General features: G+C 46.2%; 4 protein-coding genes across 10 annotated transcripts in view; all 4 read left to right on the forward strand.

The window, feature by feature from the left end:
- Window positions 1-1,546, forward strand: part of nfe2l3 (nfe2 like bZIP transcription factor 3) — an 11,993-nt gene extending 10,447 nt beyond the window's left edge. Inside the window, exon 4 of the mRNA XM_088929716.1 lies at window positions 1-1,546. This exon is cut by the window's left edge and continues 2,580 nt beyond it. The gene's annotated coding sequence lies outside the window, so the exon portion shown is untranslated.
- Window positions 1,547-2,746: 1,200 nt separating this feature from the next.
- LOC148823217 (chromobox protein homolog 3-like) lies at window positions 2,747-7,866 on the forward strand. Its single transcript, XM_088929009.1, has 5 exons — window positions 2,747-3,020; window positions 4,776-4,918; window positions 5,932-6,097; window positions 6,585-6,679; window positions 6,938-7,866. Exons 2-5 carry the CDS (start codon window positions 4,782-4,784, stop codon window positions 7,062-7,064), a joined length of 525 nt encoding a protein of 174 aa, XP_088785135.1. The 5' UTR covers window positions 2,747-3,020; window positions 4,776-4,781; the 3' UTR covers window positions 7,065-7,866.
- Window positions 7,867-10,427: 2,561 nt separating this feature from the next.
- On the forward strand, window positions 10,428-16,894 carry LOC148823218 (chromobox protein homolog 3-like). Of its 7 annotated transcripts, XM_088928985.1 has the most exons (7): window positions 10,934-11,031; window positions 11,609-11,761; window positions 12,689-12,833; window positions 12,937-12,966; window positions 13,323-13,449; window positions 13,799-13,917; window positions 14,636-16,894. In XM_088928985.1, exons 3-7 carry the CDS (start codon window positions 12,694-12,696, stop codon window positions 14,763-14,765), a joined length of 546 nt encoding a protein of 181 aa, XP_088785111.1. In that variant the 5' UTR covers window positions 10,934-11,031; window positions 11,609-11,761; window positions 12,689-12,693; the 3' UTR covers window positions 14,766-16,894. The 7 variants fall into 7 exon arrangements, with proteins under 7 accessions (XP_088785104.1, XP_088785103.1, XP_088785109.1 ...); XM_088928978.1 differs by lacking the exon at window positions 11,609-11,761 and having other exon boundaries at window positions 10,428-11,091; XM_088928977.1 differs by lacking the exon at window positions 11,609-11,761 and having other exon boundaries at window positions 10,428-11,031.
- Window positions 16,895-27,733: 10,839 nt separating this feature from the next.
- On the forward strand, window positions 27,734-40,507 carry snx10b (sorting nexin 10b). The gene is made up of 7 exons (XM_088929475.1): window positions 27,734-27,921; window positions 32,084-32,129; window positions 33,441-33,527; window positions 33,901-34,001; window positions 34,665-34,763; window positions 38,228-38,446; window positions 38,833-40,507. The coding sequence occupies exons 2-7, from the start codon at window positions 32,097-32,099 to the stop codon at window positions 38,957-38,959; spliced, it is 666 nt and encodes a 221-aa protein (XP_088785601.1). The 5' UTR covers window positions 27,734-27,921; window positions 32,084-32,096; the 3' UTR covers window positions 38,960-40,507.
- Window positions 40,508-70,485: the final 29,978 nt, after the last annotated feature.

Below are 70,485 nucleotides of genomic sequence, written 5' to 3' on the forward strand. Positions count from 1 at the left end.
TCAAACTTTTTTTTAAGTGGCCTTAATGTTCTGGGAGGCTTCTTTCAAAGAGCGCTTTGTGGATCAAACAGCTGCATTTTCTATATGCACTATATTTTACAATGTTTGTATTATGTATTACAGTTTTGAAAATAGTTATTTTTTCTTTTATGACTTTCAATACAGTACTTTGTAAAGAATCAGATGGGATCACACTGAAAGGTCCAAAACGTACTGAAAGGGGCCAGACGGACTTTGTTTGTAACCTTTCTTATGTTGTTCTGAAATATGAAAAGCACAAAACCGGTTATTTTCCTTGCGGGTTTGCCGAGACAGTGGTGGTCTGCACTGATAACTAATCAGCTTTGATGAGTGTTTACTTGTCTGGAATATTTGCACTAGGGTTTCTGTGACTGCAAACTGGGATAAATGCCAGGCTGATTCTTGGAGAGAGCACGTTTTCTGAGAAACGGGTGCAGGTACCCGGCACTGTCTTCACCGCTGTTTCTTATGGCATCAGAAATGACAAAGAAATGGCATACCGAAGGCGTTCTGACCTCCCTTGCAGTGGATTTGTGTCGTGTCAGAGGGCTCAGGGCTCGTGTCACCCCCTTGAACCCTGGAGGGCGTCGACTGTCCCGCAGTGACCCGGTGTTCTGGCGCCGTGCAGCGGGTGGCACTGGTTCTGCTCTGGACCCACGAGCCACTGTGACAGAATCCCAGCAGGTACAGAGCCCAGTTGCACTCATGGAGTTTTGAAAACTGAGTTTTTTTTTCTGTTCTCCTCTTTTCCGCTCTAGTTTGATTTCAGAGCCTTTCAGGTGTCTTCCTGCCTGCCCTCGCCTGCTTCCCAGTGAGGTGAGCACGCCCAGGGCAGCGCCTTCCTCTCTCGCTGTTCCACCGTCATCGCGGTGTCCCAGCCCAGGTCAGCCAGCTGACCCTGGTGCCCACACTTCACAAAGACACGAGCCTTTCAGGTTTTATGTTGAAGGCTGTATCCAGGCCCTTGCTGTGCATATTAATCACACAGGTTGTTCTTCTGTGATGCAGGCCCTGGATAGTCTGTATAACTGAAGATCAGACCTAAAAAAACGATGAGATAATTCCATTACACCACCTAGACCTACAATGCCATCTAGGAAATGAAACAAATCTGCTTCAGATGCAGGGCTGAGAATAAGCTCTTGGCAGGTGAGACACCAGGGCAGCTGAGCTGTGGGGATGGGGGTGGGCAGTGACCCCTGTCAGTCTGCATGCTGCCCCTCTGCTCTGTCGGCTCCGCTCTGTGTGGGGATGCAAACTGCAGGAGAAGCACTTCCTGAAATGCTTGGGTTCCAGTTGGGTTCAATTGCACCATGAACAATATTTTTTTATTTTTGTTGTTGTTTCTTAGCATAGTTTTTTTTCTGTTTAATTTATGCTATTTGATTTAAATTATCTTTTTTATGGACTTTGGATTAAAAATACTACTTACCTGGTGCTCTCTGACTTGATGTTGTGTTTTTAATGAATCTGGTGGCCTATACTGTAGATGCACTGCAGAAAAATAAAAACGGAAACAAACCAACCATTTACCCTGAGTCAGTCATTTCAAACTTCCTTTTCACTGCAGTATTTTTCCATTTACATAATTTAAAGGCTTGTGGCTTTTTTTGTGTTGCTACCTCAGAAGCAGGAGACGTGAGGCACAGAAATGTCTTCAGGCAGTCTGGCACAGATCAGCTCTAAGAGCTGGAAACAGCTGAGGCATCTTCACTACCTCCGATACTGATCTGGCTGTAGTTCCTGCCCTTACAGCTCTTTATCTCAGGTCATGCTCTGGGTTAATGCGCCAGATTTGATTTGCTTGCCAGGCTCCTCTTGTTCTCCATCTTTGTTTTCCATGACATCTGCTCTGTTGGCCGCCCTGTCCACAGACTGTCCACTATCTGTCCACGGACTCCGCTCCACCTGCGTTTCCCAAGATCCTGGGATGGGCGCTGCTGAGAATGATCCTGTGTCCAGCCTGCATCCCCAGACTCCAGCTATGGGACAGGGACTGAGATCCACAACTACAGCCTACAATTTACTAATGTTAACAACTCTCATTACAGGGAGTTTTCAGATCAAGTACCTGTTTGATATTTGCCTAATAGACACATGAATCACAGGAGCAGCACATGGATCAGGCTAAACCTTTGACACTATTTTCACCATTCCTGAAGGTGGAACCGTTACATTTACACAATGTTTTGGAAAGGAGCTGGTCTAGAAACTGGTAAAACCCCACAGGAATGCAGGCAGGCCATGCAGACTCCATGCAGACAGGAGCCAGAAAGCTCTAGCACTCTGAAGCTGTGAGACAGCTCTGCCTTGTGTGCAATAAACTTTCTAATAAATGAAAACAACAAAGATAAGTTTTATATCTGTTTCATCTTAAGGCCCATGTGTCTTCAGTAATATCAACAATGAAGACAAAATTCCAGTACAATTTTAACTATTACAGAAAGTTTGCCACCCCAGTGCAACAGTTGGAAACTGCCATCAAGTGCCTATTGAATAAAGAGCATCTGGAAACCAAAGAACGGTGTGAAAGAAGCATAGTGTGGAGTAGCAGCAGTGCATGTACTGTCACCTTTTCACTTGTTTTAAAAAAATCTACAAAAAAACGTGAAATGATTTGATGGCCACGCCTCTTGGAAGCTCTACTTGATACCACCAGTATCCCACAGGCGCTTGCGAGACCCGACGGTAGCCGTGACGTCACCTCCTGTGAACTCTCACCTTTACGCTTCCCTGCGCGCGGTTCTTACGCTGCGGGACCATTGTGAAGTTCGTCACGCAAGCGGCGTGCGCTCCTTGGAGAATAGTGTTTGCGTTTGAACCGAAGAAAGAGGAATAAAAATCAGCGGCGGGTCAGACTAGTGCGTGCGCGGAGCGTGAGGGCTGTGCTGTTTCGTGCTGTGCAAGGGCGCTTGGTCAGCGGCGGTCCGGACGGGGAGCAGTTTGCGGGCCGGGTTGTGAGCGGTCGGGGGTTTTGGCGCCAGGCGGACAGCTCGCAGGTAAGAGGCCGCTCGGCGGAGGCGGTCGGCGGGGCTGCGGGGCGAGGGGCCGGGGGCAGTTCTGTGCAGCCGGGCTGACCCGCAGCCGCGGCTCGGAGACCTTGCCGGCCGCCACCCCGCTGTCCCGGGTGGGCCGCCCGGCTGCGGGACGTTGCGCCGAGGCTCTCGGGCGGGGGGGACGCTGTGATCCGACTTCTCTTCTCGAGGATTTTGTGCACAACAACACTTCGGACGCTGAAACCCGTTGAGCAGCCCCTGTGCCAGGAGAGCGGGGCGACCGGGGCTGCAGGCGGGCTCTAGCCCTCGTGTGGGAGACCCCTCTTCCCGCTGCGGGCTGCGGGGCGCAGCGCCGCTCTTCTCGGACCCGGGTGTCCGAAGACGCCGGCGCCGCTGTGTTGCGGATGCCGGGAAGCCCCTAGACTTTGGGGGATCCCCCGTCCCTGTCTGGTGGGGTTTTTAATGCTCTTCGGTGTCTTAGACGAGGAGGCCGCGGTACCCGGCCAGGCTGGGACGCCTCGACGACCCTTTGTTCTCCGGGTGTCCGGCGTGAGTCGGCTTGGCCGGGGCTCCCCGAGACCGTGGGCATGCTGTCCGGCCATCTTGGAAAAAGCGTGTTTCTTCTCCGTTTAAAAAGGAGGGAAACCGGGACGGTGTCGGTGGAATTCGTATCCTAATGAAACGACTCTCGGCGCCGGTGAGTCGGGGCCTGAGGTGAATGTCCGGAGGAAGGGGTCATGCCGGCCCTGGGGCGCTGCAGCGCCGCTGCACAAAGGCGGCGAGGCCGGAGTGGCTCTTGCGCGGCAGTCGCTCCAGGGGGTTCAGCTGGGGGAAGTAGCCCGTCCTGCGGTGTGTCGGGGGGGAACAGTCCACTAGTTTTCTAACGGGCTTCGCGAGCAGTGCCCACACCTCACAGGTGTGCGATATCTCCTGGCGGCGTTAATAATAATAACAACTCCTTACACTTGTATAGCGCTTTTCTGGACACTCCACTCAAAGCGCTTTACAGGTCATGGGGGTCCCCTCCACCCCCACCAGTGTGCAGCCCCACCTGGATGATGCTCCAGTCCTCTCCCCACACACCAGCTCTCAGTGGGGAGGAGAGCAGAGTGATGAAGCCACTTAAGAGATGGGGATTAATAGGAGGCCATGATGGTAAAGGCCAGGGGGACATTTGGCCAGGACACCAGGGTTACACCCCTACTCTTTTCAAGAAATTCCCTGGGATTTTTAATGACCACAGAGAGTCAGGACCTCGGTTTTACGTCTCATCCTAAGGATGGCTCCTTTTTACACTATAGTGTCCCCGTCACTATACTGGGGCAGTAGGACCCACACAGACCGGAGGGTGAGCGCCCCCTACTGGCCCCACTAACACCTCTTCCAGCAGCAGCCTCCTCTTTCCCTAGAGGTCTCCCCTCCAGGTACTGATGAGCTGCAGGCTGTGTTAGGGCACCGCATCAGGGTTTAGTGCTTCTGTGCTTTCTTTGTACCGGGGCGTCAAGCTGCTGAAGCCTGTTGGTAAAAGTACATGGGACAGTGTGAGAGTGTGAGGGCTGCAGTCCAGCGTCGAGAGAGAGTACAGTGTAGCTCCACAGCTAGAAGGACTTGCTCCTCTGTTCCTCCTGCGTGACATTCCCCTCATGTTCTCGTTGTTCCGTTGGGCCGCTCGTCCCGGGACGTTGCAGTCTGGGTTGTTGGAGTGGCACATCGAACTCGGCTCTCGTTACTGACCCCCCTCCACCCCCGGCTCCGCAGGGCACCATGGGAAAGAAGCAGAACGGGAAGAACAAGAAGACGGAGGAGGCGGAGCCCGAGGAGTTCGTGGTGGAGAAGGTGATCGATCGCCGCGTGGTGAACGGCAAGGTGGAATACTACCTCAAGTGGAAGGGCTTCACGGAGTAAGTGCCGAGTCTCGTGCTGAGGGTGGGGGTTGACCGCATGGGTTCTGTTTAGCGGTTTTTGAGCACTTCCTGAGGGGCAATATGGCTTCTGAGCACTCTTGCCAAAGCTGGCAATATGGGAGTGAATAGTCTTCAGCCTGTGTACCAAGGAGAAGTGCTCAACATGTGAACTCTGACCTCTAGCCCTTGTGAAATGGATTTTAAGTTTCTCCTCGCATATCAATCTCCGAAGGGTCAGGTTCCAAAGTCTTAAGTCTTTGAGCATGTGTAGTCCTGCTCTTCACCCGAGCTCTGCTGATGCTCTTCTCCCTCTGAAGACCCGACTCCACACAGTGGTGCTGGAGCCTGTGGGGCTCACTGCCCAGGTCTGTTTAGAGACACGACTGTTGTCGTGTTCCTTTTTTAGTGCGATGCCACTTTACTTTTTGTACTTGGTATCCTGGGTTTTTTTTCCAGATTGTGTAATACAAATTCCATCACTCTTAGAATGTTACAGTGTATTTTTGATGATTTAAAAAAAAACTGTGCAGGTATTCAGTCAAGTTAAAAGATACAAGAGCATACGGACACTTACCACTAGATTCTTCTATAGCTTCTATCCACAAGCAGTGAGATTGGCGAACACATTTAGCCATCCCCCTCGGACCACACCTACACCATCTACCTCATTATGATTTCTTATTTATTGCACATTTCCAGTCATTGTTTACATGTCTGCATTGTTTACATTCAAACTGTCTGCATGTTTACTTGTACATTGTCTACTGTTTGTTTGTATATTGTCTTGATGCACTGTTTGCACTTTGTGTTTTTACACTTGTTTTACAATCGAGAGACTTTCTGTAAGTAAGAATTCCATTGTACCAGTACATGTACTGGTTTTGTCGGCGAGGTTTTAGTAGGAAACTGCGGTTGGTTGCGCCAGGCTCAGTCGTGAAGTAAAAGTGCTGTAGTTCTGAGTTGGAAGCTGTGTTCCTGCAGTGAGTGAGTGTCACTGTTGCCTCTTGTAGCGCTGATAACACATGGGAGCCAGAGGAGAACCTGGACTGCCCGGAGCTCATCGAAGCCTTCCTGGCCTCGCAGAAGTCCACCGTGGAGCGCACGGAGTCCAACAAGAGGAAATCCGTCTCGGAGAGCGAGTCGGAAGAAGGCAAGGCCAAGAAGAAGAAGGAGGCTGTAAGTGATGTCGTGTGGCCTGCTGCGCTGAAGAGTGAATTGCTGGAGGTCCCAGTCTCGGTGAAGAAAGTACACTGCGTCATAAAGAACCTTCCCCGCCCCACACGCGGTCACAAAATGGGGTGCAGGCAGACTTAGAATGAATGGGAGTGAACATCAGTCGGTCTTAGTGTGCTGTCACTGTAGCTCTTGTAGCATGGACTGTTACCTTCCATGATGTCCTGACCTTTCTTCCTTTTTAACAATAAAACATGAATGAGGTACTCGCCTTCATATGGGGCTTTTTGCGCTGAGGGTCCTAGAGCAGAAGAAGGGGCTGTTTCGTAGATCCCTGACGCGCTGCCCAGCAGATTGAGATGATGGTCGCAGACCCCCCTGCAGTGGGGAGCGGGCTGGGTTTAGTGTCCCCGGTCTCCGTGTCCGCATGCCGTGAACACCCGGCCGCTGGCAGGAGCCCATGGCAACGTTTTTTTCTCCCCCTCTGCAGAATGACAAGCCGCGGGGATTCGCTCGTAACCTGGACCCCGAGCGCATCATAGGAGCCACCGATAGCAGCGGGGAGCTCATGTTCCTGATGAAGTGGTGAGACCTGCCTTTCCTTCCCGCTCCAGCACGTTCGGTTCTGGGCTTGTCGGGGTAGTTTAGGTAAAATACATTATTGCTGCATTCAGGATGTTAAGAATTCAGAATTGCTTAACCAGAATGTTTAAACCCACGTGCAGCAGGAGAGGGGTTGAAATGTGTGCCAGAACCCTGAGCACTGCCTGGATCTTCTAGTTCTTCAAGAATAGGGTCTGAAAATGCACATTGATTGAATCGGCCTTTTTCCTCGCGGCTCAGGAAAGACTCGGATGAAGCGGATTTGGTGCCGGCGAAGGAAGCGAACGTGAAGTGCCCTCAGGTCGTCATCGCCTTCTACGAGGAGCGGCTAACCTGGCATTCCTGCCCGGAAGACGAGCAGCAGTAGAGCCCTCGCCTGGGGCAGCGTCTCTCATCTTGCAGGGGAACATTTAGTTTTTATCCTAGAGCAGTTCTGTCAAGATGGAGACTGCTTTCATGTGTACATATTTTAGACACGTCTTGTCCTGAATGCAGGCTGCTTGTTAATTTAGCTGCTTAGTTGTGAGCCAGCGGGGGGCTTCTGAGATGAGTCTCTCCTGATCTTGTGTGGGCCAGGGCCGGGGGGGTCAGACGCAGCACTTTTCCTGCGAGGGCGGCTGTCGAAGTCACTTTCCACCCGTCGGGGAATACACCACAGTACAGTCACGCTGCTTCAGTTCCAGCTCGCATCAAGGCTGAGTGGATTTCAGGTTCTCGCTCGTTTTTAAGTCCGTGGACAACCTACGGTTTAACTGTTGATTTGTTCAGATGGGGTTTTGAAGCTTTCTTTCCTCGTGCAGTTATTTGTTTTTGGAGTGTATGTCATTGTGAGCTTCATTCTGATGTGCATCTTTTGTTTTGTTTTTTTTTATTCCTGGGAACCGGTTTGACTTGATCGGTTGTTGCCTGGACTGTATTTGGTGTTTCAGTGTTGTGCTGCACGTGTTTAATTTTTTTTAAATCCTGCTTTAAATTGATCCCACCGACATGCGTGCACTCCCTGCCCCTGTTTCCAGAGAGTGTGGGTCACGCTGTGCGAAATTCATCTCTGCTGTTCAGGAGGGCTGACCAAGCGGCTCAGGTTTCCTGCTTTTTCAGATGTCTGTGAAAAGGTCATTGTTGGGGTGTTTTTTTTTCCTGTCTTACAATAAAGGTATCGTTGGACTTTCTCTGTTTGAGTGTGGACTGTTTCTCCTCTTGAGGTGGGACACCTCTGACTACAGCAGCACCTGTGACGGGACAGGTGCGCTCAGGCCTGCAGTCCCTGCAGAGGAGCCCAAGCAGTGTGACTCCTGATGAGCCCGTCGCTGGCCTGAGAGCGAAAGCGCTTCGTACATCCTGTGCTGCTCTCAGGGTTCCTGGGAAACTGAGCCGATCATTGGGCATGAAATACAAACTGGGAGCTCCCACATTTTAAGGGTGGGGGAATCTGGCGTTGGACCGGTGGCTTTGGAAATGGACTCTTCTTGCTCTTTAAAATGCGTTCTTGGGTTTAAAGAGTACTGACCTCCTTCTGTCGCACTGGTACAGCTCGAAGGAAGCTGACCCTCTGCTCAGCCCTGCTCCTGGAGTCCAGTGTCTCGGTTTGATGCGGCGATTGCTATATTTGGCAGTTTGAACTTGTACATGATACTGATCTTGCAGTATAATGTACTGTATTCACTTTTGTAAATTTTCAATTGTTCAATAAAAGTTTATATGCTTGCTCTGTTTTTAAAGCTGCTTTTGACTCCGGATGTCCCTCTCACTTGTAGAACCTGGGACCGTCCCAGGTATGCAGGGATGTACAGGTGTGTTGGAAGAGAACGTACACTGCTGTGGGCACACTGTACAATGTGATGACCAGGTCTGTCAAGTAAGCTTTCAATAAAATGCAAAGTGGCCTTTACAAATAGATACTTTATTGATCCTGTGAGGGAAATTGCAGTGCAACAGCCGCTTAACACAGACAACACAGCCACAGTGTAACAAATGATACAATAATGTAATCAGTACAGTGAGGGGTGCACTGAAAGAGTTACTCACAGTCCAGGACACACACAGAACCTGTCGCACTGTGGATGAATCAGTCTATTGCTGAACATGCTCTTCATTTCTACAAGCCTGTCATAGAGGGGATGGGAGACCTTGTCCATGATGGCCTCTAGTTTGGACACCATTCTCCTCTCAGCCACTGCCTCCAAGGGGTCCAGGTCAGACCCAATGATGGAGCTTGCTCTCCTGATGAGCTTGTCCAGCCTTTTAGAATCCACTGCTCTAATCCCAGGGCCCCAGCACACTACTGTATAGAAAATGGCGCTCGCTACCACCGACTGATAGAACATATGAAGCATCTTACTACACACACTGAAGGACCTGAGCCTCCTCAAGAAGTAGAGTCGGCTCTGTCCCTTCTTATAGATGGCCTCGATGTTCTTAGACCATTCCAGTCTATCGTCGATGTGCACTCCCAGGTACTTGTACGAGTCCGTCATCTCCATGCCACTCCCGTGGAGTGGAGAAATGCATTGGAGAAACTGTTTTACAGAAATGAAAATTAACATTGCGAGTCTGTTTTCGCTCTGCTGTCTGACACCTGGGTGCTGTAATGCGCTGTGTCCCTGGGTCCCTGGGCGGTGGGAGGGGGGGTTGACTTCCAACTGCAGGCAGTGTTGGCAGTTTGGAGGAGGGGTGCGTTCACGGCCAAGGTAACAGAACACCCCCCTGTCTCACTGCTGCTTGCGGTGGGTGGTGCTGTTTGTCCAGCAATGAGCGAGCTGCGTGTCACATGGACACAGCCCTGTTGTGCTGGAACAAGCAGGACGCTTGCACTGATCCTCAAGTACCGCCGTGTTATGGATCAATGCAAAGCAGAGAGCTGGAATATTGAACATAAAATGTTCGGTGAAAAACGGAGTGCTGGGTGGGCGCAGTAGATACTCCGGTAGAAGCTGGTAAAACAGGTGTCTTATTGCTCTTCGCGGCCGCTAGGGGCGCCCGAAGAAGATCAGGAATCGGAAAGTGACTCGGGTCTTGCAGGCACACGGGGTGAGGGTGGTTTCCAAGGGGCTCTTTAACCGGGCCTCATATCGAGCAGGCGCCTATTCGCGAACATTTTAGGAAAAATGTAACTTTTGAGCTGGAGATCCACTTAAAACAGCTAAAATAACTAATTTTATAAAGTAAATAAAAAATAGAGGTAAAGATTTGTCACTCGATGGTCAACAGAAGAAAAAACCGTCATGTACCCAAAGCGCTTCGCACGCAGAAAAACGAGCCAACACTTTCTAGATTAAAACACGAACAAGATGACTTATGTGTATTTTGTAATAATGAGAAAGAATATTTGTTACATCTGTTTAACTGCATATATACAAAACTGTTTTGGATAGATTTGCAAAATGTTATTGTTAAGCATTTTAAGGTAAATGTTAAATTGAAAGATTTTGATATGATTTTATATTTTGTTAGATCTGACTTGGGACAAAGGATATGTTTTTGTTATTAATCTGTCAATTATTTTGGGGAAATACTTCATCCACAAAAGTAAATGGTCTAATACTGCTCCCCCTGTTCATGCTTTTAAAGTTGAATTCCTTTTTTATTTAAATTCTATCAGAAATATAAAGAATCAAAAGGCAAGACGCACAATGGAAATGTAAAAAGTATCATTGCCAGCTTTTACAGTTGTGAATTCCTCTGGCTGCGAAGTGTCTATTTCTGTATCTGTTTTAATATTGTCTCCTTTTTTTTTTGGTAGTTCTGGTGTTTAAATAAAAAACTATTTCAGGACCTGAGCTGTGAGCAACCGAGCTCAGCTCTCTCGTGTCGGGCCCGGTTGCGCCGGTCTCGCAGGCAGGAGGTGCGCGGACAGCGGCCCCGGACCGCCGCGTGTCTCTCCCCGCGGGTCCCGCAGACGCGCGCGTGCCGGGCGGCGGGGCAGGTGACGTCACGCGTGTGATGCCGCCGCCGCTGCACGGTGCCCCGGGCTCCCGGCGTTCAGCGCCGCCGTCTCCCCCCCCGCCGGCCTGACTTGACCTTTTCCCCAAGAAACCACTTCCTCCGTGCATCCGCTCCGGCCATTTTTTAAAATTTAACTCCTTCGTGGAAAGTTTGTTGACGGAATACGGCAATGCCGTGTGTTTGATTTTATATATCGGACTTTGACGGGAGCGCTGATAAGCTTTTGATTCTACGAACCTTGTTCTATTCCTCCCCCCTTTTCGGTACGCGACGAACAGCAACTTGAGCACCGCGACAAAATGGCATTCGCTACGCAGTTAACGTAGTTTTTTACGAGCCCGTTTGTCGTAGTTATCTACCTGGAATACGCAAAAGAAAGAGACAGCAGTCAGGTAAATTGCTTCTTCATTTTGGTTCACCGCCGCGTTAATTTCCACTCCAGCAAACGTACGGTAAATATATGAATGGGATACGAAATAAACGTGAGCTTTTATTAAGACCTGTGTGTTGCAGTAACTTTGAAGCGCGAAAGAAACGGTGAAGTTGGTGACACCGAACGAGGAATTAAATGTGACTTTAAACTCGTTCTGCCTGTGTCAGCTTGCGGAATTAATGTGCAATTCACAGGCAGTGTTAAGTAACCCGTCGTTTCAAATCGGAAGCACTGAAATGTCCTCTGTGAAAAGTCCTCCGGCGCGCTTGACGATGAGCCGCGGACTCGCAGTCAGGGCCGATGGAGGCTGGCCGGTCTTCATGAGGCTGGAGACTGTGTTCAGGACTGGGGACACAGCGAGAGTCTGGGGAAATAGCTTAGCCTCGTACAGCATTCTTCATGCTCATTTCACAGCGGTACAAGCTGTGCACAGCTGTTTTTTTAAATAATAATAATAATAATAATAATAATACTTTTTATTTATATATCGCCTTTAAAAGTTTTTTTTTCTGAATTCGTTTTACCCCCGGAAAAAGAAAACCACTCTGCTCCCCTCTTGCCTCCTGGTTTGGGTTCTGGGGCTGCAGTGCATTCCGTGTGGAGTTTGCATGTTTTCCCTGGGATCCTGGGGGTGCTGCTCCAAGTGCGCAGTGGCTTGACGGCCAGGTGTCTGCAGGAGGCCGCCGGAGGTAGTGACCCTTTCCTAACCTCCTTAGGGATTTCCGGCTCCTCAGCGTCACCCCTTCATTTTAAGGTTCTTTGTGCTTCAGTTTCTAAGCTGTGTTCTGTAATTAAACCCCTTCTGGGTTAATTTTCAAAATCTCACTCGGCATTTAATTTTGCACTCACTTTTCCCGGTGTCATCTGTAAAAGAGTTCAGAGGCTCTTTCACAGCTTGTCCACAGAGGTCAGTGTTCAAACAGGTGTGGGAATCTCCCTCACATCAGGTCAGCAGGACAGATCGCCACTGTAGATCGCACTGTACAGGACGAGCTGTTTCCTGCCATGATGCCACCCACAAGGGGTTTCCTGATCCTGAAATGATTAAAATATAACTTGCTCGGACAGCCCCGGTCTTGGGGAAGCACAGTTGCCCCAGCCAGCTGGTGGAGGAGACCCACAGAGGCCTCTGGATGAAATTTTAGATTTTACTGAACAAGCCAAATGAGCATCCAGTCATCCATAACCTTTCCTGTGTTCTGATCCAGCAGGTTTGATAGGAAACGCTTAAATCATCCGTTTTCTGAAAGGGAGTTTTGATCGGTTTAGTAAGCTTGTTGACTCAGTGTTGACTCAAGCTTGTCCTCAGGAGCTGCAGGGTGCTGGGAGTCTCAGGTTTGATTCTGACCTGGAGCACCTTATGTGCAAAGTTTGCATGTTCTTTCTGTAGCTCTCTCTCTCTCTCTCCCCCCCCCCCCTTTCCTGGTGAGAGATTAATTGGAGCCCTGAAATTGTCCCTTGTATGTGTATGCACGTGTGACAGACCTGTGTCCTGTCCGAGGTGTATCCTGACTTGCTGAGTTTGGAGGGTGTGTATCTGTGCTGTGTGCTCATGTGACTGACCGAGGAAGAGGAAGAGCGCTGGAGGTCTGCTGCCTGTTTGTTTTTTGTTTGAGGGCCAATGAGGAAGAAGCAGAACGTGAAACAGCGGAGAGCGGAGGAGGCGGCCACAGCGCAGGAGTATGTGGTGGAGAAGATCATCGACAGGCGCGTCACGGAGGGGAAGGTGGAGTACTTCCTCAAGTGGAAAGGCTTCCCCGAGTAAGCAGCCCGGGAGGTCGCTCTGTGGCCGCAGTGGGCTCAGGTGTCAGCCAGCGGGCTCACTCTCCTCTCACTCTCTTGTGCTCTTTTGTCTTCCCCTCAGGCCTCGTCAGTCAGAGTCCCTCCAGACACAGTGAGCAGCACGTTGAGTTACACCTCAGTGTCACTTACATCTTCTTGCACCTTTGTGTTAAAGTTGTGGTGAACCTCTTAGTGAAAATTAGACAGGGTGTCGGACCAGGAAGAGTGTTTCTCTTCCGGGTGTCGGACAGAGGTTACGAACCGGCCGTCCACACGCGGTACGGTGCTCCTGGGAGCTGGCAGCTGCTGAAATGTGGGGGTGTCTCTCCCCCTCAGGGCGGGGTTCCTCTCGGGACCCCAGGGTCAGTCAGGGTCTCACTGGGGGAGGTGCGAACCTCCTGCAGAAATTCATTCACCCCTTTGAAGAATGGAAATGCTCGTGCGCTAAAGAGCACGCTTCTGTCCTAGAGCTGACAACACCTGGGAGCCGGAAGACAACCTCGACTGCCCGGAGCTGATCGCCGAGTTCCAGAGCCGTGTGGGAGTCCCCCTGGAGCCGCTGGAGCAGGACAGGGAGCAGCCGGACAGCGGAGAGGTAAGACGATGTCCAAGTGAGGTGGAGCTGCTAACACAGACTCTTCTTGTGTCCTGGACGGGCGAACGGGCAGTCTGTGAACAGAGTTCCTGTTGAAACAGGATATCGCTTTAAATTCGCAGCACATTTCCATGGGAACAGACAAGCTTATATATGTTTAAACATTTCTGAGCTGCATTGAGAATGAACAGGAATTCACTCCTGGAGTGGCACGTGTGTGCAGTGGTGGATGCTGAGTTAATACGGTTTAAAACTAGAAATGACACAGAGTGTGAGGGTGAAGGTGTTCCTGTTGCGCAGGCACTGGCGTGTGATGTCACTGATGTCTGCCTCTCTGCCTTGACTGCAGCAGCAGAGTCATGGTCAGGAGTCAGCTGAGCCTCCACGCGGATTTGCCAGCGGACTCGAACCCGAGTGTATAATTGGGTCCACAGACTGCGAAGGGGAGCTCATGTTCCTGCTGAAATGGTAAAGTGAATGGATTATTGGTGCCGGTCTCTCCAGGCTGTTGAGCCATTCCCCTGGTGCACTGTGGTGCATGTCCAGTTCCCCGAGGCTCTGTCGGGACCCGGTCCTCTGGTGGTGCTGGGTAATGCCCTGTTTTCCTATCCTGAACGAGGGTTCAGGACGCAGACCGCCAATCTTACCTACTGTGCTTCTCTGAGTGACTTTCTCAGCACATCAAGCTAATTTCTGGAAAGATACCAGTCCCTGCTACCAGTGCAGGACTGGTGACCTGTAGACTGAGAGACGGGAGCTGCTGCCACATTCCCACTTTTCCAGTGTGAGAATGAGGAGCCCTTAAATCAGGGCTGTCATAACTTTACCTCTTTAAAATGTATCCCCCTGGACAAAGATGGTCCAAGTGGGCTTCAGGACAGGCTCATTTGCTGGTTAAAAGAAAGACCCCTGAAATGAGATGTTGGAGAACTGAGAGACTTTTTATTTAGTTCAGAGATCAGGCTGCTTTAGTTTTATTTTCTTATGTGAGAAAGTTTCATTTGTTAGTGTAAACCACAGGGAACCGGGCTGAAAAGAGAGGGCGAAGATGTATTGTGCCAAATTGCACAACAGCAGCTGAATTCCGCTGAGTCGCTGCCTGTGGGCATCACAGTCGGCTGGAAAGCGCAGGTGGTGTCTGGGGGAGGACTCGCTTGATTTCTGTTCTCTTGTGTTGCGGACTCAGGAAGGGCTCTGAAGAAGTGGGCTTGGTGCCAGCGAGGGAGGCCAGTGTCCGGTGCCCCGAGGTTGTCATCGCGTTTTACGAGGAGAAGCTGACCTGGCACTCCGGCCACGAAGGCGACCGTCAGTCATGAATCCCAGCGTCCTTTGCAGTGCTGACATGTAGGAGGAGGAAACAGGTTTAAAGTTGCTTTCCACTGAATTTCTGAGCTCATGTACTTGGTTCTGTTCTCCAAACCTTTCCATGCTTCTGGGTATCTGTTTCAAAGGAAGAGGAGTGATCTCCCACACGCTTCTGGTTCAGTCTCACAGTCCAGACAATACATTTGATGTAATGTGAATGCAGCTGTGATCTGTGGTTGCTGGCCCTGCTTGTTCTTCTGTATTTTAAAACCTGCACCAGGTCTGAGCAGCTCTGGGCTTTAAAGGGCTGGTGTCCTCTAGGTTATACAGGTACTTTCCAATTAAAGGCTTCTATAAACCTGCAGCAGCAGGTGATACATCTTGCCCGTTATTTTTATAAACTGTGTGTGCTGTTGTGCAGTGCTCTGGGCTCGGAAAGTGTTCATGAATGAAGTTGATAGTTGTCGTGATCGGAGGAGAGATGAAAACTAGCGTCACCAGTGCTCTGCACGGGTCCCTGACTGTACTGCGCCGACGATCTGCTTTGATTCTAAACCGTCCAACAAGCACATGTTTTCAGTTCAGTAATTCCACTTCAGCTCTGAGGTCTGAAAAGAAATGACCAGATTCTTCCGGGATCCGAAGCCTGCACCAGTTGCGAAGAGGAGCTTGAGGCAGTTTTGGGAAATGTGACCGAACGACGGTTGAAGTGACACGAGAGTCCTGAAACAGCATCTTGCTGCTTTTGTGACGGTTTGGAAGAAGAAACGTCTGTTCAGGGTGCCAGGCCTTCTTCTTGTCCTGCCCTGGGAAAGGGGGAGCTGCAGGCAGGGCACAGAGCACATCACCCGCTGTTCTACTTTGTCCTGGTTTTTGTCTCGCTGGGTGTGGCACCCGAAGAGAGCCCCCCAGCAGGAGGAGGGTCAGACAGGCCCTGGCCAGGAGGAAGTGGCGTGGGGAAGATTGTTCGCGTGGCACCACGGCCCTTTCAGTGGGCTGCGTGGCAGGAAGTGAGACTGATTTGCTTCCCTGGTGCGAGCTATCTGGCTGTCCCTCTTGAAGAGAAGCCAGTTTTACTGTAATTCTCATTTAGCAACTATAGCGCCTTTGTAAACAGCATAAAAGTTAAAAACTGGAGGCTTGTGATGAGTAGGGCATCATCTCAAAACATCTAATAGTGAATGATGTCAAAACAACATCGCAGCCCAGCTTTGTCATTTCTCTCCCAGGAATATGTATTTTATTGTCTCTGATTTCAGGACAGATTAATTTTAAACCGTAGTGTGGAGTATTGTCTGCTGATGATGGTATTTCCAGTTCCAGTTTGAAATAGTTCATAGTTTCATTGTCTTACTGTGTAACTGTCTTTAGTTTGCAAGTTTGCAGTTGTTTTATTGTTTGACTTTCTTGTAAAGCTCACATGATATGTGTATAGTATATTTCTCACTATAAGGAACAAGATGAAAATGTTGGTCAACTGGTAGAATTTTTCCTGCCCCTGTTTTTTTTCCTCTTGGGAAAAGATGTCAGACAAGGAGAACTTCCCCAAAAAACAGCCCTAGAGTCTATAAATGGATTAAAATGAGAATAAAAAAGGCTTACAGTGCCATTTCATGGAAAAAAGTAAACATGGTCTGACTGTGCCATCATCAGGCCCCGATATATTTTGTTCTCTTATGAACTTTTGGATACTGGTAGCTTATCTTAAGCATCAGTGTGTCCTCCCTCTCTGTCAGCGCGGCTCTGTTCTCTGTTTGCTGTGCTGACCTGCGTGAGCTGAGGAGTGAGTCTGCGATGTGGGGCTGAGGGGGTCTGACTGATCCTTTCTAGCTACAGAGCCTCACCTCCAGCTTGAGGCCTCATGAGGACCTGGCCTTCCACACAGTGCTCCTCTTCCATCAGATACCCTCTCCTTCCCTGTCCAGACCAGTGCGCTCAAGGTGGTGCTGTGTCACTAACAACCAGGCAAGCTCAGTTCGCAAGATTGCCTTCATTTGTTTTGTTTTTTTATGTTTTCCTGCTTACGTCCTCATTCCATATCGAGAGAGAGAGAGAGAGAGAGGAGAATATAAAATATTACTGAAAAAAACTGTTACCCTTTATGGATAAAAAAATAAATTGTTAATTTTATTCCACTTGAGTTAAAAGCCTGTGTTGAATTTATTCGTAACTTAATTAACAATCTAACAGTTGTAGCAAAGCACTGTTGTTGAAAGTGGTTCAATACGATGAGTTGCCGTGGGGACAAATAGGAGCGTTGCACAAGGTAAGTGAGCAATTCTACTGTGTAACATCAGTTTCCTTCCCCTGGAAACATCCTGCCAGTGAGCTCTCAGAAGCTGCCAGGAATTGTGTACTGTAAAGGGAGATTAATAATGAAAAGTCATTGTATTTTCTGTGTAGTAAGGACATCATGCAGTAAGCAGACTTAAATGGAAATTTCAGGTGATGTACAGTATTGTGTTCGTGGTCTAGCGTAATATTACACATGTTCTGAGTTTTAAAGCCTCCTTTGTCCCTAGTCATGTGTCTGTTGGTGTTAAAATAGTCTGTGTGCAAAGGGGCAAAAGACTGCAGTGCGAGAATTGAAACCATTTCTTAATGAGGGAGTTTTGATGACTGACAGAAGTTCCGGTGTTGAGCAAGTCACAGGAAAATATCTGCGTGGGTGGAGTCTGTGTATCAAGTTGATCCACTTTTTTTTCTAATTGTTCAATTTTGTTGGGTAATTTTTCAATGTGGTCTCCTTAGGAAACAGGACCTCAGGAAAGAAGTATGTTATCAGAGCAAACAAGGTACATCTCTGATCTTCTGCTTTCCCACTCTTCCTTTGTCATGCGGCTCACTTTCACAGTGTTTGAATTACAAATAGGAACAGTGTAGCAGTGTAGCCTGTACTCACAGTATATTGTAATGTAATGGTGCTAAATCTCAGATATGATTTTGCATGTTTTTTACCTGTACATTGTTGCTGCTTTTATCCCAGATAAACCTGTTCTCAATAGGTACTTTACATGTCGATAAATTAGGAAGTGTGATATCTCTTTCCATACCATGAGCTGCTGGAGCATCATTGTGCTGTGTGCATTAGTCATTTTTTACTAAGCACGTCTAGAATTGTACTTTTGCTATTCTTGTACATATCATTTGAATCTTGCAAAGACTGTGTATTCATTGCAGTGGTTTTTAAATTGCATTTTATAAGTGGATAGGACGTTAGTAGTCATCGAAGTTTGAATATTAGCCTGAATAGTCCTGACACCAGCATGAATGGAGACAACTGACACAAGTAATTTGATACAACTTAGTGGTGATGAGTTAAACAGGCAATAGATTTAGTATTAAACTACAAACATGAGACACATGGCTGATATTTATGGTTGGAGTGGGGTTTCTCTACAGCCTTATTTTACTGCACTTTTCCCTGAATGGGTCACAATAAAAACCGGCCCCTGCTTGTTGGACCCGGTTCCCATTGTTTTATTTGATCCCCGACTGCGCTCAGGCATGGAGCTAGCAGCTGTATGACCACCGTCATGCCAGAGCCTAAATATCTGCAGTGGCCCTGGGTGACATGAGTCACTTCCAGCTCATCTCTGTCTTGCCATGAAACTGAAGTCTTACTTAAAAACATTCTCCTGCAACTTTACATCTCAATATAAACAATTGGAACTTTTTCAAACTAGTTTCACACAATTGCTCTGCTACAAAATTGCTCTTGTGAAAATAACAATCTCATTACTGCTGATTCAGGCACACTGTTGAAATCTCAGAGATCTCAGTGCTACATGTGGTGCTGCAAAGCATGACTTCCAACTAGCTGCTACAGACACTGCTTTCTCTGACTCTGCCCTTAAGCTGCTCAAGTCTTACCCGAGGCTCGACATTTTATCCTTCTTGGTTTTAGTTCTGAAGTTGGGTTGATCCACAGGTGTTTCACAGGGCTCATTACTGGGACCCCTCTACAATTTGTTTTCCCTCACTCAAATCTAAATAACATGGTCGGAATATTCTTTTTTTTATACAGCGGACACTCATGTTTGTCTACACTTCACCTGATACTTGAGGAAACTGTTTGTTTCAGTGCTCTCCTACTGCATTTCTGATACAGGTTTAGATGACACAAATCATTTCACATCTTAATTGTAATAAGATTGATATTATGTAATTTAGTTTCTCCTTTCAGTTATGTAAAACCAGTGCTGTAACCTTGTTCAAGTGTCCATCCTGGACAGAATTTCAAACCTCATTGACAGAATATTGCAACAATTTTATTTAACTACCTGGGAAATAATGCCAAGCTGTGTCCTATGCTGTCTTTATCTATAATACAGACAACATATATAATACAGGCAAAGCAGTGGCTCTGTGGCTCAGGATCTGCACCTGTGGCTGGAAGGTTGCCAGTTCAAATCCTGTGGCTGGCAGAGGAATCCTACACCATTGGGCCCCTGAGCAAGGCCCTTAGCCCCAACTGCTCCAGGGGCACCATATAAATGGCTGCCTCTGCACTCTGACCCCCAAGCTTCTCTCCCTGTCTGTGTGTCTCATGGAGAGCAAGCTGAGATATGTAAAAAGACACATTCCTAATAGAAGAAATTGTATTTGGCTAATAAAGTGATCTTATCTTATCTTATCTAATAGTAAAACAGAATTGTGTTGCCTTTTCTTCTGGGATTGATTATTGTAGCATCCTACTTGTAGGAATCTCTAAAACTACACTTACCGAGTAACAGTATATTCAGAGTTAGGTAGCTAGAATCTTGACTAGGTCACAAGTGAGTGATCTTGCACCTGCCATGTTTTCAGTTGATTTTAAGATCCTCCTGCTTATGTCCAAGGTTCTACACAGTATGACTCCTCAGTATCTAGCTGATATACAATATTATCTGATATATTGTTTGCCTCCATGTGACCTTTGCTGAGCGGAAGAGGGGGTCGCAACAGTACAAACACTCAGTCAGGCCTGCTCCCCGTGTGTGTCGTAAAGACAGCTGTGCTGCTGTGGGCAGGAAAGGACATCTGGGCCAAACTGGGGTCCGAAGCTGCACAGCTGTCTGGCGTCACTCAGTTGGGATTGTTCTCTGGGGTGGGGGGAGGAGAAGTCTGTTTTTCAGATAAGGGGCTCTAATCTACACAGGCAGGGTTAAGACTCCCCAGCACATTCACTTATAATCCTTTTGTAAAGCAACCTGTATGGGGTGAAGGCATCTGGCATAATACGAAAAAGAGCACTAATACCCAGTCAGGTGTCTGCAATATTTTTCAGAACATGTCATCTTACTGGTTACTGTGGACATCACAATGTGTATGCCTCCACTATCCTGAAGGTCAGTGGGATGATTCTCTGCCCCCCTGACCACATCCAGTTCGGTGCAATGATGCACTGACTCATCTTCCCTGCGGCTTCAATCCACATGACCAGTGCCTCATCCCCTCGGTTACTAGTTGGATAATCTGTCCCTGATATAGCTCTGTTCCTCTAAGAAGCACAGGGATCTCCCCTCCTTGGTTATTTAAATTGGGGCTGACAACACAACACTCATCACCCAAAATACAGTATATCCTTGTGTGCTGTTAGGCCCTTTAATTACAGGTTGCTCTTTATAGTCTCCAAACTAACTCACAACCCCCTGCTTTAATAAGTATTTACAAATCGGTGTTCTGTGGGTGAAAAGTAAACTCAGAGCGCTGTCCGGCACTAAATTGAGATAATAACTTCAGCTGGCTTCCCGAGTGGCTCAGCTGAACAGTGGGACAGCAGCAGAACCCTGGAAGAGTGAAGCCAGTAGATGAGAGGCTTGTTGACAGACTCGGGGAGGTGTCGTCTGAGGTCAAGGATAATTTTGCCTGGATTCCCTGTGTGGGGCACTGGCAGAAAGGTCAGTGTAATTGTGGCCAGGGGAGGTCAAAGCTCCTATTGGGAGGAACTTAGTTCAAGTGGACAGCTGCGTCAGCATGCGTAGGCTGCAAAGGAACCAGTAAAGGTTTATTCTATGCTGAGAAAAGAAGAAAAGAAACAATGTTTCAGCTGTGGTGCCTTCTTCAGGTGTCACAGCTGAAACTTTTCTTCTTCCTTTCCTTCAGCATGGAATAAACCTTCACCTGTTCCTCCTGGGAGGAACTATCGTCCTGTCCAGAAACAATATTCCCACACTTCCACTCTGTTGCTGGCGCAGAGGGCGCTGCCGTGCACTGAGGTACTTCCTATGAGGGTGCTATTGATATTCACAGTGTGTCTGTGTCTGTATCCCTGAAGGGCCTGTGAATGGACTGTCGTGATGAAACACAAACCTCCCTTTCCCAGCTGCAGTGTGGGCTGGACTGTCGCGCTCATCCTGAGCTGAGCACCGCCTCACCCGCGGACAGGAAACCGCAGGGCCGCACCCTCTGGTCTGAGAATCAGTTGTCTCTGTAGCCATAATTCATTGATGATTATCATTGTTGTTAACAAACAAGCAGAGATAAATTTCACGATGAAGAGTAGAAGAAAAAATAACATTTCAGCGCAGTGAGAGAGGGGAAGGGAGCAGGAATATGGAGGAAAGGGGCGAGGAGGAGAGAAAGAGAATCCAAACGAATGGAGTCTGAAATCTGTGAGTGAATGAAGGCGTTTAAGAGGAATATATTTGACCAGTAGGGTCTGGTGAAAGATGTGATCCTAATCTGTCTGGGGTCAGAGTCCTGGACCTATGAAAGGAGTTAGAAAGGTCAGCATTGTAACAGTTTTCTGCTGTAGAGTGTTTTAATAAGACTAAAAACTGAAACAGAATGATTATTGATCGAATAGGGAATCAATGTGTTTGTGTACATTGGCTGCAAATGAACAAGTAAAGGTTAATTGAAAATTGAAAAATAGACAGGAGAAACACATTTCAGCTGTTTAGCCTATTTGTCCAAGTAACCTGTACATTCCTGAATCAGGTACAGATAAATATCCAAGTTCAGACTCACACCTGAAGAAAGTTCAACAGCCAAAACGTGTTTCTCCTTCTATTTTTCAGTGTGGAATTAACCTTCACTTGTTCCTTTACAGAACAATTAAGGGACTTTCAGAGACATGTTACCCCATCGCAGCTACAGTGTGATTCTCAGAGAATTAATCACAAGTAGCACTACTGTGTACCAGAGCACATTTGATTGTGTGACTTTTCCAAGCCAGCGTTATTGCTTAAACTAGCAGCACACGTACAATCACCTTTTCCTGCTACAGAGCTGTAGCTCCTGGGTCAGTGATGCCGAGTTTAGAGAAGAATAAAGGGGCTGTTGCAATACTTCACCAATGTTTTAATGTAGGGAGTCTAGTGTAGGAGAGGCGACGGCCTTCCTGATCCCCCTCCACCACCATTCTCACTTATTTCACCCAACGGCCCCCTCCTGGGGGTGTTAAGGTTGTATTGAATCGGCTGTGTCTCCTGATCAGTTCAGGCCTACAGACACGCCTGCCGGTCACATGCTGAGTGACCCCTGCAGACTTTAAAACCGCATCAGACAAGAATGTAGTGTTTCAGTCCTTGGAAGATAAAGTTCCTCCCTTCCATTCTGTTTCATTACAGATAACAAGATCATCAATATGCAGCTAAATTTCAAAGACCCCCCAGAGCACTCCCTCTAGAAACGCAGTGTTTAATAAACTGTATCTGGCAGGATCCTTCCAGTCGATATCTGAGCACGTTCCTCTGCTTTGAATACTGCATTGACTGTGGTCTGTTACACTATACTGATCTACATTGTATTTGTCGTCTAAATTATCTCATGAAGCTTGTCAATTCCTTTCCCCCTGTGCGCTAGTGGCTCCAGACCTCTTCTTCCTGAAAAGCCCTGTTGACTCACCGCTGCTGAGAGGCTGCGTTCAGGTCTGAAGTATGTGGTAGTCTTCTACACCACTGCTGGCAATCACACACCACAAAAAGGCCTCATTTCTAGACATAATCTGAATGCCTCCACTAAAACAAAGACAAAAGAAATCGATTGATCTGTGCCCAGTGCTGAAGAACAACAGCTCACTTATTCTCACTTGCTCTTTACCAGGAAGTCTCAGAGGTGTCAAAGTTCATTTGAAAACTTATGTGCTAAAAACTCTTAGCATGCGTTTACATAATCGAGGAGAGAGGCATGTACTCGGACCGGCTGGAAATGTAGGAGGGCAATGGTGAAAAAAATAAGCCTTAGAGTACAAACATAAAAGACATTTCATGGTAAGAAAAAACAGCTTTTCTGAGAAGTAGCTGTTGTGACACCAGCAGGCTGTACAGTATATGCACATCACTTCTTATCGCAGTACCGAGAATCAGCCTCTGTGCCGAAAGCTTTGTTATAGCTGTAAACACTGCAGATGACAGAGGCCACTGACTGACTCTTGGCTGATAACACTTCATTCTAAACGTCTTCTCACAAATAGAGCAGATATATTCCTCCAAATTCAAAAGAGAACAAAGTAGAAGTGGTCACGTGGTGCAAACCTGATGTTTGGTTCTTGTTGCAGTAATAACATTATTAATAATAAGATGATGAAAAAGAATACTTGTAATGAAACTGAAAGCACTAGCAGTTCAGTAGGAGGAATGTAATACAAGAGAATAAAGAAAAGCACAAACCAAGAGTAAAACTAAATTAAACTGAAATTACAAAGCTAAAGTCAAAAGACAAGTCTTCAGAGATTTAAAAATTAGGGTTTTGAGATTTCAACTGTGTGGAGTCGTGTCTTCGGAGGGAGAAGAGCATCAGCAGAGCTCGGGCACTATGTCCTTAAAGTAACCAGTGGACAGGCCACTCAGTGAACACTGTCATTTTCTTAGTGATTCATGATGCTGTGATTGACCATCTCAAAAGAAGAGAAGGATATTAAGTGACACTAGCAAATCATTAACTATCTTAACAAGGGCTGTTTCAGTGCCTTGTCTCTTTCTAAACCTTGACTAAAAAGGTCAGGAATGGTAGAACTGTCAAGTGCTACAAAAACACTTCTGGCATTTTGTTTGTTCTTGCTCAGCAGGTTTTTGAGATACTTCTGATTGATGCCCAAGTAAAGATAAGATCTTTGTCTTGATGAAACCCACTGCATACTGTAGCACTCTGGCAGCTGAGATTTGAATCCACTCCATTGTGTGGAAATGGCCTTGCAGTACTCGAAGGCTGAGATTCTGTGTTACTTTATTCAAAGGAAACAGCTCACAGAATACTTGGAATATTATAGGAACTGAAACGATTATCTGTACAAACATGTTTCAAAACATTTAAGAATGCAGAATGTAAAGAGATCTCGAAAGAGTTTATTACATCTTTTAATAAAAACTGCATTCATGTTGGACCTAGAGTCATTGCAGTGCATAAGCATTATAGTCCAAAAACAGTTTTTTTTAATCCAAAAATTCTTAGTTGTGCCTTCTTTACAATTCTACACAGTAAGGAAGGTATAGCTCTGCACACTGGTGGCCCACAGGTAATGTCACCAGTGTCTTACAATGTAGTTCTTTTAGCTGATCTATGATAACCTCTTGGGCAAACAACATTTCTACAGAAGTGGACCCGCAAGAAAGGCAGGATCAAACTTCTCTTTCACACTTAGGGAACATGAATTACAGTAATTTGAATCAGGGCCTTAGTAACCAAGTCCAACTTGACATGCTGCAGATAAATTCTCTTACACAAGCAAGACATAACTTTCATATAAATTCAAAGAGTAAAAATTTTATTTTTTTCTTTAACTCTTTTTCCAAAGCAATTTACATTTGTATTCATTTATACCTCTGGAACTTTCCCTGGAACAACCTGAGAGAAGTACCAGCCTCAGGGTACAGTGATAGTAGTGCCCCGTCTGGGACTCAAGCCCTGACCACACTGATGCCTGGATGTGATTCTTCTGCTCCATGTTGCAATGTGTGGATGTGATTGTACATGATGACTCGTGGAAAAAGCGGTGCTGGAATGCTGATCATTAATCTGTTCCTCATAATAAGACAATATCTTGCTACTTTGTTGGAGGGATACTGTGGCAGAGCCAGGAAACTATGTTATCTGTTATGTTATGAATGTTGTCTGCTTCTAGGCATTTTCTCTTTAAACAACAGACTTATGAACTATAAACATAAGATACAACATTTATAATGACATTGATGCATGTTTATTTTATTATTTAGAAATTTAAAACACATCGTAAAGGTTGCAAATGAGATCAGGCTGTTTTGCACACACATCCTCCCTGGTGGTTGCTTGTAGCTAATTAATCTAAGGATCTCACAGCTGTTTCTTGAAAGAAAACCGAGACATCAGCATCAACAGCATGGCTGGGTTGATTGTTCCATGCTACCACCACCCTTTATGTAAAGAACTGCCTCCTGCTCTCAGTTCTAACTGTATGTCCCTGTAGTTTCCATGTGTGCCCTGAAGAAGTCTGTTGGGCTGACTTTGTCAAAGCCTTTGAGGATTATGTAGAGTCGAGTCTTGTTATAATCTTCTCTTTTCAGCACTTAAAAAGTTCAGTTCCTTCAGCCTGTCAACGTGAGACATTCCTTATACACCAGGAATGCATCTGGTCTGTCATTTCTGGACTGATTCCAGAGTGTAGAATATGCACAGCAAGTTTCTAGAAACAAAGAAATGTTTTATGATTAGTTTATTCTTGTTGGCAAATACATTTGCTTCCTCACTTTGCCTAGAAAATAAAAAGGGTGTCAACATAATCACCCAAGTCTTTTATATAGGTAGATCTGACACGTTTTCCAGAGTGTCATACAGTTCTCACAGTGTTTTGTCTCCCTATTTGTAACCTTTTACACTTGTGCACATTGACTTCATCCATCAGGTGTGTTTCCAGTCTTATATTTACCCATAGTATTTTGATTTTCCTTTGCAGTTTTGATGGTGTTTGCTAATCCTGTCATATGGGTGTTATCTGCAAACCAGTTTCCAGTAGTGAAATCATCCTCCAGGATCTGCCGGTAGTTTCTCTAATGGTACACTAGCAATTTAGACCATTAATGTAAATAAGGGAGAGTGGTAGTCCCTATCGATCCAGGTGTGTGTGTGTGTGTGTGTGCAAGCGTGCGTCCTGCGATGCACTGTACTCCATATTGCGCCCGTTGCCTGCTGGGGTGACTTCAACTCCCCTGTGACCCTGAATTGGATGAAGCAGTTAGAAACTGGATGGAGGGAGTAGTCCTTAATACAGATTCTTGTGGCACTCCACTAATTACATCACCCTAATTACCCCCTATCTCTGCTGTCTGCTTTCTATCCATTAAACAATTCTTAATCCAAACACATATATTATCTTAAATGCCTACTGCCATCAATGTGAGAATGAATCTTTCATGAGGAAATTTATTAAAAGCTTTATTAAGAGCTCTAACACGTTTGTTAAGCAAGATGTACAGTATCATTATTGATTCTAGCCTAGGATGCTACTGCTTTACAGATGAGCCACTAATTGTCTTCTAATTATTGTTACCTTAATTTTATGGGTAACGGGAGTAAGACTTATTTGTTGGTGATCATATGGTTCAATTTGGCCACCCGCTTTATGGATGGATGCGACATTCGCAGTTTCCCCGGTCTTGAGCAACTGTTGGAAGACTTTGTTAATGGTCACTGAATAAAATCTCCAGTTGACTGAAGGCCATCAGGCCCTGGAGATGTGTTTATCTTGAACACGTCTCATACCAGGAACACAGCTGTTTCTTGTCAGCCCCTTATTCAATACTGAACCTGAGGCTGCATGTCAGTTTCTTCTCTGGTGAACACCCTGGTGAAATATTCATGCAGCACATCAGATGTTTCACTTTCATTATCTAAGAACACACTCCTCCAAAACTGTGAGACGCATCACCTGATCCTTTAATGTTCTCTCGCTGTTGCTCTGTTAAAAATACGGATTTCAACCTTCTGAAACCCTTTCCTTCCTCCGTCTCTTGTTCTCTTGTTCTCTCGGCCTGTGTTGACAGTTCGTATCCATTTTCTTTACATGGCTCCATGCTGTTGTCATCAGTTTATAAAGTGCTTTCATTTTCACTAGAATTTTCTGAACTGGTTTACAAAGCTACTGGGCCCCAGCTTTCATTGAGTTTTATTTAATTAGAGTTTGGATGAATTTATGATGTTCTGTAGCTTCACCGAGTTAATTTGCTGTACTTTTATCTTATTTCCGTTGTGTGTGCTGTAATAAAGCCCTTTGAGTGTCTCATGAAGAAAAGTGTTATTACTGAGGTTAATTGTATTATTATCTTTCACCTGTTGCCATCCAGAGTCCCCTGACTCCACCAGTCCTGTCTCAGTCCTGCAGGGTCTGCTCTGGTCGTGTTGGACATCTCAGTTCTGGACTCTGCCAGGGCAGTTTCACAATCAGCCTGTGGACTGAGCTGCTCTGGAGGTTCTCCCACTTCTGCATCTTGACTCGATGACACACACACAGCAGCACTTTACAGGCACCAGTTCGCCCAGCTTTCAGAGCTGTCAGGAAACTGGAGCACCTGGAGACAACTCAGATGAACACAGGGGGACATGCAGACTCCACACACAACTGCACAGGAATCGAACCTGGGGCCCAAGAACAAGCCTCCATGATACTACACTGCCCCTGCCCAGTCTGACATGCTGTTGAATTCATACGAGAGGTACCGAAGGAAAGCAGCTCACCTGGATCGGACTCGCCACACACACGAACACAAAAATAAAAACGGACATAAATCAACGATGTGTGAGAACAGCAGTGGGAAAAAAATAAAATAAATAATTCCCCAACACAAACCAATCTGAACAACACTGATCATGTCGTGTTCTAAAACGAAGGCATGTGAAACCTTTACCGTTAAAATTGTACTATTTTTTACAAAAAAAAATAGCCCACATTTAGGCTAGAAAAAATTCACAGAAAGCTCATGAATGAGATCAAACACGCCCAAAATCATGCAAGCGGAGGAGGGGTGTAATAATTTGTAGCAAGAGCCTCCTTGTCTCTCGCAATCTCACACGTCACGGCTTTGTGTGCGAGTAAAAGGCACTTTCCCCACAAGAGCTCCAGGAACTGCGAGAGCCGTGGTCTCCGCGAACAGACAGGGCTACAGACACTCCGGTAGTGTTACAGCTCGGCGTTCAGTGCGCCAAGTCCGAGCCCTGGTGCGACGCGCGTCCTGACCGCCGGCTGGGCAGCCTGTGACACGGCGGTCTACGGTAAGTGCAACACTGTTACACTGTCATAAAGCGCGTTGAGACTGGACTGCGTCTCTTTCCGGCGTAGCCTTGGTCGTCTGTTGAAAGCGCCGTTTCCACGACCGCTTGTAAGTGATCCGGTTACCTTCGTGTAGCCTAAACCGGAGCCGGGAATTAGCCGGGAGCAGCCCTGCCCCTCCATGCAGAGCTTTAGCAAAGGTCTGTCGACTAAACGCTCCAGCTTCTGGAGCCCTGGGGGGTGGTTTCTGTATAACTTGGCAGTAACTGTTTCAAGGAGTGACCAACTGTGCAGTGAGGTGTGTGATGGACCCGGCAGCCATTCTGTCCTCCTGCAGCTGCGACCCCACGTTTCTGACGCGGATCCGCACCAGCGCGGCCGCTGCGCACGAAACACCCCCAGCAGAGCCTCGATACTGCGTGGGTAGCGTCGCGGAGACGGCGTTTCGGTCTAGTCGGCTGGAGGACTTTATATCATTTAAAAGCGAAGGCTGGAGTCATGATCGTTGACTTGTAAAAAACACTTCTCCTCCTCCTGCCCCCCCCCCCCCCCAACCAAGCAGACGCACGCAGACCGGCATGGCGACTCCTGGCAACTCGCCGCTTCCCCATTCCAGCCCCGTCCGAAATGCTTCGGCCAACAACGATAAAGTAATAAGCAAAAAGAGCTCAAGAAAATTAAACAAAAACCAGAATCGCATAAAGAACACGGTTGACTGCATATTGCACATATATAAATCTAGTCGGGCTAAACTCGGATTACGTGCGTGATTCCTTTAGAAAGTATTAAAAGCCTGGTAAACATTCTGATGTCAGTCCAACCGTAACATCCTAGACTGTTCTGACTGTGGAATGCCATATGTCTTAATATTATTAAGTGAGCCTCTGCATCATGTTTGAACAGATTAAGGGTAGCTAACGAACATCTGATTTTAATCAAGGCAGAGCTGATGAACTCATGACTTGAATGTTTGTCAGGATTTCTCTTTGAAGCTCTTCCTTGACTTTCTGAACCTCGAAGGCTGAAACTCGGAAGAACTGGCCGCTGTTTGCGGTGGGTTGTCGTCTCTCGCTCCCTTACTTGCCTTTACTAGCGACTCCTGCCTGATTTGTGCTTCTCGCCCGGCAGAGCTGTTTTTCACCAGCAGGTGATGGCTCACTCTCGGCGGTGATCATTTTCTTATCGCTCTGTTATATTGCTTAGATCGTGTGTGTGTGTGTGAGGGGTATTCGTCTCTTCGCCGCAGGTGGTTTCAGACTCTGCCTGTCGATTTTCCTAATAAGTTTATTTGTAAGTCAGTTGTCGGCGAGGTCTTGTTCGCGATCCAGGTGTGCGTGTTTCCAGCTGAGCAAACGCAGACGTGAGGTGATCTGGCCTGTGGAGGTCAGACAGCTTAATACGCCCGCTCTTCTCCTGCACAACCCGTCCCGGAGCCGATAGCTGGAGAAATCACAAGCGGGTCACCGCTAGCAGTGGTAGCCTGATTCTCGTTCTTATTTTGCGTTAACCTTCCTTTGTCAGCTTGCTGATGTGCACTGACCTGCTGGGCTGGAGACCGGCACTGTGCCTGGCTCCTCCTGGAGCTGCCTGCAGGGGGGTGAGGAGCTGCTGTATTTATTGCTGACGGTGTTAAGACTGTAAATAGTTCAGCAGGTTGTTATCAAACCGCGGTTATGCAAGCTGTTAAATCGTTACCCAGCAGAGAGGGTAACAGTCCTGACAGAGCATGAGGCTTGTTGTGCTGCGTTGTTACTGCTGAGTAAATCATTTCGTCTACTTCCTGTAGTCAGGTTGCGTTTGCTGAAGAAGTGAAATCGTTTTCTGTGTGTGAGGAAGCTCTTGCACTTTAAATAACAAGGTTGAGCATATTAAGCGTTCACTAGTAATGTAGTCAATGTATTCCGGTTGTTGAAGTATCAGAAAGATCAGCTGGGCAGTAAACTGTTGTCGTGGCGGTATAGCGTGTGTACGACGTGCACAGACTGTGCCTCTGCTTGGTGTGGGTCGGACTGGTTTCTCCGCCAGCAGCCTGACCGGGTGGGGGTGAGAATGGAGGCAGTGCTGAGGAGGTGATGGAGGGACACGGGGACTGTCTGCTTCGCGATGAGCAGAGGTGGCTTGTTTCGACTGTGTGGGGTCCTGTTCCGTCTGATCTCGGCTGTCCGCTGGGGCAGCTGTGTAGCGGTTCACACCCGCCGGTCCTGCGATCAGAGATCCGGGCACAGTTTCCGCAGGGCTGTTCTTAGGCTCTGAAATGCACTTCAAGGGCCCTGCTGTGTACGTGGGGCTCCAGGTTGTCATTGCAAATGATGAATAATCGAAATAATGTGGAAGTTTAGTGTTCTTGGTGTTTATTCTTCTGCTTCTAGAAATGTGAACACGGCAATTAGAGGTGTTGTATTAATTCAGGTACAGGACGTTCGTTGGCACTTGGTTTGGCCATATAACAATACGGAATGATGAACAATTCATACTAAAGCTCTTCAAAACTAGTTCTGAAGGCATGAGTACAAAACTCTCTTGATGAATTTGTTAGACTATGGTAATGCTTTTCACAATCGTTGCCCCTAATATTAATAGGGACAGTGAATTGTTCACATTAAAATTTGTCTGTCACTGACTGCTTGGTCAGTGAAAACAGGTTACTGGCTCACAGCTTCTTTTCAGTAGTGTTTCATGAAGGATCGCAGTTTTGGAGTACTGTATCTGTGAAAGCACTGGTCTCGCTGTAGTCTGTTTATATGTTTATGTGCAACAAGAGCATGTTCTTCCTCTTATGCCCTTGGAGAGCACATAGGGCATTTAGAAGAAGGAAGCATAAATTATAAAAGGCCCATTATCAGCCGAGCACATGTGAATGTAGGTTTGTCCGTTCGTACGGCGATGACGGCACGGCAGGCACATGGAGTTCGTGCTCACTGGGAGATCTGATGCCGGGAGCGCTGGCAGGAGGAACTGATGCAGGCTGCTCCCAGGAACCCTTTCATCCTCCTGCTGGCTCTGGCACAGGGATGAGTGACTGGTCCTGGTGCCTGGAGCACCGGATCGCCCTCTTCCACTGCGGCGTTCTGCCCAGAGCACGTGGTGGGCAGAAACTGGGCAGCCCTTGTCCGTCCCTCGGCGTGTTGTATAATTAGGGGCCTCTGGAGATTCTTGGAAGCCTTTTCCTTTTGATCTTCAGCAGAACCCTTTTCTGTTTCCTGTATCTTTCGTGATTAATGGCCCAGTTTCTTTACCAGGTGGTATTTTCTGAAATATCTGGATAGAATTCCATTGTCTTCTTAAAATCCTTAAACAGCTAATTCATTGCACAGATGGGAGTTTTCGTCCCCATAGATCCCTGCAGCTCCACTGCACAGCAGATCAGGGGGAGGAGAGAGAAACCGCTTCACCAGTTAAATTAATAATCATGAATATGTGGATGTAAATTGTATTACAGGTTGCTCCATGAGCATTGGGTTTAATATCTAGAATTTGGCTAGAGTTTGTCTTGACAGAAATGTTAACCGGTCCCTTTTGGTCTTGAACAGAGAAACACGAACCACAAGTGGAAACTCTGGGTGTCCGCTTGAAACGGAGAACAGGTGCAGTTCCTTATCCAGAGGTGTATGGGAGTGTGGAACAAGCTGCCCAGCCCTGTGGTAGAAGCTGATGGTTTTGGCATCACAGTAAAGATGTAAAAAATCACAGACTAGGAATGACTGCAGTTTTCCTGAAGGCATAACATCAATATGCAAAAGTAATTGCAAAGAAGTAGATAAGTATATTGTATGTTGAATGTAGAAGAGCAGAGCTGATGGTGTCCCATCTGTACCTATGAAAGATTGAGACAGAAGTTGTACTTCCTGTGCAACTTTATTCAGCCTGAAAATGAATGTTTTTGTCCAGTAAATCCCTTCTATAAGGTAGGAGCAGATGTGTTTCAAGCAGGTTGCACTGTTCCCACACACTTTGGGTTTGTGGAATAATGTCTTCCAGGACTCTGGCCTTCCTGTGAGGGATTAATGACGCTCTTCCCACACAGCCTCCGAGATTCATTTTCCTGATGGACTGTTCGTAAAGTGTTGTGTACTTTTTAACTGTCCAAAAGAGGAACTTTACAGAGCTCTATATTAAAGTGCAATTACTCAAATTGAATACATGACCTCTTATTTTCTTTTGCAGATCTAGTTTCTGGATGATGGATGTGTTTGATAATCATGTTAAAAAGGTAAGTGCTCGTTGTTGGCTGGTTTGTCTTTGTGTTGACAATTGTGCATTCTGACCTCGGCTTGTTTCAGTGTTCAGCCGAAAACAAGGCTGAACAAATTTCAGGTGGTTTTTGTGAAAACTATTTCAGGATGTTAAGTCAAAAGGAAATTCACAGAGTATCAAAAGATGAATGCTTGAGGCTCAGGTGTCTGGAATTTCCCTCCTTCGTCTCTGTGCAGCAGGAGGAAGTTGCTTGAAGTGGAGCTCTTGAGTTAATTGGTTGAGGATGTTTTGCTTTAGGAAAATGAATATGCTTCAGTGTGATTTCTCACTCGGGATGTCTGTTGTATTGAAATGATATCGCCCTTGCCCCTGCTGTCAGCTGAGCGGAGTTGTCCCGTCATTCTGCTGTCTTCTCATGCCCTTGACCTACTCGTCTTTTTGTGAGCATCTGCGTTGGTGTCGGTGTGTGTCCTGCTTGGCGCTTGCGAGTTACGAAGCCCAGTCCCCTTTCTGTAGTGGAAAAACTGGTGACTCTGGTGACGTCAGGGTGGCTTGTGCCTTAATGCTGCTCTGAAGGTCACAGCCTGGGTGGCCAGAAGAGCTGAAACACATCCAGCCTGTTGAGGAATTCTCTTATTGCCTCAGTCGCAAAGTGTTGCACTAGATGGGAACTGTCAGAACTGAGTCAGGCCGAGCAGTTAAGAGGAAGCGGGAAAACACTGATCGGAGATGTTGTCATCTGGTCGGCACTGAGGCTAAACGCCAGATCATGTGAACAGTATTTAACAACAAAAATTGCAGCGTTAGCCTCTTTCCTAAAAAAAGAAATTTGCTCATTGGGTCAAACTGATGCAGTGTTACATCACCATGGACATTATTGTGCAGATCATTTCAGGTCAGCGAAGAAGCATTTTGCTTGCATTAGTTCAGGTGGGTAGCTGCGTCAGGAACAAGTAATAGGTTTATTCCCTGCTGAAAAGAGAAAACAACATTTCGGCTGTGGAGCCTTCTTCAGGCGTGAGCCGGAACGTTGCGTTTTCTTTTTTCTCTTTTCAGCAGGGAATCAACCTGTTACTTGTTCCTTTTGCTTGCATGAGTAAATGAAACATGAGCCTTGAGTGATGGGAGCAGACCTGCCGTTCCTTGAGCGCGATTATTTTCCGTTGCCGGTCACGAGCAGTCTCCATGCTGATGGAAATTCTTCCCGTCCGTGCTGCTGGCTCTGCAGGAATGAGTCACTTGTTGTTTTCCATAAGCCCATGGGAAAGCTGAGAGCAGCCGCATCCAGATCTCCATCTGACCAGCTCTCGTTCCCGTGTTCCTGCAGGAATTCGTCAGCATTTGGGTGCGAGACCCCAGAATCCAGAAGGAAGACTTCTGGCACTCCTATATGGACTATGAGATCGGCTTACATGTGAGTGTAGGCTGTTCTGTGGAATTGGGTTAATCGGGCTTTGGGGAAGAAAGAGGGTGCAGAACTCCATCACAAACCCTTCAGCTTCGTTCTGTGAGGAGGGAAATGCAGCCTTTACTGTGTGTTCCACAGTAAACCCCCTCGAGTGTGTGGCTGAAGGAGTAGTTTCAGGCAATCAGCTTATTCTGGTTAATGTCAGCTCTGTGAGGAGCCACACGCGCCTCCTGGCCCCTGCAGGGCTTCTGGCGCCGGAGTGCGTGTGTTTCTGTGTTCACAAGCCTGGCCTCAGCAATGTGGGCAGCCTGTGGCCTCCTGCTCCATTGTGCTTTATTGACCATTTTAACGGAAGCCTTCTGTGCTAATTACCCCACAGACGAACAGCATGTGCTTCCAAAGGAAGACCTCCTGTGTGAGAAGGCGGCACAGAGAGTTTGTGTGGCTCAGGCAACGACTTCAAGACAATGCATTACTAATGTAGGTATCCAAGGGCACAGGATATTAACAGCTTAGATGCTGGATATCTACACTGATCTGCTTACCGTGCAGTGTGACCGCTGTGTATTGCACAGCCGTGCACCACTGCAAGAGTGTTTGAGTGCAGACTGACATCGGCAAGGGAATACTGGGATGTATGCTGATTTGTTTCATCTGCGTTGTTGGGATGATCCAGCATGTGATGTTGGAACAGTATGACAAAGGAAGGGATCCTCTGCTTTTTTTTGGACTCCTTAATTTCATATACTGTACTACCTCATCTGACACTGTCCCAGCCAGTTCACTGAGATTTTTTTAAATTACTGTGATGTGCAATTTTCAGAGTGTATAAGCTTGCATAACTGTTTATGTTATACAACAGCTGTTTATTTTGCGTGTTTTGAAGTTACTGAGCAATGTATTTATCTAGTTTGAACGCTAGCTTGAATGAGAAGGACGCATCACTTTTAAAATGTAGCTCATAGCCCCGCTTGAAGAGATTAACTATTAAAAACACTTCAGGGGGGTGAAGTGAATTCAGTCTCCACATAGATCCCTCTCCAGCCGGCATACCAGGGAGCAAGCCTAAACTCTAAAACAGTTGAGCTCATATTGAGCTGTGTGCTTCCGTGTTCCTGACCATGTGAATTTCTCTCCTGTTAGAAAGTTACCTGAACTCCCTCCCAGAAACCTGTTCTTCAGCATGACTAACAAGCAGCATGTCACAGAAAGGATGAAAGGCCTGCAACACTTCCTGGAAGAGTGAGTATTTATGTGTAACTGTACTTTTACTTCGTTTGCTAATGTGGGTCCAGTGTCGACAGTGGCCTAATCTGACTTGCTGGTTCACTGTGACATTTGCGCCACCTTGTGGCTGTTTTCAGGAATAGTCCATTTTTAAGCGCCCCGACTGTATTGTCTTTGAAGGATTGGTAGATGCAAACGTCTAGACCGGCCTTTCTAATTGTTTAGGTAACATTGACTTGTTGGGTTGTATGTTATCCAGTAAAAAGCCTAAAGCTCAGAATCTTTTGCACTTTTTTCACAAGTCACTTCTTGGCCATTAGTGAAGGACTTAAACAGTGGACCCCTCTCTGTAGAAGGGCTGACCTGGTGTTTATTACCTGTTGCCACTGATAAAGAGCTTGTACACACACTGCATGCTGCCCCAGTAGGGCCTGTATTAGTGATTTACTAGCACTCGACGAGCTGTGCTTCACTGGTGAACTAGAGTGGGGATACGAGGCCTGATGGGGGACCAGCTCACTGCATGTATTCGGTGTTGAATATGGATGTTTTGTCAGTTAGGATCTGCCTCGTGCTTGAGAGCGCGAGTTACCTGCTGTGCCTCTCAGGCCACAGGGCAGCGTGGGAAGAGAGCCGGTAGCAAGAGGCTAAGAAGTTGAATAAACTCTTCAAGCTCGTCATATATTTTGTGAGCTGTTTGCCCTCGCATTCTAAACCTTTCTCTTGTTTTTGTGTTAAATTTATGATGTATAAAATGACAGAGACTATTGAGCGGCACATTGTAGTCAGAGGAATGCACTCTGTGATGCAGTGTGTGTGTGGGAGTCCTGCTTTCTGCTTCTAGCTCAGAACTTTTTTGGTTACAAAATGATATAATTTAAGCATTCTGCTTTTGTATTGGCAGGAGTTGAGCATGTTGATCTAGAGAGGAATAAAAGCATTTCAAATCTACAGACTGCTTTTTATATACACGTACACAATAAATATAGGAGGTTTCTTCTGTACATTCAGCCGGATAATGTATCTGACACCAGTGTTTTGATGGTGGTGCTGATTCTCAGGGATCCCAAGAGCACTAAAATGTGATCTTGTACACATGAAATCTCTGCAGCCATACAGTTTATATATATACGTTTTATTTCCTCTCTTGGCTTTTCCCTCATGTTGGAGGAAGTGAAGTTTATTAAAGTGCTTCAATGGTCTGGATTTGCAAGAATTGCTTTGGACGTGAAATCAAGTTGAAATAAATTAATGTCTCCCATCGTTTGCATTAGCGATTGTTGTACGCGTGAGGGACTGCCTGAAACCATCCTGAATATCCTCGCAGATGAAATTACTCTGTGAAGAAAGTAAATCTAATTTCAGAAAACAATAATAAACTGACAGTGTGCGCGAGGCTGTATAACTGGTTGCCATTGACTGGGCTGGTGGGAGACTGCAGTACAGGGATGCAGTATGACTCCACTGGGGGAATCGAGACTGATTATTTTCTCAGAGGTGCCGTTCTGACTCTTACCGCAGATGGGATTTGAAAGTTTAGTTACCTTTATAGTCAACAAATTAAAGCAAATTCATGTTTCCTTACTGTAAATGTAGCGAGGAGTGTTGCCTTCGAATGATGGTTATTTTGTGTAGTGACGGGGGGGGAATTCAGAAGCATTCTTCACTGGAAGTCATTTAGACAGATATGACTTAGTGTTACACAGTGTTCGTTTTCAGTTTATTTAAATCCGTTATTGAGCAATACGTTGGCAATTACGAATAAGTAAACGTGCACGGCAGGAACCCACTTCACCCACCTCACCTGGGTGACCCCGTGGGTCAAGTGGACGTGTTGGAAAATAATTCACCAACTGAATTAAAAAGGAACCTCTTGGAAGGCAAGGTTGCTTAGGTCCAGACATGAGGAGCAGCAGCAGTTTTATCCTAAGTGACCAAATACCAAGGACTTTGACTTAATAATGTATCAACTGAAGGACTGCAGCTCCAGCAGAGTTGCCCAGGACTTCACACTGGTTTAGAAAGTCTGGTACAGAAGGAAAGTGACTCTTAGCATCTTACAGTTTCGTAGACCTTGTAGGTCTACTAACACCCCTCACAGCAGCAGGTTTCTCTTGAGGTCTCCACCCCAGTCCTGACAGGACCAGCCTTGCTGGGCTTCTGAGATCTGGCCTGATCAGGCTACAGGGTGGTAACCGTGCCATCATGAGCACTGTACTGAATTTCATTTAACTCACATACACGTGGTCTTCCAACAGATTCACTGTAGGTTTTGTCATCTGTGAAACCTGAAGGCATATTTGTTTTTTAAACAAGGGCCGTGATAATTGCATCCTGTTTTATCAATCCAAGGCATATTAATTTTTAGTAATTAAAATGTGCTGCACCTTTATAAAAACACAACTGAATATATACAAATATTTTCAGTAGAAGATTTTGATGAGCACTTCAAGCATGCCTTTTTCAAATAATTAGTATCTCCCTCCATGACATTTAAATTGTGATTCAATGTGGTATTCTTTTTGGGATTAAAAAAATAACAACCAAACATACAGATTTAAATTGAATTATACACGGATCCAAGTTATGTGTGACCAGTGCTGACAAATCTGTGAATATGTAAAACTGCATCCCTTTGAAAATTCAAGTTAGTCAAATGCAAAAAGAAGGAGCTGTAAGTTTGAAAAGAGCAATGAAAAAATAAAATTGATACCGACATTTCTGAGCAGATCGAAAACTTTAAATGTGTGTTTCAATAATGCCCTTTTAACATTTAAATTAAGAACTCTCTTTTAATGCATCTTACTATATTATTTAGTAAAATAAATGTTGGTTAAAATAGTTAAATTAAACAGTCCTCCTGTTTTCAGTTGAGCAACAGTGACTGAAATGTTTTGTCACACCTGTAACATCCAGCACAAAACGAAAAAGACTCCGAGGGCTCCTACACAAGGCCTTGACACATCCCAGAAATCAATGTGGAGATCGCTGCAGGACATCCGGGCAGTTTCACATCTTTAAGATGGAGAGGATGTTAAACAGGAATAAGATAGATGTTGGTGTTGGATTCTGAAGGGATTCCAGGCTTCTAAGAAGAGCACGTCATCCCTGTGGGGTTCCACACCTGCTGTATCAGAGCAAAGACACATCTTACAAACTCCTCACACACTTCTTTCAAAGACTCCAAATTATTTTAGTTCTACAAAAATGTTTTTGTTCTTGGGGGGGAGGGGAGAAGCAAAAGCAATATTAATTAGACTTCTAATATATTATAAAAACATCTTTGGTTTTTTTTTCTCTGTACCTTTTTAACAAAATCATTTTTAAGCTTTTGTCTTAAAATATTAAGGATACCCCCCTGTACCACTTAAAAGCCTACGGATTAGTAGTAGATTAAATACAATTTCTGCAGTGTCTGTGAATAATCAGGTTTGAGTCATTATTGAAAGGTGTATTCATGGTGTGTTTCTTCTTGTTAGAGTCTTGCAGAATGCAGTGCTGTTGTCAGACAGCAGGCTACACCTCTTCCTTCAGTCCCAGCTGAGCACTGAGAAGATTGAGGCTTGCGCCTCTGGGCAAAGCACATACACTGTGGCAGAAGCTATTCAGAAGTACAGCTGCTTAAACAGGAGATTCCCCTTGGAAGAGGAGGAGTACAAGGACAAATGCAAACCCTACTCTGATTCTGACTGCGAGAGGTATTTTGTGTTCTGCATTATCTGGCCTGTATTATTTTCTGTTGATTTAATATTAAGATAATGAAAAAATTAATTGACTGAAATTTTATTGAGCTGAGACAGCTCATCATAGAAGCCTACACCTCTGCACTGAATTAATGAATGTGGGGGAAATTCAATTATCTGCATTCCGATTATGTGAATTTCATTTAGTCAGACTTGAATTATTTCCTTTTAAATTATCTAGCTAAAAAATATCAGGCTGCACTCTGAACGGCTAATTAAAAGTCCAAATTCCCTGTCCCTCTGTGTGACTGGAGATAATTAAAGTTCTCCTCCGTTACTCAGGCTTCCAGCGTGCTGTGGCAAACCAATTCCCCCCCCCCTTTTTATTTTCTGGCCTGCAGCTTCTCCTCGGGCCTGGGACACTGCAGCGACGACAGCGCGCCCCGAGAGTGCACGAAGCCCGGGCAGGCGGAGCTGTTCAGCTCCCTCTCGGAGTCCCCGTCCGAAGCGCAGAAGGTGCTGCCGTAGCGCCCCTCGGACCCGGCCCTGTCTGTCTCACTCACTGCTCCTTCGCCTGATGCTGCGGGACAGGCAGGACAAGTGGTGATGCGGCGCTTCTTCTTCAAGAGTAACAAGGACGCTAATGGATGAAAAAGATAGGTTCCGGAGACCTCTGCCCCTGCTCGTGTGGCGCATTCACGCGTGTAGCTGGTGCGGATCGGGTACCCGCGGGAGAGTTCGGCTCGTCCGCTCTGTGGAGGGATTCTGTCATGATCAGAACAGTGCAGTCGGAGACCGCTGGTGATTTTTTTTATATGTATAGATCGTTTTTCATTACAGTGCATTAATTTATCGAAGCTTTTTTTTTCCTTTCCGGAAAATAATGTGGCCTTAATGGAGAGATGCGTGGCGTGTTGCACAGCGAGGCTTGTGCAATTTCATCGACTTTCCTGTGCCCGAATGTAACGCTACACACTGATGTTGCGAGGGGAGAAATTTCAAACTGAAACATTAAAAACGACAGGCTTTAACATGTTCTCACCACCCCCCCCCCCCCCCCCCACACACACACACAAATAATACGTTAGTCATTTTTCCTACTAAAGAAAGAAGATTCTAACAGTGAAGGAGCCAGACTTCAACTTGTGTGCGTGTGGAAGCTTGAGGCGTTTTTATTTAATATTATTAGTAGCTCCAGAGAAAAGGCTTTCGGAATTATTTGACCCTATAATAGTGACACACGTCTTCAGTTTGTTAAAAGTGCTCAGGCTTGTCTGTGTGTTAGGTTACAGACTCGTCTGCGAGATCCGCTGCGCTTCTGCCTGGACTCGGAGAGGAAGGGTATGATCGCCCACTGCCACGGCGATTCTGTTCCCTTGACACACACCGTTCAAAACTTCGAAGAGGCGTTATGGCCCAGGTGCTGCTAGTTATACACGAATGTGATGTGTTCCCGAAGTGCTAGCCCGCTTACAGAGATGCGTTATCATCGCACGGTCCAGGTACTGTTCGACACTGACGGCGCTTTTTTTCTCCACACCCAAGACGCCGGCGATTGACCAGATCATTGCGGAGTAAACGATGCAGAGAGGCAGTCGCTACTGAAGGAAATGTAGTTTTTCGACACGGTGGTGTCAAGTCTGTCCGCTTGTCGGCGTGTGTACTGTATAATACACGGTACTCTGAGTTAGAGCTAATTGTTACTACTGTATTCCAGGATTAGAGTCATGACGGCATTAAGAAAAGTGCAATATTTACACAGGACTGTAAATCCGTTTTTATCACAACTGCGAGCGCGCTCAATGACGTAATTTATTTGCTCCTGTTTTTATTTTCAAAACACTTTGAAATGTGAAGCAAAAGTAAATCAGCCTGCTCATGTATTGTAAGTAGCTGAATACTGAAACGACGTTAAAGTTTTTTTTGAAGAGTTGTTTGAAGTTTGTTTTATGATGCCTGAATAGCTGTCTTGTCCCGCGCCGGAACAGCGAGTGAGCTCTTTCGATTATTTTATAAATTGATTCATCTGAGTTCAAAATCACGTTTGACTATTTTCAATAAAGTTTTTTAAAAATATATTCGTGTTCGATTCTCCTCTGTCTCAACATGGCGACAAAATTAACTCCCCAGCAAATATCTGTTGCTGTTAGAAGTTTTAGAGTTTGCAAATATTGATAAGGCAACGCGCAGCCGTAGCTAACGTATCCGACGCGTCTCTGTGGACTGCTGTGCCCGGCAGGGTTATTTTATTGCAGTGGCCGCTGAGCAGCAGAAGCACGCTGGACTGCGGCTCTCGCCTGGAAACGTCCCTACCCCACGGCCCCAAGAGAACCACAGGGACCCCACGAAGTTACCCCAGTCCAGTAAGTCTGACGTGGCAGCACGTCTCCCGCCGGGACGCACTTTGCCGTGTTGCTGCCAGGCGAGCAGATCGCGGGTCCAGCCTGCAGGCCCCTGCCGGCGCGGGAGCCGGACCCGTTGCGCGGTAAGGAGGGCTGGCTTGTGTTAACAAACACCTTTGCGTGCTCAAGCGCCACCTGCCTAGGCGCCTCGGCTCGGGCCCTTTGGCGACAGGATGCCCGCCTCTGCCCTGCGCGTCAAATCGGAGCTTAAACCGCTGCCCTGCAGCTGGAGTCGCTGTTCCGGTACCCCGTGCCTGTGCTCTCCCTGCGCACTCGGCTGGCCAGCCGCCCAAGCTCGGACACGGACAAGGGCTTGGGGTTCTACTCACTCCGCCTCCCTCCCGGCTGCTGGGGGGTCCACGTCCTCCGTGTCCGTGTCGTGTCCGTGGCGCGAGCTCGCGTGCGGGGTTTATTGTTGTTTGGCAGCAGCGCGCTCCCTCTCTCTCTCTCTCTCTCTCTCGTGCCGCGGCGATGCTCCTGCTTGCCAGGTACCAGCTGTATCCCATAGCAACGCCGTAACCCCTAGCAACCAGAGGCAGGCATCCAGGAAGAGTCTTGACTCGCCCGCACCTCCCCCCTCCGCGCCGCCAACCCAGCCGCAGGGGAGCTCGGGAAAGCGCAGGGGTCTGGGGTGGGTTTGAGGTGAGAGTCCCGGCCTGGGCGCCACCGTGAGAGTGACATCGGTCATCGGAAAGCACGGCCGCTCGGGCTCTGCCGTGTTGTGTGCAGAGAGAGAGTGGACACAAATTCCAGGACACGCACGGTCACGCCTGGCCGCAGTTTTTGTTGAACAAATGCAAGTTTTCTCAGACTTCTTCAACGTCTCGCACATGCGGCCTCGACTTTTTGCAAACAGCGGGAACAGCGGGTGCGAGCGTGGGTGAGGCGGGAGCACCGCCGGGCCTTGTGTTAGTTAGTGCAGCACCAGCGGCGCGCCAGACCCCGGCGCTGAGCAGCACGTCCTGCGTGGATATACATCAGACCCACGAGTGTGGCATAACATTACCCGTCTAAGTCTCTGGGATGGATTTTTTCCTGCTACAAAATAAAAAAGATAGCTCAATACAGTAGAAAAGTAAATTAGAATACTGGGTTTTAGATACTATATATATTTACTCTCCATAGTAACATGATGTTATAATATGTTATCCTAATAATTTTCAAGTGTGAAGCTAAATTGAAGCACATTGATTAAAAATGGTTTGCTTTGTCGTGCAATAACACGCGCACGGTTAACTTATATAATTATGAAACTATTGCAAATTATAAAGCATTACACTAAAATTTTCAGAAAATGCTTCAAAATATCAAAAAGATTTTTAACCTAATTTTCACCATTTAGAATTAATTTAATAATTATCAATAATATCCACCAATTTTTTATAATATCTATTTAATATCCTACCATTTTAATCCTCAAGTTGGAAATCATATAATCTGTTAGCAATCTGTTAAAATACATTTCAGATATTTTATTTACAAATAAAATAGAATTTCAAAATACAGTTTACATTTAGATTTTCATATAAATAAATGATTGGTTTAATTATGCCTTGATTTTAATAGCATTCTCATTTCTCATTCAACAGTAAAGTTTGTTTCTGTGCGTAAGTGCCTTTACGGAAATATAAAAAAATAATGGTAAAAAATAAAACGAGCTGCAAGAAAAAGATCACTCGTAGGTGTCAAAGGAATTTATTACATTATTCAAACACATTACGAGGCAGGCAGTTCAAAATTATTCAAATGGGAATACAGGTTAAGCAATCTTTACTTTGCATGTTGTAAATAAAGAATATTTCTAACATTGATTTTACAGCTTTGACAAACCTAAACCCATCGCAGAATCTGCTGGGCATAGCAAATGAGCACAACTGCAGTGATTGCATATCTCCAATAATTGCTGTAGTCTTCAAGGCAGCACAGAGTCTACCTTTAAGACAAGCTTTCTATAAAACAACAAACGTCAACCGGGCTTCTTGTAATGTAAGATACAATCCAAGCTGAACAGCGCAAAATAATTGAGAAGGATTTATATAATTAATTGACCAGTCTTAAGTAGTTATCTTGATGTAAGGAATTTGGAACTCATTAATTTGGGCCCTGACAGATCTCATATTAGGACTGGCAAATATGGATTGGGACTCTTATTCATTGTAACAGCTTGAATTTACATGACAGGAAGAGTTAGTGAAAAAGACCTATTGCAGAAGTCAGACTGCTTTTTTGTAATCAGCAGCCCTGCTTTGTAATAAGGGGTAATGGAAAAAGGGAAGGAAGAGCATGTCAGTGTTCAAGTGAGGCAGCGTTTCCCGAATCGCTACACAGCTGTGAACTGACTGGAGAGGTTTTCACTTCCCTCTTCGGTAAATGCAGGATCAACCTGCCAGCCCAGCTCTGCATTTTAATTCAGTCACTTTGGACGCATTTCAGAGCTGCCGAAATCGGACGCGGAGTGCTTTAAAAAAATCCACCATGGAAAGGAGCTGCTGTCTCTGGAGTGAACACTGGTTGTGTGCCAATTTACAGTACACTGCCTGACAAGCAGCCCTGCACAGCACTAAAAAAATCATCACACCAGCTAATGATACTCAGTGACGATTCCCTGTATTAAAATGCAACATTTATTCGAACGTCCTCATATTTAGTGCAGGTGCTAAAACTCTACCCATCTAAATCATCAGGTTACGGTTAGGGTCATTTAACTTATTCAATAAATATTTCGTATTTATATTAAATGTGTACAAAAGTGCATCACTTCAGTTCTGACCTGGGAAGCAGTTGGAATGGGAAATACAATGCAAATGGCACTGCTGTGACTGCGGTGTGTAAACGTGTCGGCAGTGTGATGTGCCCAAGCTGGGGAGCTCATTGTCACGGCAACGTCGCAAACCGCCCAGGACGTGGACCCAGAGTGCTCGGTGCCCGGCCGCACTGTCGGAGGCCATGTGCTCCCCTGGGAGGGGGGCAGTCACGTCGGGGAGTCTGACGGCTCGCTGGCACTGAGCCGAGCCCCGCGGGGCTTGTGATGACAGGCGCAGGGACACTAGGTGGCGCTGTGCACTGGGCCTCTAACAAGCCGCCCAACAGGGGCGGTGAAGGGCTGCTGAGGTGGCTTTGTGTTCCCAGCCTGAGCCAGCAGGACACCAGGCCTGAGAGGGGAAGCCGGAAGGAGACTGGTCCAGCTGCTTGTGGGAATAGGAGCATCAGGAGTTTCCTGCCCACTCCTGCTCAAACCTGCCCACACCTGTTCACTCCTGCCCACTCCTGCTCAAACCTGCCCACTCCTGCTCACTCCTGCACAAACCTGCCCACACCTGTTCACTCCTGCCCACTCCTGCTCAAACCTGCCCACTCCTGCTCACTCCTGCCCACACCTGCCCACACCTGTCCCCTCCTGCTCACTCCTGCCCACTCCTGCTCACTCCTGCCCACACCTGTCCACTCCTGCTCACTCCTGCACAAACCTGCTCACTCCTGCCCACACCTGCCCACTCCTGTCCACTCCTGCTCAAACCTGTCCACTCCTGCTCACTCCTGCCCACACCTGTCCACTCCTGCTCAGTCCTGCACACACCTGCCAAGGAATTCAGTAAAGTGTCAGGATAAGGTGCCAGCCTCCTCAGGAAACACGAGACAAGCAAAGCCAGACAGTTCACTGTAGTGTAGGAAACACACACAGAACCACACTGAGCTGTGGTGGACAAGGCAAAACTAGGATCAGTACTGAAACAAGGACACCAAGTTCAAAACTATTTACAAAATCAATACAAATCTTGTAAAGCAGGGATTAGCTATAAAAAACTTCATCAAACTTGGTCCTGGAGTGTCGGCACATTTTCTAACCTGGTCCTGGGATGTTGGTGCATTTTCTAAGATTCTTTAAAGCTGCAGCACCTGAAGATTTTGAAAGGAAACTGAAATGCTATTTTTCTTTGGTTGGAAAGAACTGTCATTGATAAGCACATGATGAATTGGCATTGATGAGCATTTCAAACCACAAGGAAAGTAAAATGTACACATTAAAATGTATTCACATAACAAAATAGACCAAATTTCCAGATATGCATGGCACTATATAGCCGTTATTGTCCGTGATTCAGAATGAAGCAACAAAACACCAGTGACTTCTTGTACCCCTATTAGACTGTAAACAAGCAGGCTTCTGAATACATCTCTTACAATCCAAAAGAAATATTGCTCTCAACTGCGAGATGGTTTTACAGATGAACATGACCTACTTGATAACTCTGCATGAAGATCATGTTGGAACATTTCTGCAGTGAAATGTCTGCTGCACAACCTGTGCTTATTTGCTAGTATATTGCGTTATATTAGTCATTACAGTGACTAGTGAGCAGGAAGGGATGCTGCACTTTGCAATTCTCACAAACTCTTATTCTCGTCCCTGGTGAGGCCAACAGTTTGTGACAACATAGAGACTATACATGATTGCATGCTTAATTCGGAATTTGTCAAATTTTGCAATACTATCAATTAATTTCGTTACTGAGATTTAATAACCGTTCTGCAGTTCCTCTTTAAACTGGTCAAATGAAGACAATAATGGGCTAGACTAACTAGTCATTAGACAGGACACCCTGCGGGGACACTGACCCTGCAGGACCAGGACTGGACACCCTGCGGACACACACACTGACCCTGATGAAAGATGTTTGAAGTGGCCAGAGGTAATAAGGAAATCAGTGGAGGTCTGTGGCTGCTGATACACACTATGCCAGCAGAGGGCAGATGTTACATTTTCAAAACGTCTTGCTCAAAAGCAGTTCAGGTACATTTTTCATTTTATTTTTTTCCTCTTGTGAATTTAGAAGAACTCCCATAATAAGTGAAAACTCTTTCAAACAAAAACTAGATAAATAACCATTAGGGCAGCTCTGATGCTCTGTGGGAGCCTCTAATAAAGACATCTTAACGAGTCCAGGAAAACAAGCCGCGATGCCATCTCTGGGAGGGACACTTGTGCAACAGGAATAATCCAGGACTGACGAGCACAACAATGAATAAAGGGCCCTGCTGGAGCTGAGAACAGGGAGTCGGAGCGCAAGGCAGGAAGGACACATATTCCTCTAACCCTGAGGTGAAATGCGGTTCTTCCCCATCTTGGCTGATGTTTAATGTGTTTTGAAAATGATATATATACACACACACACACACTTTCTAACAGAACACGGAAACACAGAAATGCAAATGTCCAATTAGAAGGGGCAGTCCAGCATTCCTCGTCTTCAAGCTCTGTCAGAGGTGTGCAAAGACGAGCTGCGCGGTGTGTGGTGGAGAGACAATGTGCTTTTTTCACAGCTCAGTGACAAGGAAAATAATGACATCAGTTTATAAGATATTATCCCCCTTCCTCCCTTAAACTGACACTCTGACATTTCTTTGGAAGAAGGGTTATGCAGACATAGCTATGTTTGCAGCATGACTTTAAATCAAAAGATAGAATTAACTCATTAGCTTTGTTAAGATCTCTTCAATATATTTACATTTCCATAAAATATTTTTCAAACCTTTCATACTATTTTTCTCATTATAATTTCTTTAACTCTTTTTAAAAATAATCTTTTTTACTCTTTTGCAAAAGAATCCAGATTAAAGGACAATTTTAAAGAAAGTTCAACCCTTGTAATGTTTCCAAAATGTATTGATCATTATGGTTAATTGTTGATAAGTAAATGTGTTTTTTTTTTTAGTGTAAAACACTGAGGAGTCTGCAGCAGGACAGTGTAAGAACAGAAATACTGTTTAAGTACAAACTAGGATCATCTGCTAATTCTCATCCATAGAAACGCAGCAAATCAGATCTCGGGAGCAGGATACAGCTGTCATCGAACAGAAAGATGAGACGAGCACATAAGAAAGACATATCTTTAACCCACTGCACTTGTTGGGTCCATATATTTTTATTGCAAAATTAATTCGATGTTGAACAGTTACATTTAAATATAGAGGTGGTGTAAATCTATAAGGTATAATGTTCTCTAGGATTACACAAATACTAATATTAATATATTGGAAATATTTGCATATTAATTGTAACGCCTTTTCCCGCTCTTTCCCTTAATTACCTGATGAAATCTTAGTTATGCACAGCTGATGTTAATGAGTTAAAACGCACAGACAGTCCAGACAGGAACTCCTGTGATCTGGGTGATTTCCCTGTGTGCAGAGGAGGCCTTGCAGCCGGTTTCATTGGGAAGAAAGAGCCGTCAGTCTCTGTGTAGCTCTCATGTTGATTCCTCCCCTGAAAGGCAGCCGATCGCATTGCAGGCCTCCCAGCCTGTGCTGCGGGTATGACACAGTGGCGTGACTGAATTGCCTGGCCTTGCACGTAGGTGTTAGTGTTTGTAGCAACGACACTGACTTTTGATTACGAACTGGAAGCAAGCTGTTTGTGTAATTGTGCAGGCTTTTCCAGGGCCCCCTGTCCTGTGGCTGGCTGCTCTGCGCTAATATTAACGACGGTTTGAGAAAAAGCAGCCTGACTCTCCTTCTAATGGAATCTCACTTAATTATCTATGCTGTAGGGCCCTCATGTCGAATAATGTCTCAGGCTCCTCATTCTCGGATCCAATTTTCCCTTGCCTTTGCCTCGGAGATGTAGCAGGTCGCTCTCCTGCCTTCCGTCTCCCTCTCACCCCCTTTTTAAAAGTGCCGACACTGCAGTTCTGCAAGACGGTATCAGACCCTGGATGCACCGTTCCAGTTTGACTGCTCCCGTTGTCCCTACATTACAGAACAAAGAAAAAGCCGTTAGACTGCTGTCATCTGCCTGACACAACATACTTCACAACGTCGAAAGGAAAATTTTAATAAGACCTCAGAGGGGTGTGCTGCCACTTCACTGGAGAGATTTTCCCAGCAAGGAAGTGCTGGTTACGTCCCAGGAGGTAACATCAGGATACACTCCCACAGAGATAAGCCTGTGTCAGCCCAGTTTATTGTGTGCATGTCGGCGACGCACTGACAAGCTCCTCTTCAGTGCTGTACCCACCTCTGGTCGATGTCATTTTCTCTGCGGCGTGTCTTCATCCAGACCTCAGACTGAGCGACACAGCTGCAGCAGCTCTTCAGCTCTTTAAGTGTCTATGCAGGCATGATTCTGAGCACACGCACATAATACATACATGCATCAGCTTCTGCAGTTGAACTTCATTTAGCAACACCTGTAGTACAGAAGATGTCAAAGCACACAGCACTGTGCACCCGTTGATAAAAAACTGTACTGCAGAGCTTTGAGTCTTGGTGGCAGCGACTTTCACAGTCTGGATTTGATTTTCAAAATCAGCTGAAACCCAACACCACGTGATTATATGTTTGATCTGCACATACCGAAGGCAAATAATAGTAATAATAATTTTACCCCTTGAATTTCAGCAGGCGGCCACGCCGACAGCCGCCCAGCCAGAGCCCACAGGCGCCGTGGGGCCACGCAGGGGTGGGGTTTGTGGTGGTTCATTATCGGGGCTGGCCCTCCTGCCTCGCTCTGCGTGCTCTGTCCCCGATCACGCGGATCACAGCTAATCCACTCATGAATGATTAACGGTACACGTGTAGGTCAGGCGGGTCCCAGCCCTGTTAATCGGCACGCTGCACGCTGTCTGAGAGCAGGGTGCCAGAGGGACAGAGGCCTGTCAACACGGCAGCTCTGCTGAAGCAGATTATTGCCTCCACACACCGCCGCCGCCATTATTTACTCAAGACAAATACTTATCAGGCCCCATTATCGTGTAAAACACAGACACGCGGGTTTGATTTAGGATATAATACGTTTCACTGCTACGCCCCAAAGAAAGCAGTAATTCAAATTAGTCACAGGTCACAAAGTCGGATGAAATGTATAAGCTGCATTACGGCTCGCGGCCGGTAACTGTAAATATCGTTAATGGACGTGTAGCTCGGCGGCCGTAGCTGCGTGTCTGTCTCCCGTCGGGACGCGTGGCGGCGGTGTGGGCGTGAGGAAGAGCCGCCCAGTGCGCTGGCAGCACTGAGGGTGTCCTGGAGACGATTCAGACACGCGCAGACGTCTGTCAGGGCTGGTCTTTCTGGGTGACTTTTCAACTTCTGAAACCGCTCTAGGGACACAGAAAGGTTTGAGACGAGAGGAGCCCGTCTGGCCCAGTCAGCAGTGAGGTTTCTGGGGAGAAACCGCAACGGGTCCAATCTGCCTCCGGCTCACCAATTAAACATACACAGGAAATACACCACAAACCAACGTACTGTACGTGTAGTTCAGGTGGGGAGCTGCGTCAGCATGCGTAGGCTGTGAAGGAACAAGTAATGGGTTTATTCCCTGGTGAACAGAGAGGAAAGGAAACACAACGTTTCGGCCGTGGAGCCTTCTTTAGGTTGCTCACACCTGAAGGAGGCTCCACGGCCGGAACGTTGTGCTTCCTTTCCTCTCTATTCACCAGGGAATAAACCTGTTACCTGTTCCTTTACCGTACGTGTATACACCGCACGCGGAAGAGACTCACGTTTGAATTCTCTCCGTATTTAGGGAGACAAGTCCAACTCCTTGTGGTTCCTCCACGTGATTTTTCATGTTGTAACGTTGCCTTCATACGCTCCCCTGCTGCAGGCGCCAGCGTGCAGTTACCAGCCAGTCTAAAGAACACGCAAGCGATCACTGGGATTCACATCCCAGCACAGCTGTGCCGACCGCAGTATTTGCTCCGACTGGTCTGCTCGAGTGTCGATGCCCACAACACCAGGAGACTACGAGCGCCGCACGCCTCACGACGGCGGCTCGGGCCGCGGGCAGAGCCAGCCAGCAGCAGCAGGGCCCTGGCCCAGCCCGGTGCAGCCCATTCCGGCCCGGCGACGCTAGCAGCAGACCCAGCCGCACTTGGCATTTCTGTAATATTAATGAGATTAGCGCAGCCCACCGAAAGGAAAGTTAACATTCATTAGAAATTCATAATAACGTAGACAAAGGCCTCAGCGCACCTTGACAGACAGGCAGGACCACCGGGGGGACGTCACCCCTCAGCTTGGAGAGACGCCGGGGCACCGGACTTCATAATAAATTGGGAGTAGGAGGACTACTTCTTGAAGACGGCTTATTAAATTGGACAAAAGCTGTCTCCCTCTCTGTGATGCCTCAGGATGCCCTCAGCCTGCGAGTGAAATATGCCTGTGACTGCGAGCCATTTGCATTACCCTGCAGTCATTTTTATACAGGGAGGTAATGAAGTTGTCAGCAAAGCCTCAGTGTGGCACAGCTTGATATTCAAATGGGCTCATCCCCAGCTGATCTGCAGGCTCCCGAGCTGCCGTGTGAATGATCCAATTATACACAGCCACTGCAGCTTTGTTTCAAGGTAGGAGGCGAGATGTCCACCCTGGGATTTGAGAGCTGCAGATACAATTAATCCTTTGACTGCTAATGAGTGCAGCTAGGTCATTCGCTCTAAATAAACAGCATATGCTTTGTTTGTATATGCCTGGGTTGTGCCTGGGATGCAAAACTTATTTCAGACGCACTTCAAGACATTCTTGAAATTCAGAGCCTGCCGTGCGGGCCGGGTTAAGTCCACACGTTCCAACAGTGATCTTCTTAAAGATAAAACACGCCATCTGTGCAGTCCGTTAAGAATATATAATAGCCTGTCTCTCCCTCAGCCCTCGAGCTACAGTTCCGTGTGCTGACAGAGGTGTCGTTCTGGAGGAGCAGGAAGCAGGAGGCGCAGTGACGGCGATTTCCGACGGGCATGGTTCTAGAAGGACCGTACGTACACGTTTTCAGACAGGAGACCTTTCACCTTCTAGTTCACGCATGGTTATATGGAATTACGCACTGCAATGCGTGAGCAGCTAATATATTTGAAGAAACTAAGCAATCCAAGACAAAGTACCTGTGGAGAAAGCAGTACTCCTAAATCTGATGTAACAATTACATAGCAGAATCAAAACAGTTCCATTGGTGACAGCAGCTCCTGTACAACTGCCTACACACAGCGACTAGTCACAGGTCACAAGTCCAAGTAACTATCCAACTCACAGTGCGAGACCACAAGGATTCACTGAACTGATTACAGATACCAGGGGGAAACTGAAAGGAAAAAGACAGAGGTTAAAACTCACAGGTGTTGTGTGTTGGTGTTGTGCGTTGTGAAGATAAACTAACACCAGGCTCAAAGGTGGCTTCAGGCCTGGAAGAACAGCAAGACAAATCACTGAGACTTGCAGCCAAACAGGTAAAACAAGGACAGAGTACAGGTGTAAAATACCAGGAACCACGGGAAGACAAATCTGTTCGAGAGGTCTGCAGAAGTGAATGGCTGAGGAGCTGCCTCATTATTCTGGTCACATCTGGCACATTAATTCATGAAGGAGAGAGACAGGAGGCTGATGGGAGAAGGAGGGGCGGTGAAGAGCTCACCGCTGCCCCCTGCTGAGGCGGCTCCGTCACTACGCCAACCTGCTGCAGGCTTCCGGGGTCCGGACGTGCGTTCGCGACTCGAGTGATGCAGGAGCTCCAGGATCTCCCAAGAGGAGAGGGCCATCGGCGTTGGCAGGCGGAAAGGCGCCGGGGCTGCAGAGCCGGGGAAGAGCAGAGACGGCAGCTGCCTCCCCTCTTCCCCTCACTCCCACGCCTGCGGCCTCAGGAAGTGCAACGGCAATAAGCAAGCAGCACCATGAGCCTCTGCTCCCGGCTGTACAATGAACTGTGAACGTCTCTTAATAGACTCCCTTTCCCTCAGTGCTGTGCATCTCTCTTGCACGAGACTTTCGCACAAGATGAATTCATTAAATCTGTGCTTGGCTCCCCAGCCTGCAGTGTGCTGCAGTGCTGTGTGGGGGAATTCTTCCTCTCCCACAGCTGGGGTCTGAGCAAGAGGTGTGTGCAGAGCAGCAGGCAGGCTGCGGGCGAGAGGAGCCCCTTCGGATCACTGAGCTCAACCGATTCCACCACGGGCTTAGAGCAGCCAATCTAGCCTGACCTGGGGCACGAGGAGAAAACTTACCCTAACAAGAGCCCTGGGAACAGCATGCAGACTCCCCACAGACAGGCACCTGGAGATGGAATCAAACCCAGGACCTCAGGAGCTGTGAGGGAGCAGCGCTCAGTGCTACATCAGAGGTGTGCCAAGCTGTGCTGCTCTTCTGGAAAGGGGTGTGGCGGAGAGGGGGGTGCTGGGAGAATGAGCTCCCACTGCAAGAGCCCAGGTTCTGTTGCCCAGCGGGCCAGCGCCGTTTACACACCTCTCACATCATCAAATACAAGCACGTCTCTCTACATGCCATCGAGACACCCTCGACTGTGGTGGAAACTGGGAAAGGATAAGCTGATCTAATTTTCTTTGGTTTAGCACTTTCCATATCTCAAGATTAACCGGAAATATTTCACATGAATAAGATGTTAAGATATTCCAAAATGAATCTGAGATGTCTCAAAATATACAAGAGCTGCTTTCTTAAGAATCTATTCTGTTAAATATAAAGAGTTTTAGGATCAACTAAAGGTATGCTGAAATGTAATTAAATAAAATTACAGCATTTAATGGGAATGAACGGGAAGCCTTAAGATATTTCAAAATGAGTTTGAAAGACCGTAAAATAAAAAATGAACATATTTCTGAAGCGATTTAAAGCATATTAAAATGGGAACAGGAATTAATATATCTTTCATATCTTGAAATGAATTTAGGCAAGAATAAAATCAACAGAATAGTTATTTTTACAAATCTGACAAATGGCAAAGATACACAAATATTGATAAACCAATATCAGACATCTCAAAGTGTAATATTTAAATTGTTCAAAATGAATGAAAAAAAATGGAGAATTTAGATCAATCATGATTTGTATATTGTGATTCTGTAGCAATAAGATGAATTTAATTACGAACTTGCTTGTGACTGTGAGGCAAATATCACTTGAAACCAGACAGAGAGGGGAAGCAGGAGAACAGCAGGACATGTTAGGATTTCACTTCTGTCCTGTGTGGAGAACCACAGCTCGTGCTGATAGAATCAGAGGTCTTGAATTTCCCCTCAGAGAGAACCAAAGACCGGTGTAAATCACCAACTTCACCATCACTTTCACCAAGCACGTGCCATCTTCAAGAGAGCTACACAAAAAAATCATTGGAATGATTTTTTTTTTTGCTAAATTTGTTCTGAAATAAAACAGGAAACCAGTACTGCAGGAAAATAAAAATCTGGAATAGGCAGATAGATGGAAATGGTGGAGAACAACGTAAACTTATTTCATGGGTAATTTTGAATAAATTTGCTACTTTTCTTTACCTATAACAACTGACAGATTCACAGTTTACAGTGGTTCTGATTTATGGAGTTATGCCGCTGAATGCTGGCCAGATCAGCACCCTTGCTCCTAGCAACCCTTGTGCCCGTCTTCTGTGTGGATGAACAAATCAGCATGTCCAGGCCTTTGCTTCTCTTCTAACAAAGGCAGTGAAGACTGCAGAACCTCACCGTGCTTGTGTGCAAACAGAAAGTTTCTTAAAGGCAAAACCTAAAGAGAGAAACACTCACTTCCCCTGGGAAGAGAATTTCTCACGTACACGGGGAGAGGCACAGAGCCCTGCCCGTTTCAGAAATCTGGAGTTTATCGCAGCCGATTAAAATCCCGGAGCAGACACTGAACGCTCGGCCGAGGAACGATGGGGACGGAATCGGCCGCAGCAGAGGAGCAGAGAGAGAAGGAACATTATTTGAAATTCTACAGGCAAATAGATCTGTGCAAGACGAGCAGCAGGCTCAACCCATCGCACTAAATCACAAGTCTCCCCCTTAATTCGGGTTTTATTTTTCATTTATGAAGGCCCTGTGTGCAGCTGCACGAGGAGTTTAATCAGAAACATTGCCACGGAGTGATAAAAATATTATCATTATTAATTCTTTTGCAGCCGGCGTGTGTCTTGTAGCTGTTATTGCTGATAACGCTACAAAGCCTTTAGTATTTCCTGAAGTGTTTTCACACATTTCATTAGCTCTTAAAATATTTGCAGCACTTCCAGATTTTTTAAAACAAATCCAGAAATGCGAATCATTTTGTGAGCTTTAATTCCCCGGAAAGAACCAACACCAGATGCCGGTTTAATGGGAATAGCAGCGCGTTGCTTCCAGCCACACTTCACTGAACGGCACGGATTCAGCCCTCATCGGTTTCCGTCTGGCCTGCTCCCATGTAGACGCAGAATTAGAAAAACTGATGATGATCTAGAATCCAATCAGAAAAGCTGGGGAGAGATGTAGAGATTAGCCAACAAGAAGTGAATTTGCTGAACTACCTCACATGATGAGTTTAGACAAAACTGAAAAATGTTGTTGCTATCAGATCCATTGGCTGATTACTGAAGCGTTCGATTTTTTACTGTGTCAATTCATCAGTGTCCACCTAGTTATATTTAACACTTTCTCCTGCTCCCGATTCATCTGGTGAGGTAGCCAATCTCTGTCACATGATATCTGCTTCACAGCAAGGTCAACAGAGCTGCGCGGACGGGAGGCACCCTTTGTCACCCACGCCTGCCCATGACACAGACTCGACACGGCTGTTGCATAATGTGACAGCCAGTACGAAGCAGATCTCCCTGAAATGCAGTTATAATTATATACCTTTTTATCGTATCAGGGGAAAGTCAGCAGAGAACAAACTTGCATTTACAGTGAAAACCCAGAAACACAAGTATTGTGACTGGAGCAGTGTCAGGGAGGTACTCCAGGTGTCCAGCCTTCTCACTGCTGGCTCAGTCAAGATGGAAACAACAAGATGGAACTGTAGTCATGCACTGGTCAGAAATTCAGCTCGGGACAAATTCTTAGAAGGCATCTATGCTAATCACTAAACCACCAGCGTGGACAAGAAGGTGCAAGCTGAGGACGTTCTGAGCCACTGACGTCAGTGTTATGCTGATGAGCAGTGCTCAGAGCTACAGCCCTGGGGGGGGCGCTGTGGAGGAGTGCACCGCGCGTCGCTCCAGCTGGTGCCCTGCTGGGTACCCGGGGTCTCCAGGTCACCGCTGGACATCAGGATTTCTTCCTCACTCATTGTCTGGAGAAGTAAAGCGCCACAGTGGTGAAGCCACTCATCTCTGGTTTCAAGAACAATGAAACGAAAGCAGAACCTGCTGCTCCCTTGCTTCGCAGACGGAGGTACATGGCACCTTCACGGTGGAAACACTACCATCCCCTCTCTCCTTCCCCACTTGCAGCTCTTCCTCCTCACACAGGCAGCTTGTTGGGAGAAAGAAATAGCGCCCCTTTCAGTAAAATGCCCACCAGGGTTCTGTTCATAAGCACAGACAGTTTGTCAGTAGACTGCTACTGTGAGGACTTCTGACTTAAATCCTACTTTTTTAGAAATGCCAATTCATCAGCCAGGTTAAGACCACTGTTCATTGCCCTGAGCTGCTGCCAGAGACAAATGGCCTTAAAAATTTAAAATCAATCATTAACAGATTAGCTGTTGGTCCAAAGTAAATAGCACTCAGCCTATTAAGCATCAGGCAGAGTGAGATAAAGGTGAAGAATTATTGGGAAGGAGGATGTTTGGAGCTGGGCTGATAGAGCCGTGCAGGCTGGGCTGTGTCTTTGTTCCTGTAATTGCACAAAGAAAACGTTTGTCCAGAGTCACACAGGATGCTTAGCCAAGGAACCTGCCGAGATAGCACAGAACACAGCAGCAGCCTTTGAAATTAAAATATCAATAACAAAGCCACCATCTCATGATAAGCCATTATTACTGCTGTGAAATCAATCCCCCATTGATACAGCTGTTTTACTTTTAAATGTGCAGACTAACAAAGCGCTTTAGACAAATATAGACAAAAGCAACACTCCTGTACTGAAATATATCATTCCACTTCGTGGTCTTCAGATTGCCAGCAGCTCCCAGTTCGTTTCCACACGCAGTGGAAAGGGAAGAGCCTGTACATGCATCAAGTCTAGGTCCTACTGTGAGCAGACAAGCAAATACATCAATAAGACACAGCAACTAGAAGACTTAAAACATGACTTTTACAAATATTGTCTTTGGCAGGCCAATGCTATATGCGAACTATAACATATTGATCAGCAGTAAGAGGTCCTAAAATTCCTTACTGCTTTTAGGTGAGTAAGGTAGGTGTTAGTTTGAGTCAGTAATGGCCCTAAGACAGAAGCAGCACAGTCCTAGACGGACAACAGTCTGCTGCAGTGTCCAAGACATGCTGACACCTCAGCCTACAGTCGAGCTCACTGTTCCACTGCCCAGCTCCCTGCCGTGATCGCAACCTGAACAAACAAGTGTCCATCTAAAACACAAGAGCCTACAAACAAAATGAGGCCATGCAGCATGTCCGGCCCGTTTGGTAGCTAGTAGCTTATTGATCCTGTTGATAAGACTAATAGTCCTCTTAATTCAGTTAGAATGACAGGAAAACACATATATGCAACACAAAATGTTTCCCCATCATGTTATTGTTAATTGTGTACTGAACTAATATCTCATCGGCTCATTCAAACAGTGTGACCAGCTGACACATGACCTTATTCTTTGAAGCATACAGCAAGAACAAAGGTTTGAGAAGCAATTGAGTATCTATTAGGATACAGCACAGATTTTGAATTTAAATAAAGTTGGACATGCTATCACAGCTCACTGACACTTGGCAGACGGGCGGAGCCAGCGTGTCCCGCAGACGGGCAGAGTCTACAGATGGGCGGAGTCAGCGTGTCCCACAGACGGGCGGAGTCTACAGATGGGCGGAGCCAGGGGTTCCCGCAGAGGGGCGGAGCCAGCACGTCCCGCAGACGGGCAGAGTCTACGGATGGGTGGAGTCAACGTGTCCTGTCCTCTCCTATTCTCTTCCAACGCAAAAGGAAATGCACTGTAGCAGGATGTCAAAACCATGGCAAAAACACTGCGCGCATGCTCATACCCCGGTAAACTCTCTAAAAGGCATGGCCTTGAAAAAGACGACACTCATCCTCACCTCAGAAACTGCAGAGGGGAGCACTGCTAAATCACTGCAGCGTAAGTAAAACTGAAAACGATGAAGGAATGAACAGATAACGCAAGCGTATGCCACATGGATGCGCGGAACTCCGGCCCTCCTGCGGAGGAGCAGGAGGGCCTCTCAGGTGGCTCTGCGGAGGCCACAAGTCTGATTATTCAGGACTGCTGGAGCTGATCCACTCCACAGTAAGCCACCCCTCCTCTACGGCACTAAAGCTCTAGTTTCTGAAGAACAGCTATCCCAACTAAATGACATTTGAAAGTCAGAAAGTCCAGAAACTCCCAGTAAGAGGATGGTCTGTGGTACACGGACTCAAGGCTGTGGGTAACAGTGTTCATCCCTGAAAAGGCTCAGGAGTCTCTCTAGGCATCTAGGAATGTGCATTCTCCCACACACCCCTCCCATTCCTTCATCACTGAGCCCTTCTGCTCAACAAAAAGGCTTACGATTTCATATTACACATTCGGAGGGCCTTAAAGTCAATTGAAATATTGATTTTTCTTGCAATGATTTCATTTCCAGGCACCTGTACACACTTCAGTGTTACATGAATAATAGCAATGGATTTTCTTGGTGGGGGGAATATTCAGCTCCTTTTATTTGTATTCCCTTATCTGAAATATTTACTTCTCAGGTATTCCCTTAAGTGGAATTGACTGTGCTATAATTGCCTATTTCAATGGTCCATTGGCTGTTAACCTTGAGATGACGGAGGTTGAGCAGGCAAGGCCTCCCTGTCAGGCCTGACCTATCTCGGCACTGGAGAAGGCGCTACCATGACAACCGCGACAGATGTCAGCTAAGCAATGTGCTCTCCAGAAAGACTCCTGTATTGAGAAAATCGATCTTGTAATGGTACAACCGAGAGCATTCACTGAACTGCCAACTGTTCCAGGCTTAATCATTTATTTCATCTAGTGGTGAGAGGGAAAACATAAAAGAAATGAAATGAATTTGACCTATGTTTCTCAGCGACTTTAGTGCTACAGTGAATTCATGGAATCGCCTGTTATGAATGAAAAAAAATTACATCAGGAATAACATTTTGAAATGAAACGGCTCTTGTAATGTCAATTCGGGGGAAATGTGTCACGCAAATGTCAGTCGCATGGTACTTATTTGTTAGGTGCTGTGCATGTGGCTTTGTCGGGGCTGCCCAGTGAGAGTGGGGGCGATTACTTGAGGAACAGACCCTGAAGGACACAAAGGAAAAACGACCCCACAGGCACCCTACCCTCCGATACATCTCCATAGAGGAGTCGTCACATCCTTTCACTGCAGATACAGAGTTAATACTTCTGAAGACAAGTGCTCTCAAACCCATTTACATTTCTATTAATGAACTCCTCACCGACTGAACAGAGATTGCAAAAGAATGTCTCTCCATCTGGTAGCATGATGGATGATTTTTTTTTCTGTGCGTAAAGAGAAAATACTTTTTGGGGAAGATCTGAAAGGGCTGCTGGCTCCATCACCAAGGATTTATGATACGAAACGATTATACTTCATTGCCAGATTTCTCAGAAATTTGTTTTGCATCAATACACCTATGTTCTACACACATGGAAACTTACAAAACATACAACCGTACAAGTAAACATTACATTAAAAATAAATACCGTCTAACATTACATAACGGACATTGAGCCACATATAGTCATTTCAGTCCACTCTTACAGGAATCCACGCATCTACACAGACATGTATTTGAAAGTGATGTATACCGATTAATCTCAAACCAAAGTAACAGATACGCATTCTTCCTTAAATAAAAATGACTCCGTACACGATGCACAATGGCTTAAATGGTTTAAAATTGCTTTATAGGTTGCCACATAGAAAGCGAAACTAGTACAACCGAGTGCCTGACAAATGAAAAGAAAAATAAAAAAGGTTTTATTTCTACAAACACTGTAAAACAGCCCATGGTTTTTTCTTTCGTCAATCAATGAACCTTTGAATTAAGTATCGGCCAGCTTTGTTCTTAATCTCGAGAACATATGGCATGGAGGTGACTGGGATAAATAATAGGAGTGATAACTTACTGCATTTATAGGAACGAGCCTGACTTGATGGTTAGGTAACTGAATTTCCCCGTCAAACACACTTGGACTTCCTCTGCACTGCGAAGTGAGAAGACAGGGTGTGAGACTTGTGTGAGAAATTACAGCCTGAAAACGCACCTCCGCCCTGTTTCAGTGGGTAGCTCTTCCTGAATTTTTTTTGAGTGGCCATTCTGCTTCAGTTTTAACATATGACATACAAAATGTTAACTCTTAAAAGAAATGTCATGACCACGGCGACGTCGGTGTCGAAGAGTTACAACAGACACACCTGATCAGATTCTGATGGACTGAAGCCAACCAGTGCAGAAACACAGTGTTAAATAAAATAAGGATCAGATAGGCTCTCATGCATTTTCTAAATTATTCTTTTTATACTAAAACAGAAAGAAGTAGGGAAAAAAAGCTTGAAAATCCATAAAAGGTATTGAGAACCACCATGGAAGAGCATTTCAAACAGACAACAGGAGGAACGTCTTTACACAAGGGGTTGTGGGAGTGTGGAACAAGCTACCCAGCCTCACTGTTGAATCCACTAACATGGCTTCTCTCCCAGCAATGGCTGGATGAGACCAGGTTACTACCAAATGGGCTAGCTGGGCTTCCTGAGATGCTTCCTCTGGTTTACAACCCCCTTCTTCGTCTTCCACACTTTCTGAAGCGGGACGGCCGATTCAGCTCTGCTGTCCCACTTCTTGTCCAGACTAGATCCCCGCTTCGAGCGCAGAACGTAACGAAATTTATACTGCAGACAATTTTTTAATCAGAGAATAATAAACTGCACTTGCCTAATTATAAGACTTCTTTCTTTTATATAATACAATATGTGACTGGCTTTCTGTGTGGAGATCTTTTTATTGAGTTCTTGCCCTCCAGGAAGCCAGAAGCAGCAGGCTCAGTAATTTAAATCAATAAAAGCCTTTTACTGGGGCTATAAAATACTTGGCTAAGCCTCTGAAGTGGCCACACTTGGATGCACAGTAAGCACACTGCTGCACCTGGAGCAGCCCGAGACGGGCAGGGATCAATGGCTACATGTCTTCAGCGAGTGACGGGAGAGTGACAAGGACTCCTCTTCCTGTCTCAACGCCATCTTCAGCACCTCCTCTCACACAGCCGCCTAATTGCCAGAGCACAGCAGCTGCTGAGCTCAGGATCCCTGTCAGCTGTTTTAACTCTCTGCAGCAGACCTGATGGGACCTTGATCTGGAGTTAATCAAATAACCCACACGGCACGCAAGTATTTACAGACACTTCCTCCGACATCCCTGACTGCAGAGAAGCAGCGTCCTGTCTGGCGTCTCCTCTAATTGGCTTAATATCGAAAAGCAGGACAGGAGACTCACACAGCAAAGATAACATGACACCGTCAGCTCTGCGCGAAGCTATAGTGGGAGCTTTTCCAGACGTCACTGAAAATGAGCAACAGAAAGCAGAGGGAGAGACCATTGCTCAGCATCGCATGGTTCCTGCATGGCCAGCACAGGCACAGGGCTTGTGTGTGCTGGACCAATCCAACCCAGCCCGCAGGAAGAAACACTGCTTGTTCACTGATGGCTGTCAGGCAGAAGAAGAGACACTTCTTTCCAGTGAAACCAGCTGCCCAGCCAAACTGCTGAAGCTGATGCTCTGGGTTCCTTCAAGATCAAGATCCCAGGATCAATAAGCTTCAAGCAACCAAACAGGTTAGATGGACCGAGTGGCCACCTCTTGTTCAGAAACTTTCTAGGGTTGTTGGGTTTTTCTGCAGCGAGAGGGTGTTAACTCACGCTGCTACAGACAGCAGGGACGGAAAGCTGGGTTTTCCAGAATTCAGTTAAGAGCAATTTCAACTTACAGGGGCAATGAAATTCTGATGATTCTACAAAAAGGAAAACTGCATCAGGAAAAGCTGGAAAACAACTTTACAACTGTGAAAATGTACAATTATACAATGATGTATTAACATTTTTGTTCATGAAGGTAGTTCCTTCTGTAGTGTGGCCTGCCTCTGCAATGAGCCCAAATCATTTTTTCTAAGAAATCATCTCTAAGTGAAAATTTTTTGCCTTCTGGCATCCATTTTGTCTGCCGGTACAGGAATGAACGAAGCCGCTCGGCTCACCCACCGGCCTGCAGACTGACGGGAAATGGCAGGTCTGGCAGTAATGGAATTCCTGGCCTGCTGATGAGTCCACACTCAGCAGGATCAGGAGTCTGCCTGTTCTCGCTGTGCTCCGGCTCCAGCGCCACTCCGGCTGACTCCTACTAATCTGACTGAAATGGGACACGCCACTCTCCACTCCCCACCCCTCTTTATTCCAGGAACAATATCGCTGCTCTTCTATTCCTGAATAGAGGACAATCCAGCTGCACTGGCGAGCAACGCAGTGAGCCCCCGGGGAGGGTGAATGATGGGGTACTGGGTACACGCGCAGAGGGACAGGACCCCCAGGCAGCTCGGTGCCGACGGTGTGCATCTTGGCTGAGAGGGTTGTGGTGAAATATTTCGCCTGTCCTCCCTCCCAGCCAAGAGAAATGACACCAGCGCTCCGAGGTCTGCAGGCCCTAATAGCCCCTGTAGGTGGGGCGGCACACCGCTGAGAAGCTGCTCCCCGAGGTGGGAATGAGTAATGGCCCCGCCATCCCGACAAGGCGGGCAAAGGTGGCTCCAAACACAGAGCTACGACATGAAGGACCAGGCTGTGAGCCCCCGACACGCAGGACCGGGCCGCGAGCCCCCCGACACGCAGGACCGGGCCGCGAGCCCCCCGACACGCAGGACCGGGCCGCGAGCCCCACAGGCACCTTTCTCCCTTGTTTCCTCTTAACCCTCTCCCAGTCTCACCAACGGCTTTTCACATTTTCTGCGCTAAAATATATTTTTTTCCACAAAATGCTGACAGTTTCTTCCTGCCACAAGCCCCTGACTGCGTCTCTCAGTATCGCAGGCAGGGCTGCCCGTATAAGTGTGAGTGACTGCAGAATTGCTCCCCTAATGCATTCCGAAGATTCCAATTTCCATCCTGCCACAGAAGACTGAAAATCCTCTTGTGTTCAATTATCTGTATCTGGGCTTCATCCCGCACTGCGCCAGAAAAGGGAGCAAAAGGAAACGGAATTAAAAATAAGGTTCAGTCTTAGGTTAAGAACATGCACTTCAGAAACAGTGATCTTATTAAATATCTGTACAATTAGCATCACCATATAAATAAGAATCAACATTAATCTGTGTCAATCATTTGCTGATCTTGGCTGCAGGGAAACAAAACTATTTAAATTATAGCAGGCTCTTTTTCTCCCGCCATCTTTTAAATTGGATAATTATGGACCTATTCATTAGGCTTGTTGAGGAGCGAGAGATCACCATGTTCACCCGCTGACCCCAATGATAAACATCATTTTCAGAGACAAGATAACTCTGCTGTCCCTGTAAAGGCTGGAACCTTCAAGCAATCACCGATTTAACCAAAGGTCTGGTGTGGGACTCCAGTCACACTGTTGTTGATGGGGTTTAGTGCACATATTCATCACTCCACTCCCATCCTTTGCCTCAGATTTAAACATAAAGCTGCTGCTCAGACAAATGTCAGCTGAGTGAAAAGATACAAACGGGAACCAGAGATAAGAGATCAGATTTGTTTCAATCATCATTTTCTGCTTTAGAAAACGTATCACTTAACGTTAAATATATTCTCTGTGCTGAACTTAAGTATGCAGATAAGAAATATCCAGTGTAGTAAAGATCACAATCATATTCTATAATGGAATTAAAATGTTACACAGAAATAATATAACAGAACACATTATGTAGCATGTTTTCCCAACAAACAATTTTCAAGTTCTGGCATCGTGTCTGTCCAAAAAGTAATCAAGCAGTCATGTGAGATATCACTATGAAACCAGAAAGGGTAAGTTAATTATTTTTCCAATTAATTTAGAACTCTTTTCCTAGAGATATCAGGTTTATTTTTATGATTTGTCTGTTCAAGACCTCTTTCAATGAGGCTTATAAAGTGATTTTAAGATTGTTTGCTTATGCTGCACAAACTACATATTTTATTATGTACATGGGACTCTGTAGAGATGTGACATGGTTGACTGATAATTTTGTACTTCATTATTATATTAATAGCAACAATCCATCACAGAGTTTATTTCCAATGTAGTAATGTTCTGTGAACAACATACTAATTGTGTGAACTGGGAATGATTATGGAGTCCAGAGCCAAGTTCACAAATCCAGGGATAATGTGAGACAAAAGTTTCACACAGGTGGAAAACAAGTAGTATTCCCAAAAAAAGAGCAAAGATCCTCTAATGAGAAGCACAAACAACAAATACGAGTCTGCATATCACCCAGATCTGAAAGATCAAGCAAAGAATCTCTTAATGTAGGATTAGAAAACGTTCCAAAGGTCTGTGGAGATCCATGCTTGATCTGAACTCCACAGCACTTCTAAAGAAGCAAAGAGTCTGGATGAGTTACCCTGGGGTGTGAGCAGACACGACAGTGAATACAGCTGCCCCAGGATCACAGCCTGTAATACTGCCCAGAGGAGGAGGCCTGGGCTACATCAAAGCTTCAATTCTCCTACTAACCAAATTGTATCCCTGGACTTAGTAGTGAGTTTTGGAACATGAATGACTACTGCAACAAACCTGGTTGAACTAGCTTGGAGTTCTGATTGAACCTGGGCCTAATGTCATATTAAAGTCTACACTTCTGTCTCTGAATGAGGTCAGCATTTGAAATGTACAGTATTCAAAATGTGTCAAATTGTTTTCTTATGTTATTGGTATATTGGTATATTGATATATATGGCGTGTGTGTCTGTGTGTGCCCAGCGATGGACTGGAGTCCCCTACGTAGTGTACCCTGCCCTCCGCCAGTTGTGCCACGAGGTAGTTTATACAGCGGGTAGTAAGTTCAATGTTTTGAAGAACTAGAAATGCACGCATGTCATTATTTAGGTTGAAAGGTATCCAACCACATTCTTTATTAGTCTAATTTAAATAATTTGAATGTAGATTTATATGATACTTGATAAAATGACTATGTTCCTTAATATTTCATGAGCCTCATTTTTATGATCAGACCACATGAATTACAGAAACACATTTTTCCAGACTAATTGGTAATTTTACCCCTTTGTGTCAGCGAAAAGCACATCTTAGTCATTTAGAGATAAGTTGCATACTTCTTTTCCAAAGTCTAATTATTTATTACAACTCATTTTAACAACAGTTTTACCCACTGCTCAGGAACATATCTATTCACCCTGGTATACAGACTTTACTGTGCATAAAATGAACAACTACAGGGTTGGAAATTCAGCACTAAACCACCAACGAATACAGAACAATGTCTTTCACAGCTGCAATTTCTCACAGCAGCCCTTGCAAGTCTCCTTGACCGGAAGGCATCAGATTAATCAATCGATCCAACAATCAATCAATAAAAGGGTCTTAACAGGGAATTTTTGCATGCTCTTTACAGTATGCTTCGGCAGTGATTTTCTCAAACTTTTATCATCAAATAAATGATTCTGTCTCACTCCTGGAATCCATACATTTTCTCAGCCCCCTCATTAGGACGGTGGTGCTTGGAGTCCTCAGAGGGCTTTCTCTGGTGGCTGGAGCGGAACCTGTCGCCACAGGAAGTTTGCCCTGTCTGCGAGCGCCTGCTCTTGCTCCAGCACAGTAACTGCAGGGAGCTCTTTCTAGAAGAGGGTCTGGGTGCCCAGCAGCGCAGTGAGTGGCCCAGGGGCCCCAGGCATGTCTCCAGCCGGCTGATGTTACTCCGAGACCAACACCAGCAGGCCTCACAGGAGCTGTGCAGTGTGGACGTGGACGTGAAGCTGCCCTGCAGTCTGATTTCCCCCGTCACCTTTCCACACCCTTCTGCAGACCGAGAAGTAGGTGCCTTTGCTTCCTCGGCTGTATTTAAGCTGTAACAGATTGTGCTCTGTGGTGCTGAAATTGCCAGCAATATGAAGTTTAACAAAAGACAACTTACTTGTACTGAAATGCTAATATAGGAACAGGGCAGTGCAAAACAGCTACTAAGGAAGAACTAAATGGTGCAGTTTAAACTGCTCTGCTCCACCTTCTGTGAATTAAAAATAAAGTGCAAGATTCTCATGAATTTTAAGTATCTCATTATCCTGAAGTCATTATGGGGCAGAGTGGCACATGGCCGACCTGGAGATGAAATATCACTGCAGCCTTCAGGGTCGCTGACTAGGAAGAGGTCCTGCTCTAGATCAGAGCTTGTGATGCTGATCACACTGGGGCACCGGCCGGCTCTGCTCGTTTCTCCTACGGCATCGCCCGTTTCCGCAGCAGCTACGGCACAACGACACAGATAGGTGGAAGTTACGCGATTCTAAACAGCCCGAAAAAAGAGGAGACACGAGCTGGTCCCGTGCAATCGTACAACCGAGATGCTCAAAGTCAAGAGCCAACGGCCAGTCACAGCTCACAGCTCCAGTGCGGAAATGTGCACGCTCAACCGCTTCCCTGCCAGTATTAAATCACACTCACACAAGCCCAGCTTTAGAGTCAGAATCCACTCCAATAACAACACATTTACCTTCTGGGACCCAATTCCAGGGAATGGGGAAGGGAAAGGGAAAAACCCTGATTTATCACTTGAGATTATTCAATATCTGATTTTCTGTTAATGACATCAATACAGAGATAACGGTCATATTTATATCCAAGACAACAATTTATTTTATTTCTTTTCCTATTTGGGAAAGTAGATAATATTACACAAAAAATAAATTTAAACTTCCCCAAGATCGTATTTTGAAAATCAATATGTATCCCTCTCAAGAATACACAAATGTTAACTTTATATTTAAGCATCAGTTATAAATATTGTATTAAATGTAGTAACAGCCCTTTTCCAATGACTTCTTAATACCATAACACACAATAAGTATGTCAAAACTACTATTTACACAGCCTGTTAGCTGTGTAATCGGAGATTTTCAAAGAAAGCGCTCCAACTTCTAGTTTGATAAAGCTCGGCCTATAAAGGCTCAAGTCTTCTGGATCTGGCGGGTCTGTGTTTAAATCAGTGGAAGACCCAGTTAACACCCGACGAGTCGCTGCCAGGGCAGAACTGCTTAACGCTGGCCGGAGCCTCCGCAACAAAGTGGACGAACAATTAAAAGGATGTGAACCGGTTTTCAGGTTTGACCTCGCAAACGGCGAGCGTGCTTCAGGAGCGTCGGACAGGACAGGCCGGGTCCCTGGGCCGGCCACACCCAGAGTGCGACGCGCAGGCGTGGGGACGGAACGACCGCGGACACTCGCGGCCCCTGGCAAGGAGACGGGCAGCGGGCTCTCGATCGGTCAGGTGCGGACAGGCTTGTGACTGACAGTCGGGAGCACTGCCCTGATCGTCCCCCTCCGCCTCGTTGAAGAAACGCTGCACAGCTGTCTTGACATTGACCTGCCGCTGTCCCAGAACCTTGACGGGCTCCACGGCCGCATCTCAATCATCATGGCAAGAACATGATGGACATCTTACATCAAAGCCCACCCCTGCTGTTCCTGACACACAGACCGGCCTGCGCCTGATGACTCTCGTCTTTCACCCAGCCCGCTGTGTCAGTAACAAAGAACCATCCATTTAGATCAAGCAATGGAACTGATTTATTTATTGTTGGTAAAAAGCAAAACTGCCAAAAATCAAAAGGAATATCCACCTGAATAAAACATTTAATTTAGATGTTGTGAACATCTAATTAAAGCCTGTCATTAGCCAGCTCTGACTAACCTCAGCTACTGAAACAAAACCATTTATTGCAATAATAAACTAACTGGCTCCTGTAGATGTTTTTCAGGCACTGAAGCTGGAAATTGACTGGAAATTATAACACCAATCATAGACATCACAGCCAGAACAAAGCAGAGATGAATCCTTTCTATTATTGGGCTCCCGAAGTCATATTTCAAAATTGCTAAGGAGGGAATTATGCAAAAAAAAACCTCAGTCCTTTTCCTAAACAGCCATGCATTGTCAGGGCAGCATTATTTATTGTGGAAGTATAAGTGCGATTCAAATCTAGCACTTCCAGTCTCCCCATTTACTAAATGCTTTCGGAGGGAGACTATGGAATAATTCATAAAGCCCATGGTGTTAAGCAGTTACTATGTGCTCCAAATCTGCCCACACTGCTGCCTCTATAGACTGCAGTCCCAGCCCCTACAGCTCCCTGGCTCCAGACCTATCAGAACGACAGATTTCTCAATTGAAAAATGACAAAAAGCTCAATTTAAACCTTTTATCAAAAACATTATCTGTAGTTGGAGAATACCTGCAAAGAAAGAGAACTAAGAAGGTCAATATTGAGCGCTGAGCTTTGAACATTCACATGCCCCAAAATACATTTTATTCATGACCATATGGTCAAACTTGTGGGTGGACAGCAGTTGGAAAAGGACAGTTCATTTGATTTAAATTTCTTAGATGAGAGAAAATCTTTTTATTTGCCAGTGATTATGTGAGGCATGACTTTAGAAACACATAATCATGCTTCTCATTTGCAAAGCCCAACTTCAATCGATACAACTGCTTACTTGGTAAGTGTGCTAAAGATCATTTCACAGAGAACAGGGGACTGTGAGCAGGTGGGGTTAACTGACTGTCCTCTGTGCTTATACCATGCAGAAGCTGGTGGGACGTCTCTTAAATTATTAATAACCCAGTTAAATAGAAATTCTACATTATGCACTGTTCCTAAATTTTGCATGACTCTGTCATGCTCTGATTTACAGACTGCCAGAGTCTGTCTAAAAGAACAGAGGGTGACTTAATCACTTTTCCTTTTATTTTTTAAAGTATTTAATACATACACATGCTGTACGTGTATATATATGTGTGTATTAAAATGCACCATGTTTCTCTCCCACCGCTATTTAACTTTCAAGCGTCAAGCTTTATCTGCAAAGCATTTAAAAGTGCTGCAGTCTCACCACAGTAACATCTTTCTTTGTCGTTCACTTGTCAAACTGGAAATGAGCTCTGATACGAGTTGTCGTGCATTCATCAAAGGAGACAGGCTACCTTTGCTTTGTTCTACTTGGTTAAGCCTGTTATTTCAATTGTTAAAACCCAGACACCAGCCGCAGATTCTCGCAGAGATATACCAATTATTGGGTACAAGCCGAGTCACTGTAGTGGAGCACGTAGCTCCCCTCATCCGCAGTGGTGATGCCTCCCAGTAATTTATAGTAATTTCTTGGGAAACTATGCCCTGAAGCACACAGATGAAAGTGAAAATGAAATTGAGCAGATTTTTATTGTATCATAATTCCAACTTTAAAATAATACACTGCACACACAAAATATATAAACACAGGGAAAGATTTAAGAGGTGTTTCTCTGGCTGCGCAGTCTACAGGGATGCTAAACCGAGGCTTTTCATACAGTTTGGATCAAAAAGAAACACATAATTATCCAAGTCCATTAATGCCAGTCCCAGACAGTGCTGGATGAGAGTTAATTTATAGACGACATTATGCTTAGTGGGCCTGTAATAAATAAGACCCAGCAAGGTCTGAGCCACACACAGGCTGGCCGAGCCCCCGACGCCACTCTCTTCCAGCGTCTGCTGGGCACGTGTGCACACCGAGCCGCGCAGGACATTTCAGTACGAATACTGTAGCATTCTGGTGCAAACTGCTGCAGCTCTTGACTCATCACTGGCTTAAAAACCAAATGAAACACAAGCTGCTAAAAATAGAATAACTCAGCTACTAAAATGAACCAAACGCTTTTTAAATAAGAATAAGAATGTAGAAGATGAAGTATTCTTTGTAAATAGCTTTTGCTGTTCTTTATATTCATCCAGCCATGACAATTATCTTGATTTCCTTCTTCAGGAGATCAAACATTCCTTCTAATTGTGACTAAAAAAATGAAGCAATGGATGATAAATTCACAGGAAGCTGAAAGCTGAATCTGGTTCTGAATCTTTCAGCCATTTGTCTTGCTGTAAGTGTTCGCTAGGAGGTGAGATCTGCGTGGGTGTCTGGAGGGGGGATGGTTAGCAAACTGAGTGACAGGGCACCCTGTGACTCCCCAGGGTGGAGACCCAGCAGCACCCAGCTGTCTGTCTGCCAGCCCATCACAGCCCGCGAGCAGCGCTGAGGCACACGCCCTCCTGCCCCTGCCAGCCTCTGCACAGCGCCGCCTGCTTCCACACTGCCACACCCGGCCTGCGCACGCCCTCCTGCCCCTGCCAGCCTCTGCACAGCGCCGCCTGCTTCCACACTGCCACACCCGGCCTGCGCACGCCCTCCTGCCCCTGCCAGCCTCTGCACAGCGCCGCCTGCTTCCACACTGCCACACCCGGCCTGCGCACGCCCTCCTGCCCCTGCCAGCCTCTGCACAGCGCCGCCTGCTTCCACACTGCCACACCCGGCCTGCGCACGCCCTCCTGCCCCTGCCAGCCTCTGCACAGCGCCGCCTGCTTCCACACTGCCACACCCGGCCTGCGCACGCCCTCCTGCCCCTGCCAGCCTCTGCACAGCGCCGCCTGCTTCCACACTGCCACACCCGGCCTGCGCACGCCCTCCTGCCCCTGCCAGCCTCTGCACAGCGCCGCCTGCTTCCACACTGCCACACCCGGCCTGCGGAGGGCGGAGACATCCGGGTGTCGAACTGCTCCCTGAAGGCAGACGAAGGACTGAAAACCAGGTCTGAAATATAAACCTCCTCTTGTGCTCCCGTGATTCATTTTTGGTCAAATTAATGATGATCAGATTCACTCCACTTTAACAAAACACAGCTGTCTGTCAGCCTTGCTCTACAAGACATGTAGTTAATAATTTTCCATTTGTTTTTTATCTCAGGCACAGAGAAATATGAGCATGAACCATTTTCAACCTTTTCTATACAACAGAGAGTGTCTCGAAAATAACTGTGAAGCTGTGACACTCTGTGTAAGTTACAAGACGATTCAAGTTTATTCTTATGTAATTCTCTTCACGCCTAGGCCTTTCTGAGTGTTTTTACAGAAATAAAATCAAGTTCAGATATAATTCATATAAAAATGCTCCTTTAAAAACCAAATGGAAAGCCCATCTCAGTGATGTATCTGGTACTTGTGCAGTAAGTAGCTCCTGAAGGTCTGTGGGTCCTGACCCATGAAGGACTTCACATGTTATGCTGTAGTTGCTACCTTGAAGTCTGCTAGAAAACACACAGGCAACCAGTGCAAAGACTCCAGGGGGCTGAGAGACAAGGCCCAGCTGCAGCCTGTTTAGGGAGCCGTGAGGGTCTTCAGCAGGGAAGGACTCACAGCAGCTGAGTGAGAAAGGCACAGCCATGTGCTCCCTGCCCAGCCATGCCTGGGGGAAGTGAAGGTTGGAGATGGGTTCCTAGAAGGTAGACGTCAATAAATTGGATTGTTGTCGTTTCAAATTTCATATTTTGAGGATCTGTGTGTAATGGTATAGAGGCAACTTGTATATAATCATACAATTTAGAAAAGGGATAAAGATCAGAACCTATTTTTTAACAAGCCAGTTTGGCCAGACTGCAAGTATTGGGATATGTTTAGAACTACTTTCTACTTTCTCAACAACATCGGAGTTAAC

This window comes from Atractosteus spatula, chromosome 12 (assembly GCF_055471065.1).
Source record: "Atractosteus spatula isolate fAtrSpa1 chromosome 12, fAtrSpa1.hap1, whole genome shotgun sequence".
NCBI lineage: Eukaryota > Metazoa > Chordata > Actinopteri > Semionotiformes > Lepisosteidae > Atractosteus > Atractosteus spatula.

Excerpts from the sequence above, each read along its gene's own strand:
- LOC148823217 (XM_088929009.1), top strand. The coding sequence starts at position 4,782 with ATGGGAAAGAAGCAGAACGGGAAGAACAAGAAGACGGAGGAGGCGGAG. Across the intron at positions 4,919-5,931 it reads AAGTGGAAGGGCTTCACGGA|CGCTGATAACACATGGGAGC; the intron begins GTAAGTGCCGAG and ends TGCCTCTTGTAG. Across the intron at positions 6,098-6,584 it reads CCAAGAAGAAGAAGGAGGCT|AATGACAAGCCGCGGGGATT; the intron begins GTAAGTGATGTC and ends CCCCCTCTGCAG.
- LOC148823218 (XM_088928978.1), top strand. The coding sequence starts at position 12,694 with ATGAGGAAGAAGCAGAACGTGAAACAGCGGAGAGCGGAGGAGGCGGCC. Across the intron at positions 13,450-13,798 it reads AGCAGCCGGACAGCGGAGAG|CAGCAGAGTCATGGTCAGGA; the intron begins GTAAGACGATGT and ends CCTTGACTGCAG. Across the intron at positions 13,918-14,635 it reads CTCATGTTCCTGCTGAAATG|GAAGGGCTCTGAAGAAGTGG; the intron begins GTAAAGTGAATG and ends TTGCGGACTCAG.
- snx10b (XM_088929475.1), top strand. The coding sequence starts at position 32,097 with ATGATGGATGTGTTTGATAATCATGTTAAAAAG. Across the intron at positions 34,002-34,664 it reads CAAGACAATGCATTACTAAT|AAAGTTACCTGAACTCCCTC; the intron begins GTAGGTATCCAA and ends CTCTCCTGTTAG. Across the intron at positions 34,764-38,227 it reads CTGCAACACTTCCTGGAAGA|AGTCTTGCAGAATGCAGTGC; the intron begins GTGAGTATTTAT and ends TCTTCTTGTTAG.